At 44.9% G+C, this 60948-nt stretch overlaps 9 protein-coding genes across 11 annotated transcripts; 6 read left to right on the top strand and 3 right to left on the bottom strand.

Annotated features, from left to right (window-relative positions):
- The first annotated feature begins 20046 nt into the window (after nt 1-20046).
- On the top strand, nt 20047-21559 carry LOC112872365. The gene is made up of 2 exons (XM_025935450.1): nt 20047-20563; nt 21093-21559. Exons 1-2 carry the CDS (start codon nt 20509-20511, stop codon nt 21557-21559), a joined length of 522 nt encoding a protein of 173 aa, XP_025791235.1. The 5' UTR covers nt 20047-20508.
- Nucleotides 21560-21736: 177 nt separating this feature from the next.
- LOC112872366 lies at nt 21737-23905 on the top strand. The gene is made up of 3 exons (XM_025935451.1): nt 21737-22887; nt 22998-23115; nt 23474-23905. Exons 1-3 carry the CDS (start codon nt 21737-21739, stop codon nt 23903-23905), a joined length of 1701 nt encoding a protein of 566 aa, XP_025791236.1.
- Nucleotides 23906-29446: 5541 nt separating this feature from the next.
- On the top strand, nt 29447-31468 carry LOC112902177 (vegetative cell wall protein gp1-like). Its single transcript, XM_025971107.1, has 3 exons — nt 29447-29580; nt 30300-30381; nt 30548-31468. Exons 1-3 carry the CDS (start codon nt 29569-29571, stop codon nt 31306-31308), a joined length of 855 nt encoding a protein of 284 aa, XP_025826892.1. The 5' UTR covers nt 29447-29568; the 3' UTR covers nt 31309-31468.
- A 3228-nt stretch (nt 31469-34696) lies between these two features.
- Nucleotides 34697-37842, top strand: LOC112902175 (vacuolar protein sorting-associated protein 26A-like). The gene is made up of 11 exons (XM_025971104.1): nt 34697-34873; nt 35017-35091; nt 35192-35266; nt 35363-35435; nt 35725-35769; nt 36110-36221; nt 36357-36423; nt 36625-36669; nt 36872-36927; nt 37034-37209; nt 37405-37842. The coding sequence occupies exons 1-11, from the start codon at nt 34871-34873 to the stop codon at nt 37590-37592; spliced, it is 915 nt and encodes a 304-aa protein (XP_025826889.1). The 5' UTR covers nt 34697-34870; the 3' UTR covers nt 37593-37842.
- Nucleotides 37843-39118: 1276 nt separating this feature from the next.
- On the top strand, nt 39119-42469 carry LOC112902180 (E3 ubiquitin-protein ligase At3g02290-like). Of its 3 annotated transcripts, none has more exons than XM_025971114.1 (5): nt 39119-39514; nt 39912-40201; nt 40812-41211; nt 41484-41593; nt 42046-42469. In XM_025971114.1, exons 2-5 carry the CDS (start codon nt 40082-40084, stop codon nt 42070-42072), a joined length of 657 nt encoding a protein of 218 aa, XP_025826899.1. In that variant the 5' UTR covers nt 39119-39514; nt 39912-40081; the 3' UTR covers nt 42073-42469. The 3 variants fall into 3 exon arrangements, with proteins under 3 accessions (XP_025826899.1, XP_025826900.1, XP_025826898.1); XM_025971115.1 differs by having other exon boundaries at nt 39119-39462; XM_025971113.1 differs by having other exon boundaries at nt 39119-39339.
- Nucleotides 42470-42944: 475 nt separating this feature from the next.
- LOC112902183 (protein SPIRAL1-like 2) lies at nt 42945-43882 on the bottom strand. Its single transcript, XM_025971117.1, has 2 exons — nt 43489-43882; nt 42945-43390 (listed from the first exon to the last, which is right to left on the bottom strand). The coding sequence occupies exons 1-2, from the start codon at nt 43738-43740 to the stop codon at nt 43316-43318; spliced, it is 327 nt and encodes a 108-aa protein (XP_025826902.1). The 5' UTR covers nt 43741-43882; the 3' UTR covers nt 42945-43315.
- A 1493-nt stretch (nt 43883-45375) lies between these two features.
- LOC112902176 (phosphoserine phosphatase, chloroplastic-like) lies at nt 45376-48309 on the bottom strand. The gene is made up of 7 exons (XM_025971106.1): nt 47856-48309; nt 47576-47708; nt 47388-47495; nt 46827-46920; nt 46335-46484; nt 46204-46257; nt 45376-45793 (listed from the first exon to the last, which is right to left on the bottom strand). Exons 1-7 carry the CDS (start codon nt 48076-48078, stop codon nt 45668-45670), a joined length of 888 nt encoding a protein of 295 aa, XP_025826891.1. The 5' UTR covers nt 48079-48309; the 3' UTR covers nt 45376-45667.
- Nucleotides 48310-49989: 1680 nt separating this feature from the next.
- On the top strand, nt 49990-54137 carry LOC112902171 (putative disease resistance RPP13-like protein 3). Its single transcript, XM_025971101.1, has 3 exons — nt 49990-50457; nt 50552-51634; nt 51987-54137. Exons 2-3 carry the CDS (start codon nt 50817-50819, stop codon nt 53944-53946), a joined length of 2778 nt encoding a protein of 925 aa, XP_025826886.1. The 5' UTR covers nt 49990-50457; nt 50552-50816; the 3' UTR covers nt 53947-54137.
- A 2855-nt stretch (nt 54138-56992) lies between these two features.
- LOC112872368 (tryptamine 5-hydroxylase-like) lies at nt 56993-58690 on the bottom strand. Its single transcript, XM_025935452.1, has 2 exons — nt 57773-58690; nt 56993-57652 (listed from the first exon to the last, which is right to left on the bottom strand). The coding sequence occupies exons 1-2, from the start codon at nt 58688-58690 to the stop codon at nt 56993-56995; spliced, it is 1578 nt and encodes a 525-aa protein (XP_025791237.1).
- Between the last annotated feature and the right edge of the window lie 2258 nt (nt 58691-60948).

Below are 60948 nucleotides of genomic sequence, written 5' to 3' on the forward strand. Positions count from 1 at the left end.
TTGCATCAAATGGTTATCTTATAATAGATGGAGCTCTTTGACATCTTCCTCAGGACCCTTACAGTAAGAGATGTAAGCAAGCACGTGCTGCTGAATGCATGTCATCAGTTCCACCAAGTCCCAAGATGCACCCCAAAAGGGAAGCACTGAAAGACATTAGAATTTTAAATACAATCTGAACTTAAGATCTTTTAGTCCCAGAATTCAATTGTTCTTCAAACCTCAAGAACAGTTGGATGGTCTGTCGGGAACCAAAGACAGTGCCTGGACTGCCAAATTTCCCAGAAAGATGCTTTATGCTGTAATCTTTTTTTGCAAACACGCGGAAGAGCTGCATATAATTATATTAAAGAATAAAAGAGTAGGAAACCCTTACAAACACACACTGACCAACACCAATGTTACGCAGATTACAAGCATACACTGGCTACAAAATATAAGCGACCTCAACCTAGGAAGCTATTGTTATCTCATCACAGAAATAACAATGTGACTCGTCATCCCCATTAAATGTGGTTACCTATGATCCAATATAACCCGGTGTGTTTCCTGAATAAACATTGCAACCGCAAATAAGTAACATCATATATCCTACACTTCTGATAGCATACCAATAATCATTTGCCTATTGTATATTTATAGTATCAAATAATGACTGTTTTACATGCAAACAATCAGTACAGTCCAACTATATTATTGCCTGCATAATAAACATCCATAATGGTCCAAGTATATTATTGCCTTTCGAGAAGCTAATGCTGCTGCTGCTCTCTACGCACATGGAAAAATACCGAAAAAGAGGACCACATCTAAGAATAAGAGACAACCCAGACCACAATCGCCCATTTAGCATGATAAGGGCGAGCAGGAACCTACCTGGTATAAAAGCAAGGAGACAAAGACTCCAGAGTGTCCAGGCAGGCTATGTCACCTACGCCATGATTCAGTGGCACCAGAGCTACAAATTGCAACAACATATCAGCAAACCACGAGAAGAACCAGAACGAACACTGCAAAACAGAAGGGGTTGCAACGTTCCGAGGCATCGAACCTGGATACAGCAAGAAAATGGCAATGGCGAAAAGGAGTTTCCTCGAAACTACAGAAACAGGCCACGGGACGGTTAAGGAGGCAAGCAATGGAGGGAGGGAGAGGAGGAAAACAGCCCTCAGAACAGGTAGATAAAGGGAGGAGGGTTGGGAACAGCTCCAAAGGGGAACTGTGCAGGCGTCACCGAAGCCACTGCATAGCAAGGGCGCGCGTACGGGAGGTATGGGCGGCGGGCACAGCAAGGGCGCGCGTACGGGAGGAATGGGCGGCGGGCTACCAACTACGCCGATGGAACCCGCAACAGGAAGTAGCCGAAGTGATTAGGTACGCTACCCATCCTCCAGACCTAATCACCGGTGAAGCCGACCCCTCGCTCCGACCATCCACGCCTGCGTACGGCCGCTGCAGATGGGACCGCGTGCAGGCTGCACAGTGTTACCCGCCGCCGGAGATCGACACGGCTCGGAGGCCACCAACATCGGCGTGAGGGGCAGCGGAGGTGGGCATCGGCGGCGGGACGGGAACGCGCGGATGGGACGGCTGCGGCGGCGCGGGAGCAGCGCGTGCAGCGGCGGCGGCAGCCGCTGTGCCGGGACCAGGATCTGGGAGATACGACCGAAGGGGAGCCGCAAGCGGGGGTGGAGCAGAAACATCCGCGGGAGAGAGGGCGCGGAGGCGGCCACCGGCGACGTGGCGGGGGCGCGGACGGGAAGACGACGCCGGCGTGCGAGCGGCGCGCAGAGCGGCAGCGCCGCCGGCGGCCGTGTGGAATCGAGGGGCAATGGGGAGCGACAGGCGGGGTGGAGCAGAAAAACACCTGCGTGAGAGAGGGCGCGGAGGCGGACACCGGCGGCGTGGCGGGGACGCGGACGGGACGACGGCGCCGGCGTGCGAGCGGCGCGCGGAGCGGCAGCGGCGCCGGCGGCCATGCGGATGCGGAATCGAGCGGCAACGGGAGAGAGAGATGCGGATAGGGTCTGCGCCTCCGGGAGGAAAGCCCAATTCCCACCAAACGCGAGGGCTTTTTTGCGAAATCGCCGGCTCCGGGGCGGCCATCCATGGGAGCCAGCGCGCAGGCACGCGTCGGCACGGGCAGGCACGCGTCGGCACGGGACGCGGCCGCTGCCGACGTGGCCGCTCCTGGTGCGAGGAAACGGCAGGGAGTTTTAATAGAAGAGATGTTGACACATCCACTGAGATAGGTAATAAATTAATAATAGTCTCATCGAGATTTCAGATGTGGGGGGAGAGAATTTTCACCCAAGTGTCATATAGCAAAGCGCCGTCCTACATTATTATTCTTATTATGTAAAAAAGCACTCTCATTCCCATCCCAAGTGTCATAACTTTTAGGAAGAACTTTTATTTCTAAACTTTTATTCATCATCATGTGATTTTTTATTCTATACATTATTTAATTACAGAAGGATTGATAAGTATTGTAAATAACAGCGCATGGAGTAATACGAAAATAAAAAAATGGATGGAACAGATTTATAATTTCACATTTATTTTGCATACGCGAGAGTGCGATGCTATTTCATAAAGTTATCCAACACCTGTTTGATGGTGACCTGAGAACACCTGTTTGGCTAAACTAGAATATCAAAAAACTGCATTACTTTGAGGAGGCACGCTAGGTTTAGCACATACATATGACCATGAATTCCAAGATCTCTCCCAAGCCTACACTGCAACATGTCGAGATGAAGAACGGTAAAAGGTAGGGATGAAGTGTGAGAACCGCCCAATTTAATATCATTTTAAGCGAAACCGTCGGTCTTTATCGTGAAGATGAGAGCTAACACGCACTCGCACAAATGGCGCGTTACGGGTTAACCCACATCTAAACTACTAAGAACCAACTTAACTTTTCGCCGAAAATAACATTAAACCCGGTAGTCCCGGTATGTGCTCCAACATATGCCCAGGATCACGCATATGCACATACCGTCACAAGCTCATACATCACCATTGATCCACAAAGAGCAATTTTTAATACAAAGTTAAGCCATTAATCATTACAACATTGACATAAGGAAAAGTTCCAAATCTGAATTTTAAGGTGCAAAAGAGGGATACAAGCTCACAAATAACATAGAAGATATAAAAAACCATAAAGTTTAGTGTTTAACATAATATCCCAAGAACGATACACAGCGAAAAATATAACGATAAATAATATTAATGGCGTCTTGCTCAAGGACACCATTGACCATATCGGCCTATTCCTCGCCCGCGCCGGGTTCGGCGGGGTAGAAATGGCCAAACACCACTTCCGGCTCACCTGCAACTTAGTATAAGAAAGCAACATGAGTACAAAGGTACTCGCAAGACTTACACGAATAAATAGGTCAAGGAAAATGCATATGAAGGCTCACAAAAAGGCTTTAGGGTTAAGTAAATTAATTAAGCATGAGCTCCCTAATTCCACCATCTAGCCTCCTAGCATTTTAATTAACTTGCCCAACCCACCTCAAATTTTAGTTAATTAGATAACTCACATCCTAAGCATCGACAAGAGGGAACGTGCATCCAACCACTTGACCACAACTTCTACGAAGATTTCGTAAGATAAAGAGCTTGCTCATAACCGAGAGCGCGGCAATTCAAATTGATTCATTAACCTTGCAAGGGTGTACAACTTTACCCACACGACACAAGGACCATGCGACTCACCCAACCGATCACATGGGATGAGGGGGTACTCGCATCAACCTTTCCCGACGAGTTGTAACCGTTGAACATCACGCCTAACTTGCGCGGAGAGTTACCTAGGTCCACCGGGGACACCCCTAAGCCTCTCTACAAAGCCCTACGGCCACGCATCTAGGACCGTGCATCAACGATTAAAACTAGAGGGTATTCGGTTTATCCACCCCATGAATGGATATGTGGTAGTACGATAAGTGCTCAATTTCCAATGTCATCCACGGACGGTCCTTAATCGGTTTAAGCGGACTAAGCCTTCGAGACTCCTTTCTCTAGGCCCTGTCTTCCGCTCAAACCTCAAAACCACACTTCCAACTAGACCGATCCAACCAACAACCCGACACCGGATAACATGTTTAAGATAATCAAATGTGGATGAAACAAGTGATCCTATTCCAAGTTTTCCCTACAAGACATCTACCAACTCTAGGCACGACTAAGCATTTAATTAATTGGGTTGCAACTAGCTACGTGTGCCAAGGGCATGGATATACAAAAATCAAAAGAGGACATTGCATGAAAATAGGACCAACGATGCAATAGATAAATATTTAACATAAGCATAGATACCCAAGTGAAATAACTAAATTTAAGCAAGTTAAGTAGATCAAGGAATCATGCTTAGCTGCTTGCCTTGGTTCTCTTCTTGCTCAACCACACACTCGGCTCCCGGCTCGGTCTCAACGAACTCGGGGGGCTCAACGGGTGCATCCTCCGGCGTCTCGGTCACTAAAATGCATGAATGAGATGTGTGCATTAGAATGATGCCGATGATATGAAATGAGGTGGCATGATATGGAATGGAAATGAAATAACACTCAACACAAGGAGGCACGCAAGCAACGTACATGAAGCTCGATCACTCAATTAAATTCTAAGCCCGAAGGCAAACTTGCTCATGCAACAAAATAGCAAGAATAAATCATGATTTAATTTCTGCACCCAGGGAATCTCAAAATAAACTCATGAGAGTTGAGTTTGCATCAAAAACATATTTGTGGAATTACTTATGATATTTATAAATTTCAGCCACTAAACTAAAGTTAAATCTTAAAAGCCATGGAAAACATTTTCAAAAATCCTAATAAAATTACCAGGGGTACAAGACATGATAAAAAAGATAACAGAAGTGGTTTTATCATTTTATAAATTTTCTAACAAACGTTATTCATTTAACAAGCTTGCAGGCAGCAAAACAATAAGTGCATTAAAACCCTATCAAACAGTACAGGAACAAATACATAAGCTGGACCATGAGATAGAGCATTTCACAAGGAACACAACAATATTTAGTTTGACATTTTTGGGGCACCCCAAAATAAGATTAACAATTAACTTGGTTTAGCAAGGATAAACTATAACTCAAGGTACAGGATTCTAGCATGCATAACATTAATTTATCTAAGTAGATCTATTACAGAGGATTCAAACAAAATAAATTTCATAATTTTTGGAGATCTACAACAATTTCTATGCAATTAACAAGATCACACATGAAATGATAAAAACAAACAAGGCGGCCAGCGCTAGATCCACCCGGATCTAGCGCCCCTGGGCGCCGACAGGTGGGCCCAGGCGGCCAGCGCACGGCCCAGGCGAAGTCAAGGCCAGCCGTGGCCTTGACTCGCCACGGGCGCGGCCAGCGCGCGCCCACGGCGCGACCCACGCGCGAACGCGCACGCGCGACGCGGCGCGGCGGCGGCCGGCAAGCGGAGGAGCGGCAGGGGGGCGAACGGGGGCGGGGCGCACGCGCACCAGCCGCGCAGCACGGCAAGGGTGCCCGGCCGCGGCACAGGCGAGCGGGGCAAGGCGGGGAGCGGCAGCGCGACGGACCTCGGCGGCGGCGGGAGAGGGCAAGCGCCGGGAAGGAGCTACGGACGGAGGGAGAGGCGGCGGGTGGCCGGGATCGAGCGAGGAGGATGAAGGGGTGGTGCGGGCGCGCGGAATCGGGCGGAGGCGAAGCGGCGGCGGCGGATTGCGGTGGCGGGCGGAAGGGGAATCGGCGGCGGGAGGAAGAGAAGGAGGCAGGGGCGTGCGGTTCAATTGGGGAGCGGGGAGAGGAAGGCGAAGCGGCGGGGGAGAGAAGAGAGAGCGGCGCGCGGTACTCGAAGGGGCGGCGGCGGCCACGCTGGACGAGCGAGCGGCCGCCGGCGTGCGCCACCGCGCGGGCGCCCAACGGGCGGGCGCAGAGGCGCGGGAGGCGCGGAGGGGGAGGCGGACGCGGGGCCCGGGCGCGCGGAGGAGAGGGGGAGGAGGCAGACAGGTGGGGCCGGGAGGAAAGGGAGTTACCCGAAAATGAAAAGCCTAACTTCGAACACCTAAAAAAATACTTCCCGGGCTCCAAAAATCACCAAATTTTTATTGAAGCAAGATCATACTACCAAGAATATAATGCAACAACAAACACTCAAAAAGACATCAAAAATTGCCCGCAATAATTCATCCAAAACTGCATATTTCAAACTTTCCAAGAATTTTATGGCTCGGCAGAGACATCCAAAGATTTAGGAAAAATATCTAAAAATCATCATTTAAATCTAGTATTTGAATAAAATATTTGGGGGCACAGTCACATAGCAAAATTTGAGCTTACTTCACAACTTACTCATAAAACACACAAGAAAATGGTTGCTCATGATGTAATTAAGTGCATATGATGCTCCATAATGCTTGGATGATGCTCATGATGATGTTGCTTAATTTTTTTTAATCTCATGCTTTTAAATTTTGGGTCGTGACAATTCTCCCCCCCTTAAGAAAATCTCGTCCCGAGATTTAGTAGATAGAAATGATAAGGCTTTGGGTGTAGGAAGGCCATATTCACCTAGACAAGATAAACATCGAAGGAAGGATGTACAAGGCATGGGTGGTGTGGCGTGGTAGGACATTCCTAATTTCTCTTTGATGGTGATTGTGTACACATATAAGATATCTAGAAGGATGAACTTCTTAATGAAAGTTGGGTGCGGTGGGAGAGGCTTGAGGACTCACTCATGGAAGAAGAAGTCGGGGTAGTCTTGACGCAAACGATCCTCGCGTTCCCATGTGGCTTCATCTTCGGAGTGGTTGCTCCATTGAACTTTCACAAATTTCACCATACTTCGTTTCACCTTCCTTTCAACATGATCTAGGATGGCAATGGGATGTTCTTCATAGGTAAGACCCGCTTGAAGATTGAGTGATTCAAGGTCGATGGCGTCGGTAGGAACACGAAGGCATTTCTTCAATTGAGAGATATGAAACACATTGTGAACGGTGGAAAGTGATTGGGGAAGATCCAATTGATAAGCCACCATTCCAATCCTTTTAGTGACTTGGAAAGGTCCGACAAAGCGAGGTGCCAATTTACCCTTAACCCGGAAGCGACGAGTACCCTTGTAAGGAGAGACCTTAAGATAAACATAATCACCGACCTTGAAATAGAGTTCACGGCGGCGACGATCGGCATATAGCTTTTGACGGGATTGAGCAATGCGAAGGTTTTCGCGAATGATCTTAACTTGGTGTTCGGCATCTTTCACCAAATCCGGGCCAAAGAAAGGCCTTTCCCCGGATTCGGACCAATTGATAGGCGTTCTACAACGCCGTCCATAAAGAGCTTCAAAAGGAGACATTTTGATACTTGCTTGATAGCTATTATTATAGGAAAACTCCGCAAATGGCAAACAAGTGGCCCACTTCTTCTCATACACTAGAACACAAGCCCGTAACATATCTTCAAGGATTTGATTCACTCTTTCGGTTTGGCCATCGGTTTGAGGGTGGTAAGCGGTACTATAGGTGAGGTCGGTTCCCATGGCCTCATGAAGACTTCTCCAAAAGTGGGCCACAAATTGAGGACCACGATCGGAGACAATTGTTTTAGGAACACCATGAAGACATACAATGCAAGTAAGATACAACTCCGCATATTGCTTGGCTCGATAGGCAGTCTTGACCGGAAGAAAATGAGCCGATTTGGTTAAACGGTCAACAATTAACCAAATGGAATCATACCCATGAATAGTCTTTGGTAACCCGGTGATAAAGTCCATCCCAATATTTTCCTACTTCCATGATGGAATAGGCAAAGGTTGAAGAGTACCGGCCGGTTTGAGATGCACGGCCTTAACCCTTTGGCAAACATCGCACTCGGCGACATATCGAGCGATTTCCCGCTTCATGCGAGTCCACCAAAATCTTTGCTTGAGATCTTGAAACATTTTAGTGCTACCCGGATGAATAGAGAATTGAGAATTATGAGCTTCATCAAGAATTAAACGCCTCAAGTTATGATCCTTAGGCACGACAATACGTTTCCCAAAGAATAGGACTCCTTGATCATCACATGAAAAACATTGAGCTTTACCCTCCTTCATTAAGGTACGAATTCGGGCCATACCTTTGTTATTCTTTTGAGCTTCCTTAATTTGATCATAGAGATTGGACTTGATTATAAGAGCACCAAGATGACCCTCCATGACCATTCCCATTTCAAGTTTCCGGAATTCATCACAAAGAGTATGAAGAGGAGGCCCCATGGTCAAACAATTGTATTGGGCCTTGCGGCTTAGTGCATCGGCAACAACATTCGCCTTGCCGGGGTGGTAGTGAACTTCAATATCATAATCTTTGATTAATTCAAGCCATCGACGTTGCCTCATGTTGAGATCGGATTGGGTGAAGATATATTTAAGGCTCTTGTGATCGGTGTAGATATTGCAATGATTACCAAGAAGATAGTGACGCCAAATCTTTAGAGCATGGACCACGGCCGCAAGCTCCAAATCATGGGTTGGATAATTTTCTTCATGTCGCTTGAGTTGACGAGAGGCATAAGCCACCACTTGGCCTTCTTGCATAAGAACACAACCAAGACCGACGCGAGAGCCGTCACAATAGACATCGAAGTTCTTGTGAATATTTGGTTGAGCTAGAACGGGAGCGGTAGTAAGATGATCTTTGAGAGTTTGAAAGGCTTCTTCACAAGCTTGGGACCATTCGAACTTGACCCCATTTTTCAACAATTCGGTCATAGGCTTGGCAATTTTTGAGAAATTTTCTATGAACCGGCGATAATATCCCGCAAGCCCAAGAAAACTCCGGATATCGGTGATGTTTCGAGGTTGTTTCCAATCAAGAACATCTTGCACTTTGCTAGGATCGACGGCGACGCCATCCTTGGAGAGAATGTGACCAAGAAATGATACTTTCTCGAGCCAAAACTCGCACTTGCTAAACTTGGCATAAAGACGATGCTTCCGAAGTTTTTGTAACACAATATGGATGTGGTGAGCATGATCATCCCGAGTCTTCGAATAGATAAGAATGTCATCAATAAAGATAACCACAAAGATATCGAGTTCCTCCATGAAGATACTATTCATCAAGTACATGAAATACGCCGGTGCGTTAGTGAGGCCAAAGGACATGACGGTGTACTCATAGAGACCATATCTAGTAGAGAAAGCTATTTTTGGAATATCTTCTTGATGAATTTTAATTTGATGATAACCCAACCTTAGATCAATCTTGGAGAATTAACAAGCTCCCGATAATTGGTCAAACAAGATGTCAATTCGAGAAAGGGGGTACTTATTCTTGACGGTGACCTCATTCAACGGACGGTAGTCAACGCACATCCGTAGACTATCATCCTTCTTCTTCACAAAGAGAGCCGGGCATCCCCAAGGAGAGGAGCTCGGACGAATAAAACCCTTATCCAAAAGGATCTTGAGTTGCTCTTTCAATTCTTTTAGCTCATTAGGAGGCATACGGTAGGGACGCTTGGAAATGGGGGCCATCCCGGGCATTAATTCAATAACGAACTCCACCTCACGATCGGGAGGCATGCCCGGTAATTCTTCCGGAAAGACATCCGGATACTCGCAAACCACGGGAATATCTTCCAACGCCGTGGTTTTGGTACCCGTCAAGGCATAGAAACAAGCTTTCTTTGTGGCGAGAGAGAGAAGAACCCTATCCCCGGAGGGGTGCAAGAGATCGATGGTGCGTGGCCCACATTTGATAACCCCATCATGCTTTCCCAACCAATTCATCCCAAGAATTACATCTAAGCCTAGCTTAACAAGGATGAGGAGATTTGCTCGAAAGGTGGCTCCCTCAATAAGAATCGGGACTTTATCTACAAAATGTTTTGATATGATTTCCCCACCCGGTGATTCTATGTGGTATGGTTGTGGTAAGGTTTGCATTTGGAGTTTGCTATGCATCATGAACTTCTTGTTAATGAAAGAAAGGGTTGCTCCGGAATCGAAAAGAACAAGGGCGGAATGGGAGTTTATGAGAAGCGTACCCATGAGCACTTCGGCATCATCCGGAACCTCTTCCGTGGTGGTGTAGTTGAGACGGCCACGCTTGGGAGCTTGCGATGGCTTGGCTCCTTGGCGTGAGGCTTGCGGCGGAGGATTGCTAGGTCTTGGTGCATTGGAGGTGCCGCCTTGCCTTGGAGAAGGACAATACTTGGAGATGTGGCCCGTGCCACCACAATTGTAGCACGGACCCCTTGTGGCGCCGCTTGGGTTGTTCCAAAAGGCATTGGCCGGCCTTGGGGGTTGTCCTTGCGGTGGTTGAGGATGACGTACCACCCACATCGGGCGCGGTGGTTGCGCACCCGGCGCACGAGGTGGGGGAGGTTGAGGCCCCACACGTGGGCGAGATGAGCTACCACCCGCTGAGGTAGGAGCGGGACGCTTGTGCTTGGCCTCAAGTCTCTTCATCTTGTGCTCGGCGCGGATAGCAATGTTCACCAAGTCATTGAAGTCATCAAACTTGGTGGTAGAGAGCTTGTCTTGTAGTTCTTCCGAGAGGCCGTCATAGAACCTCTCCCGCTTCTTAGCATCGGAGGACACTTCGTCGGGTGCATATTGAGATAGAGTATAGAAGGCATTGACATAAGCCATTACACCTCGATGGCCTTGGGTGAGATTGAGGAATTCCTTCTTCTTGATGTCGATGATACCCTTGGGAATATGGAAAGAGCGGAAAGCCGTCCGGAATTCTTCCCATGTGAAACGGTGATTGGCAGGTTGAGAAGCCTTCCAATTCCGCCACCAAGCCCCCGGGGCATCATGGAGTTGGTGAGCGGCGAATAAGACCTTATCATGTTCATCACATTGGATGAGATTGAGCTTCTCTTCAATGACATGAAGCCAAAAATCCGCATCAAGTGGATCCTTGGAGCCACGGAAGATAGGTGGGTTGGTGCGGAAGAAATCCCCAAATTTGTTCACTTGCGGCTCCTCCCTAGGAGCTTGAATTCCAATGTTGCCCAAATTGCCAATATGATTAACCAATTGCCCAAGTAGTTGAGTTTGTTGGGCAAGAACATCCGCGAAAGTGGGGTGGACGGGAGGTCCGGGAAGATTGTTGTTGTTGTTGTTGTTGGTGTTGTTGTTGTTGGTGTTGTTGTTATTGCTATTCCCACCCGAACCGTTCCCGCTTTCGTGTCGGTTCCCGAACGCAAATTCATCCTAGCAAGAATTTAAGATGAGTTAGCGACCGAGGAAGAAATATAAATCTTAAGGAGAAAAGATGGAATGATAAGGCGTAGATAATGATTTGACTCAAGATCGGAACTCAAACGATAACTTATCAAAGAAGCTATATAAAATGTGACGGGTGCCAAAGATTTGAACATCACCATTCAAGATTACTAGGACAAATTTAGAGAGCAAGATGGACGGAAAACGGTCACCCACATGCTTTATAATCGTTATATGCGTATGCGTGCATGCATGCAACATATGAGTGCAATATGTCGTTACCTCACATCGTTTCCACATGATAATATAGGGCTCATAATTAACTCTTAAGGAAGCACACATGAAAAGTACACAATTAACTTGCATAAATAAACTATTAATAATGCATCGAGTCATAATCATAACCATGAGACCAACTTGTCTTTAGTTCACAAGCATTAAATAAAGTTCAACCATCACAAAATGAGCGCGTCTTAACGTCCTTAGCGCTTAATTCCACCTTACATCCACATTACCCCAAGTGCACGACCCTCCTACTAGCACTTGGACTAATGTGTGACTTTCCCTCTCACTAGACATAAGTAATTCATGGATCAAAAGGGCTCCGGAAACCCCAAAAGATCCGCGCGGATGGCGGGCACCATACGGAACGACGCACGGGTAGCCCCATCGAAATGGGATTATACGGTCCCCGCGCCTCGGCCCAAGTACCCACCACATGCGGAAAGCGGTGCGACGGAGGCGCCTCCTCATGCGGTGTGTTCCGCGTCCAATCACTCATGATCTTCTTAGGCAACTTCATTGATCGAAGGTAAGGCTCCACTTGGTATTGGAGGCGGACGAGACGACTCCTTGTCTCCTCCAACTCCCATACCAAGCTCCGGTGCGCCATCTCATAGGCGGAAACGGTGTCCGCCATGCACTTCTCCAAGGTATACGGCCCATCCGGAGGTGAGACAACATGAGCAATGGGAGCCTCGGGTCCCCGCACCGGAAGGTAGGTGAACGGAGCCTCCCAAAGCTCACGGTGCTCGAAGCGAAGACGGGCGATGGCTTCACGTGCCACCTCTTGAATGACCATCTGCACGGAGGTACCACAGGCGCGGAAGTCGTACTTCACGGCTCCCACCACCAACCTTGGCTCAAGGTGGAGGCTCGCCATGTAGTCCACCAAACCAACACCACAGCCGCGAGCATAGACCTCGTACTCGGGCTGATAAAAGTAGTGCGACTTCCTCAACATCTCATTGAGGATCGCCGGGAACCCAATCGTCTCCGGAGCGCGAGTCGCCATGATCAACGTGGCCATCTATCCAACAAGACATGAGAGATTAAGCACATTTAATTAACAGGTGAAGCATTAGAGAGGATAATAGCTCTAAAACAAGGGGAGGAAGTTAGCAATCAATCCTTAAGTTCAAATTTTACAAGAAATAAATATTAATGCAAGTACTCAATTTTATTTCGCTCTCCACCCCCTTTAAGCAAAGTTTTAAGTTCACTTTATGGAACCTTGGCTCTGATACCCGCTGTGAGAACCGCCCAATTTAATATCATTTTAAGCGGAACCGTCGGTCTTTATCGTGAAGATGAGAGCTAACACGCACTCGCACAAATGGCGCGTTACGGGTTAACCCACATCTAAACTACTAAGAACCAACTTAACTTTTCGCCGAAAATAACATTAAACCCGGTAGTCTCGGTATGTGCTCCAACATATGCCCAGGATCACGCATATGCACATACCGTCACAAGCTCATACATCACCATTGATCCACAAAGAGCAATTTTTAATACAAAGTTAAGCCATTAATCATTACAACATTGACATAAGGAAAAGTTCCAAATCTGAATTTTAAGGTGCAAAAGAGGGATACAAGCCTCACAAATAACATAGAAGATATAAAAAACCATAAAGTTTAGTGTTTAACATGATATCCCAAGAACGATACGCAGCGGAAAATATAACGACAAATAATATTAATGGCGTCTTGCTCAAGGACACCATTGACCATATCGGCCTATTCCTCGCCCGCGCCGGGTTCGGCGGGGTAGAAATGGCCAAACACCACTTCCGGCTCACCTGCAACTTAGTATAAGAAAGCAACATGAGTACAAAGGTACTCGCAAGACTTACGCGAATAAATAGGTCAAGGAAAATGCATATGAAGGCTCACAAAAAGGCTTTAGGGTTAAGTAAATTAATTAAGCATGAGCTCCCTAATTCCACCATCTAGCCTCCTAGCATTTTAATTAACTTGCCCAACCCACCTCAAATTTTAGTTAATTAGATAACTCACATCCTAAGCATCGACAAGAGGGAACGTGCATCCAACCACTTGACCACAACTTCTACGAAGATTTCGTAGGATAAAGAGCTTGCTCATAACCGAGAGCGCGGCAATTCGAATTGATTCATTAACCTTGCAAGGGTGTACAACTTTACCCACACGACACAAGGACCATGCGACTCACCCAACCGATCACGTGGGGTGAGGGGTACTCGCATCAACCTTTCCCGACGAGTTGTAACCGTTGAACATCATGCCTAACTTGCGCAGAGAGTTACCTAGGTCCACCGGTGACACCCCTAAGCCTCTCTACAAAGCCCTACGGCCACGCATCTAGGACCGTGCATCAACGATTAAAACTAGAGGGTATTCGGTTTATCCACCCCATGAATGGATATGTGGAAGTACGATAAGTGCTCAATTTCCAAGGTCATCCACGGACGGTACTTAATCGGTTTAAGCGGACTAAGCCTTCGAGACTCCTTTCTCTAGGCCCTACCTTCCGCTCAAACCTCAAAACCACACTTCCAACTAGTTCGATCCAACCAACAACCCGACACCGGATAACATGTTTAAGATAATCAAATGTGGGTGAAACAAGTGATCCTATTCCAAGTTTTCCCTACAAGACATCTACCAACTCTAGGCACGACTAAGCATTTAATTAATTGGGTTGCAACTAGCTACGTGTGCCAAGGGCATGGATATACAAAAATCAAGAGAGGACATTGCATGAAAATAGGACCAACGATGCAATAGATAAATATTTAACATAAGCATAGATACCCAAGTGAAATAACTAAATTTAAGCAAGTTAAGTAGGTCAAGGAATCATGCTTAGCTGCTTGCCTTGGTTCTCTTCTTGCTCAACCACACACTCGGCTCCCGGCTCGGTCTCAACGAACTCGGGGGGCTCAACGGGTGCGTCCTCCGGCGTCTCGGTCACTAAAATGCATGAATGAGATGTGTGCATTAGAATGATGCCGATGACATGAAATGAGGTGGCATGATATGGAATGGAAATGAAATAACACTCAACACAAGGAGGCACGCAAGCAACGTACATGAAGCTCGATCACTCAATTAAATTCTAAGCCCGAAGGCAAACTTGCTCATGCAACAAAATAGCAAGAATAAATCATGATTTAATTTCTGCACCCAGGGAATCTCAAAATAAACTCATGAGAGTTGAGTTTGCATCAAAAACATATTTGTGGAATTACTTATGATATTTATAAATTTCAGCCGCTAAACTAAAGTTAAATCTTAAAAGCCATGGAAAACATTTTCAAAAATCCTAATAAAATTACCAGGGGTACAAGACATGATAACAAAGATAACAGAAGTGGTTTTATCATTTTATAAATTTTCTAACAAAAGTTATTCATTTAACAAGCTTGCAGGAAGCAAAACAATAAGTGCATTAAAACCCTATCAAACAGTACAGGAACAAATACATAAGCTGGACCATTAGATAGAGCATTTCACAAGGAACACAACAATATTTAGTTTGACATTTTTGGGGCACCCCAAAATAAGATTAACAATTAACTTGGTTTAGCAAGGATAAACTATAACTCAAGGTACAGGATTCTAGCATGCATAACATTAATTTATCTAAGTAGATCTATTACAGAGGATTCAAACAAAACAAAGTTCATAATTTTTGGAGATCTACAACAATTTCTACGCAATTAACAAGATCACACATGAAATGATAAAAACAAACAAGGCGGCCAGCGCTAGATCCACCCGGATCTAGCGCCCCTGGGCGCCGACAGGCGGGCCCAGGCGGCCAGCGCGCGGCCCAGGCGAAGTCAAGGCCAGCCGTGGCCTTGACTCGCCACGGGCGCGGCCAGCGCGCGCCCACGGCGCGACCCGCGCGCGAACGCGCGCGCGCGGCGCGGCGCGGCGACGGCCGGCAAGCGGAGGAGCGGCAGGGGGGCGAACGGGGCGGGGGCGCACGCGCACTAGCCGTGCGGCACGGCAAGGGTGCCCGGCCGCGGCACAGGCGAGCGGGGCAAGGCGGGGAGTGGCGGCGCGACGGACCTCGGCGGGGGCGGGAGAGGGCGAGCGCCGGGAAGGAGCTACGGACGGAGAGAGAGGCGGCGGGTGGCCGGGATCGAGCGAGGAGGATGAGGGGGTGGTGCGGGCGCGCGGAATCGGGAGGAGGCGAAGCGGCGGCGGCGGATTGCGGTGGCGGGCGGAAGGGGAATCGGCGGCGGGAGGAAGAGAAGGAGGCAGGGGCGTGCGGTTCAATTGGGGAGCGGGGAGAGGAAGGCGAATCGGCGGGGGAGAGAAGAGAGAGCGGCGCGCGGGACTTGAAGGGGCGGCGGCGGCCACGCTGGAAGAGCCAGCGGCTGCCGGCGTGCGCCACCGCGCGGGCGCCCAACGGGCGGGCGCAGAGGCGCGGGAGGCGCGGAGGGGGAGGCTGACGCGCGGGCCCGGGCGCGCGGAGGAGAGGGGGAGGAGGCAGACAGGTGGGGCCGGGAGGAAAGGGAGTTACCCGAAAATGAAAAGCCTAACTTCGAACACCTAAAAAAATACTTCCCGGGCTCCAAAAATCACCAAATTTTTACTGAAGCAAGATCATACTACCAAGAATATAATGCAACAACAAACACTCAAAAAGACATCAAAAATTGCCCGCAATAATTCATCCAAAACTGCATATTTCAAACTTTCCAAGAATTTTATGGCTCGGCAGAGACATCCAAAAATTGAGGAAAAATATCTAAAAATCATCATTTAAATCTAGTATTTGAATAAAATATTTGGGGGCACAGTCACATAGCAAAATTTGAGCTTACTTCACAACTTACTCATAAAACACAGAAGAAAATGGTTGCTCATGATGTAATTAAGTGCATATGATGCTCCATAATGCTTGGATGATGCTCATGATGATGTTGCTTAATTTTTTTTAATCTCATGCTTTTAAATTTTGGGTCGTGACATGAAGAATGATGGATTGCCGTATTCAATGGAGTGCCTCTAAAATTGTAGACAGAAGATGTTTGAATTGAGAATGGCATGTCAAAGTTTGAACCTTTTAGTGTTTATCCAATTGTATGCATGGGCAGCTCTGGAAAAAAAGAACTTTAGTTGGGGAAAAACATAATGGCCCTCGCTTTTGTTCTATTACCCACTCTTGGATCACTGCAGCCAAGTAGCCATGTTATTATCTTCAGTTCTTGATGCAATTCATTTCAAATGTTCAAATAGAGATGTTTGCTTTCCGCATAGTTCTTGATATCGGTACCATGACAAAAGCTTAGAGTATTAAATGAGACCGATGTATACTTGAGAAGCTTCGAGAAAACTTGGAGATGGCAATAGTGAGTTTTCCTGCTCCATGTCAAAAGTTAGAAATGCTCCCACGCCAAAATTCTTAGTTGAATGAAGTAAACTAATCGAGGGCTTAGACATCAAATAGACAACAAAACTCCTGCTTAACACATCCTGTTATCCGGACTGAACGTCTAAATAGCACACCAATGTGGTGTTTGACACGCTTACATACACATGCTGCACAAGGTCGATGTGAGACCGAAACATACTCTTGGATGTCTGCTCATCCTGCTCTGAAAACAGCAGCAAGTACTACACTGAACGGGCTGCACGAATCAGCGCGAAAAACCGTAATTGCGTCCTAGACTGATTTAGACACATGCCTCGTTGCTGCATTCAAAGGATGTAGCACCTGGAATGAAAAAAACTTGCATTAGTTTTCTTCTTGTACTTGTGTCACATCATTAACAGTTTTTAGCTCAACAGCAGTAAGATTGGATCAGGCAAAGGTTACTTACTATACAGCATAGACACTGCAAACTTCATACCATAAGCTTTGATCCTGCAGACGGCTCTCATGCCTATGAAGCAGAGATGAAGAATGCTTGGTTGTGAGAGATCTCTGTTAAATGGATGTCTTGCGCCACGAGGTATTTGTAGCCAAATGTTCTCTTATCAGGCTCTTAAACAACGAAACTTTACTTGAAATAAAGATATGTTGCTCCTTCTTTTGTCCTCTCACCTACTTTCTGTTTATTACTGGGGTGAAGTAAAATTGATAGCTGACTCAATGGTCATGTGATACAGTTGAACTTAAGTGCATGAACATGTATATTCTGTAGTGCAATTAAGTATATACGTACCACATATTCCTTCAATACAACCAACCGGTTGGAGAAGCTACACCAGGCCATCGGAGGAAATGCAAATACATTCGCAATTCAAGTGAATTTGTCCCAAAACAAGTGCACATAGAGTCACTGTGTAAAAGACGTATTTTCTGCACTATAAACAAAAGGAAACAGTGATGGCCTTTGCTACAGTACTCTACAATAAAATATATATTTATATCAACTTTTATTAGAAATGGTACCTGCCTCAGTGATAGTTTGATGCAATTCATCTTAATAAATGCATGAATTGTAACTTAAATACCTATCGGAATCTTTATCCAGATTAACACGCTTGTATGTCAGAGTTGCTGGTGACAGCCTTTTGCAGTGTTTACTGCTTAGTTTCGGCCATCTCAGCCTGGTCCATTCACTGCAGATGATGGGAAAAAATGGGTTTTCATTTTCAACCAAATTGACAAGAGCTCTCTGCCCTTCATTAAGATAGGGAATAGAGTTTTAGAGCCACAATCACAATCCAAAGATCCTGGCCGTGATGAACCCCCCAACAGAAAAAACTACGAGTGCCAAACACCCACAATAAAAAAAAAATGGTGACCATTTGCAATTTGATTCTTCTTTCAGGGCATGATAGTATGTACTTGCACTTGTTTGAGAATACATAGCGATGCAGTGTATACTCACACATTCAAACGGGTTATGCGAACTAATGAATTATCCAAAAGCAAAGCTACTAAGTACTAACCCATAAGGCGGGCAGAAACAGGAACCTAGAACATCCATGTCGAGATTTCCCCGCATTGCCTGAAGGGAACCTCTAATCAAAACTAACTTTCTCCTTCAGTTTCTTTGGCTGCGGAACATGAGTTTCGAGGCACGCTACGTGTTCCTGATCCCTTCCGTGCCTACAGAATGTATATGGGAGTGGAGCCGGTAGTAGCTCGTCTAGAATCACCAGCAGTGGCGTCTCCTGGAGGAAACGGTGGTGGCAGCACATCATATACAAGGACCAGCAACGACATGCCCTGGAGATGGAGAACCAGCACAACTGCAGGAGTCGGCAGGCTGCAAGAAGTGTGGAGGACTGAAAGAAGTGGATACTACTGGTTCGTGAAAAGTTGGCCTACAAGCGCATTGAACTACTCAATATTGTTCTTAAAATTGGATCAGAATATGGGGAAGCAGGGTTGTAGTAATTCTTCTGTTGCATCCCTGCATCTCCCCAGTTAATGTTTTGCAGTAACTCTTGAATATTCTCCAAGAGAAGGGCTCAGGACCAATTACTGGTGTTGTACTGTCCAGACTGTCAAAGAAAAATTTAGAGCTTGGTTTACAATGGTAATCCATATGGCTAAGGCGAAACATGTACAAGCAATGAGAGATTGGCTAGAGGCATTTGTATAATAACTCAGTTGTAACTCCTTTTTTTCTTTATTATTAATATATCCAGTAGGGGAAACCCCCTCCTGTTTCATCAAAAAAAAATTACTGGTGTTGTACTGTAACTGATTGTGTAACTGTGAATGTAACCACAGAAAACATCCTCCTATATAACCAGTGGCGAAAACGTTTCTTTTGTGCAGGGATGATTCTTGCAACTGTCATACAAGGAGAGTGCACTACTTGACTGCCTCATGCAGCTCCTGTCTGTTTTGTCACATTTGACTCACTCCAATTTCTTCCTGCTAGGACTCCAGACCACGTCCATCCTATCATTCCCAACGCCTCACAAGCTCCACAAACCAATGCCTGCGAGCCTATGTGTTACGACGAAAAGGGACAAAACATTTTTTTTCTCTACGATAAAAAAACTGGCTGAAGACTCATGAATGGAACGAGCCGAGTAATTTTGGTGCGCCCTATACTTCTGTTCAGAGCAAAGTGCAAACACGAGAAATAAAATGCTACACTGACGAGTTACAACACTCACATTTTTATATACTGCTTATTATTAGCTTGCATTGTTCTGCCAAGATGCCAGAGGGTGGTGTGGGAGTAGGATCTCACACAGTAACTAACCATGCACCCAAAAGGCTGCAGCTGTAGTCATTCAGAGCGTACAATCTGCTCATTCAGTATACAAAGTTGGCCAAAAAACTCGTAGGAGACCAACTTAAATAGCAGTACGCCGGCACAGTCATTCACCGTTCATGTGTGAAGTTTGATTGAGGTGCACTGGCTACTTCAAAAACATGGCCTCAAGGAGTCTGCCAGCACCATTGAAGATCATGGCTGCCTTCATGGAGCATGGGCACACATGCCAAGGCAATCTGTTTGTAGCAGACCATTCCTGTTCTTTCTCTGTTGTTTTTTTTTGTGTTAAACCCAATGTTCTAAATCTCCGGCTATAGCTGCCCCTATAGCCGGATTTAGCTGTTTGGAAGCAGCACAGCTAGGAGAATAGACTTTTAACGCTAAGATTTGAAATGCGCTAATAGCTGAGCTTAGCTGGAGATTTCCGCTAAATGGGCCATGAAATAGCGGCCGCTAAAGAAGCCTGCGCACTGAAAATCTGAAATTTGGGTGCGGCCCAAATTTTCCCCAGCCCAAAAGTATTCGGTTAGCCTAACTGGCTAACCCTAGCGTGCTTTCCCCATCTGTTACCTCTCTCCTGTCTCTCGTGCGTCTCATGGCGGCGGCGGTGGATCTGGTTCCCTGAACCAGCCAGCAGCGCCCACGCCGAGCTCGCCGGCGCCTGCGCGCAGCACGCACACCTCCTCAGCTCCTCGCCCTCCTCTGCATCGAGGTCGCCACTGCGTTGGTGCCGGCCGCCTGCTACGTCGCCGTCAACGACTCCTCCTCGCAGCTCGCTGCTGCCGGCCGCCTGCTATGCCGCCGCCTGCAACGATGTCTCAGGCCGGCCAAGAGCAGGCAACACCAACAGGCATGTTTCTCCTCCTCTTCCTGGCATATTCAATTCCTGAAGTATAGAACTACAGATTCGTAGCTTTTGGTTTACACTTTACATATGTGTGGGTACTCAGTCCTTAGTTTCAGTCCTCGTAGAATCTGATAATGTAGTAGATGAGTGGTGGTATTTGGGTTCCAGAAATGAACAAGATGAAGCTTTTCCATCTCGTATTTGCCGAGTCATTTCCAACTGTCAAACGTGTATGGGTTTTGTGTGGTAATTCTAGAACAAACAGCAGCAGTTCTTTAAGATAAACGCTAACAGTTGCAGTTCTACACATCTGAAACATATATTGCACATTCTGAACAATCTACTATGTGGACATTGCCTATAAAGCTCTGAATCTGAACTGGGTACTTATGATATTGGATAAGAAATTAAGCATCTAGAAGACTTGTACAGAGAACATATCCTCATTTTTTCACTTTGCAATTAGTGAATTATATTGATATTGACATAAAAATAAACATGACTTCAAATGTTGTATTTTGTAGATGTACAGGGAACCCATCAAGTGCAGCCTCTGCCTCAGTGACAAATTCAGCAAAATCACAAGTTGTTATTAACTCCGATGACCCTGCATGGGCACATTGTTATTGCCCAGATGCATCCAAGAAGCATTGGTTGAAGTGCATGTACTGTGATAAGCTTTGCACTGCCGGGATTACAAGAATTAAGTATCATCTTGCTGGCATTAAAGGATTCAATGTTAAAAAGTGTTTACAAGTTCCAACTTCAGTGAAGGAAGAGATGTTTGGTTTGCTCACAAAGAAGGTAGAAGAAAAGGATCAGAAAGCCAACGAAAAGCAAAGGGACAAAGATGAAGTTGATATAGATATCTTGGAAGATGAAAGCAATGGTGAAGAAGATTTTGATCAGGGAAATGAAGTTCTCGTACTGAAGCCAAAGCCAAGCAAAGCTGCTAGTAGCTCCAGATCGGTGGCAGGTGGTGGCGCTATTGAGAAGTAGGGCAAGCCTCCTTCCATAGAGGAGTCTGTTCAAATGAACCTCAACAATAAGGTTCAAACAAAATTGACAACTCAGAAAAGAGAAGAGAGAAGGGATAGAGCTTGTGAGTACATATGCCAGTTTTTCTATGAAGCTAGCATTCCACACCACACGGTTACCCTACCTAGCTTTGCCCATATGCTTGAGGCCATTGGACAGTTTGGCAGAGGTTTGAGAGGGCCTAGCCCTTATGAGATGGGTGGACCTTTCTTTCAGAAAAGGAAGCAAAAGGTGCTAGATGGTTTTAAGAACCACAAGGAATCATGGGAGCTCACTGGATGTACAATTATGACAGACGCATGGACAGATAGAAAGGGAAGAGGTGTGATGAATTTAGTTGTGCATAGTGCTCATGGGGTTTGCTTCTTGGATTCAATGGACTGCTCAGGTGAGAAGAAAGATGGAAAATATATATTTGAGCTTGTGGATAGATACATAGAAGATATTGGAGAGGAAAATATTGTTCAAGTAGTGACTGATAATGCTAGTGTCAATACAACAGCAGCAAGCTTATTGACAGCAAAGAGGCCCTCAATATTTTGGAATGGATGTGCTGCTCATTGCCTAGATCTCATGCTAGAGGATATTGGAAAGCTTGGATCAGTTGAGGAAACTATTGCTAGTGCAAGACAAGTGACTGTGTTCTTGTATGCTCACACAAGGGTGTTGGATTTGATGAGACAATATCTTAAGAAAGATTTGGTTCGCTCTGGGGTTACTCGCTTTGCCACTGCTTATTTGAATCTAAAAAGCTTGCTAGACAACAAGAAGGAATTGACAAGGTTGTTTAGATCAGACCAACTCAATGAGATGGGTTACTTGAAGAAGGCCAAGGGAAAGGAAGCCAACAAAGTGATCAGATCTGAAAGCTTTTGGAAAAATGTTGATATTGCTGTTAATTTCATTGAACCAATAGCTAATGTGCTGAGAAGAATGGACAGTGATATCCCGGCAATGGGCTTCTTCCATGGATTAATGGTTGAGGCAAAGAAAGAAATTTCTGAGAGGTTTGATAATGATGAGAGTCGCTTCAAAGTTGTTTGGGATATCATCGATAAAAGGTGGGACAACAAGCTCAAGACTCCACTACATTTGGCTGGTTACTATTTGAATCCTTACTTCGGTTACCCCAAGAAGTCAGAGATTGAGCATGATGGATCCTTTAGAGCTGGTGTGATTGAATGCATTACAAAGCTGGTTGAGAATGAAGAAGCTCAGGACAATATAATTGAAGAGCTCAACACATACCAGGATCAGCAAGGGACATTTGGACATGAAATTGCCGTAAGGCAAAGGAGAAACAAGAATTTTAATCTAGGTGAATCTAATATGAGTATATGTCATGATGAATATGAGTTATTTGTTGCCAGCTATGTGTAACTCTTATTAACTTTTTCAGCAAAGTGGTGGCTAAACCATGGCACAAGCACACCAAATCTAAGGAAGTTGCATCAAGAATTCTGAATTTGACTTGCAGTTCATCAGCTCGTGAGAGGAATTGGTCTGTTTTTGAACATGTACTTATCAGCTTATTTATAGATACTTTATTCTGAACTTTCTTGATCATAGTTAGTATAAAAGCAATCAGCTTTAAGTGTGCCTTAAACCTTTGTTCTGTACAGCTAGATAAATACATCTATGACATGTTTCACTGAAACCTTTGCAAATACATGTACAGTTAGATAAATACATCTAGATGTTTTAGTCATAAATTGTTTTCAATCAATAAACACTTTTATTATTCTAATATCAGCAAGCTTAGCTCTCCAATTGCCATCCCTATGTATCAGTATCACATAAGTGTTAAAAAATCTGCAGCCTTTGCTCTCCAATGCTGTCATTACAATTTGCAAATTTTCAACTTTCAACCTATAGGTTCATACAAAGAAGCGCAATAGATTACATCATGATAGGATGAGAGATCTTGTTTTTGTGAAGTTCAACTCCAAACTAAGGAACAAGAGGGAGAGCAAAGGCAAAGATCCTTTGGAGAGGGAATTAGATGATGCTGTGGGTGATAATGAAAATGAATTCATTACTGGTATTGTGCAAGATGGACCATCGCAAGTAGATTCAACACATCTTGTGCCATCGCAAGTAGAATCAACACCACAAGCACAAGTACAGGAAAAAAGGAAGAGGAATGTGCGCCCTAAGAAGAAGAGGAAACTTAGGAGCCTCCAATCTTTGCTGCGTGATGCTCCGGCTGAGCAGTCCTCATCTGACTCCGAAGATGGTGATGGAGATATTCTAATGGAATCCTCTGAATCTGGAAAGTCTCCTTGTGCCACTGATAGTGATGACTGATGAGTAGATGTTGAGAATTGTATTAGTTGTATTGTACTATTTTTTAATCTGTGAAGTATTGAAGTTGTGATCTTGAAGCTTGATATTTAGTCTTGTATGAACTTAAACTTTATGTTACCTATATGGCAAGGCTGCATGGTTGATTAGCTGATTAGCTTATAATTTATATCAAAATTTTTACTCTATTCTATACAAAACCGCTAAAAGCCTTAGCTACCGCTATAGCCGGCTATAGCTGGTTGTAGCTGTTCAAAAACTGAACCGCTAAAGCCCTTAGCCGGAGATTTAGAACATTGGTTAAACCTGGTGATTCAAATATATTGTGAAGTAACTCATATCTCTATAATCAATCATATTTTCTTGGTACTGTGAATGCATGAAATTGCCATCTATGACTAGATTGGTCGCATAATTAGCGTGTGGCCGGTAAACTGTTGTGAAGCAGAGTATGCACCTGTTGGTCAGATGATAAGAATCTTGTTGGTCTAGTAGCAACTACCCTTCGCTGATAGTGATAGTGCTATGATGGCCTGCCCTCTATAGAACAGGGCAATTAAAGTGTAATTCATTTTCTAACTCTGAAGCATCAGTGATCATCATTTTGACTCTCTATATCACTGGAGAGATCACTTCCCCATAAAAATCCATACGTAAGTCAAAATTACAGCGTGATGTATGGCTTTAGAATTGTTGCTCATAGAGGCGGAGAGCTAGTACTTTTGCAACTGGGGTTCAAATAAGGCAAAAAGTACTTGTTTACATTTGAATTCAGTTCAAATTTGAATGTTCCAAACCCGACAGAAAGAAACCCCAAACAATTTTCTAGACCAAGTTCAGCTTCCGGGCCAAATTCCCTACCTCCTGTGTCAGTAACTGTTCCTCACGGGACCGCATTTTCGGAACTGGCCCACATCCACTTTCAGCCCGTCAGTGGGACTAGCCCAACACCGCTTTCAGCCCGAGCTGGAGTGATAAGCTGAAAGTGTTTCAGTTGATCTACAGAGATTATATATGCATTTAGACAAAGTTCTTTGACAAAGAGATGCCATTAGCAGGCTTTCCATGTCCTGGCCGCCGCAATCGCTGAAAGGTGAACGAGGTCACTTGGTTACACTGTTTCAGGATGATGGAATGGAAGTGAATGAAACCAAGAAAGCCATGGAGTACTCCTGATGACGCCCAAGCCTATGTATATGCGTGAGGACGGAATGTTTGATCAGAATGGAGAATGTGAGAGGCGTATAGTTTGTGCCACTTGAATGAATTACCAGTTGTAACATTGTGAACTACTGCAACTCCTATAGGAGAACCTTTTCTCAAGCTTCCTGACATAATGCCACAATTGTGGGAGTACATTCCACACAATAACCAACCAGACACAACAACAAGGCTACAACTGTATTAACTCAGCGAATACATTTCCACTTATAATGCAATAGATTCTGCTCATCCTACATTCACAGTTGTTTAGGTTATCTTGTGATGTGCACGTAAGTGAATTCGCTGCTCCCTCTGTCCCCAAGTACAGGCATTTCTAGGTTTTGTAGACTATATTGAATGACCGAGTTTAGATAGAAGATTATCAAGATCTAGCGCATCAAAGAAATATACTATAAAAATAAATTTCATTAAGGATCTAATAATACTAATTTGACACCATAAACATGTTATTCTTTTCTATAAGCATAGTCAAACTGATGATGGTTCGATATGCTTATATTTTGGAACCGGAGGGAGTATGTTGTATGGGCAATAGCAATGCTAGCTCTGTACCAACCATCCATCGAACTACTAGGCAGTGTAGCAATAAAAGATACTTTATATATTCTGAAATCTGTGTTGTTCTTAGTTTAGCCTTAGTTACTTCTTCATCCAGCATTTAGCTGCGCACTTATCTATTCCAAGATTAGGACATTTAGATTGGATCTTCAAGTTACAGTAAGAACAAATGTTATTGACTCCATCCGCTCGGTCTTAGCTTAAAACATGCAAATGTCTCAAAGGTCGAATTCCCAGGAAGGTTACCAGCATTGTCTCTCTTCTTTTATGCGCTACAACGTTTATGTTATAGCAATATATCCTATACCAGGTGTTTCTGATTCTACGACCGAAATTCCAAACATCACCTTTCTAGATGGCTATGTGCTGGGAACTCAGAGTTATCCACACTAAACAAGCTGCAGTACTTGGTGACATATGTGTGTTGCCCAAGCAGCCGGCCTCTGCAGCAATCAGGGACAACATCCTCGACAACAGTGCATATGTTTCAAAAGCAATGCTAGGTGTTCCTGATACTTTCCAAGCCTACATCATTCTCATGTCCAACACTTCATGAATGAATAGTTTTGATAGCTTGGTTTACGCGGATGCATACATATAGAGGACGAGTTAATTGTACAAGGTCAGCATGGCACATAGTGTTGATTGACTGCTGCTAGTAGTAGAGAACTGGTGAGTACAGTCGGTTTTTAAAGAAACTTATTGCGCAAATGCCATGTCAACTTTAGAATACTGGTGGTTGCAATTTTATATGCATCACTACAGTCTGAGAGCTCCTAAACCACAACTTTTGAAATGAATTTGTATAGTCGATACAAATTTATAAATGAAGGCATTTTCACCATCGATATAAATAACCATCTACCTGCCAACTGACTGTACTAACCGCTTATTTGTACAATCTATTCTAGACCATCACTAATAAATAGACTGGATCAAAATTTGCTGCTTTACTTTGGAAATTCAAAATAATTAGCCAAAAATGTGTGTACCAAGCATAGTGCAATTGCACAGTGAACCAAAACCGCTTCAATCATCTAAAGGCTAACTGAGTAAGAGCATACAAATGTAGTAATAGATTTTTTCATGGCAAATGTATTACGGTCCTGCTAGCGCCCGGAAGAAATTTCTCATCGAATGGTACGTTGTAACATGAAGGAATAGATGCTGCAACATTTAAAATTACCTTTTGCAACATCTAAAAAAATATAATAAAATTGTAACTCACTAACATCCTTGTAATTTTTTTTAAAAAAAACTCCCACCGCAACAAATGGAGATGTTTCACACAACATACAATCTGAATTCCCTCTTTCTTTAGGAATCAGAACTTTGCAAATTAGCTATATTGAAACATACAAGAACACTTCATGCAGCATCAAAAAAAAGCTAATGTAACAAAAAATATTGCTTGTTGGAACACTAAGAAAAAACTGCTGCCATATTTGTAAAATGACACTGTAACATCTTCAAATATCTATGTGATAACATGAAGCTAAAGTTCAGGCCAACAATGTTGGCTCTTCCACTCCCACGCCGTGTCCAGCCTCTACGCCAGGTGATATATGATTACCTCCTGCTCATCGTGCACTTCAAGGAGACCACCTTGTGGAGCACTAGAGCACCACCGTGCGACGCGCCTTCGGCTGTGATTTTGAGCGGGGCGATGCAGCGGAAGTAAGAGAGAGGAAGCAGATGCGAGTGCTAACTGCTGTCGCCGGCAGCGACGAGGCGGCACGGTGCGGGGAGGTGGACCTTCTTAGGAGTTTGTGCGCGAGGAGGCGATGCGAGCAGAGAAGCCGCGTGGGGTGAACAATTAAGCGGCATCGGACGCTCGACTTGTAGCATTACCAAATTTATTAAGAACCGACTATATTCAGCCTAAGTTCCCACTCACACATGTGCATAGCACATCTCTTAACTTTTATCCATCGTTTTGTGTAAAAGGAATTAACCTAGAGGTGCAATCACCTCTTATAGCTTCGTCCTCATGTCATGTCAAATGGTTAATACAGAGGTTCTATATTTGGATCACATAGGCTTATAGATAGAACCTACTTAGATTACCAATATGGTACTAATCACAGAGACACCAAAACACTTGGACCACAATTTGGTTATAATTAAAGATTACATTGTCTTGGAAAAAGATAAAACTACTTCGTTATGCCAACGAACTGAATTGGAGAGAAAAATATGCTGTACACTTCTGCTTGTTTCAAAATGATACATACCAACTGAAGTTTCGTGTGTGACTTCCCTCTGCTAATAATTATTAATTATGCTTCCACAAGCATTGGTTGGTAGTTCGTATGTTAGGATGTAAACTGAAAAAGGCTACCTTTCACTACTGTCTTTGGTGCATGGTCGGTGCAGCAAAGATTAGATTCCATGAGGGTAATTTCCTCGCAAACTACCACCAGAACAGCCCAAAACTTTTTGTCCCAAAAGGCTCTAGCTCTACTTCTACTTACAATACAATCTGTTTATGTTCTTCCAGAAGTGTTCATTTTTATGGTTTTATCAAGGCTCAAATTTATATGAATACGAATTAATTCCTCATGGTTTCTAAATAGGGCACTAGATTGGTCACCGATCTGATGAGAATGGTCATCCTGACAAAATTTGGAGAAATTGAATTCCGATAATTGGGCCAGACTGCCACAGTCCAAGTTGTTTATAAATAAGGCTCACGGAAGTTAACAGCTCGGGCTTCAAGTTTTTCTCAGCCCACAGCTGAAGCATATAAAACTGGATCATCCACACCAATCTGTGGGCCTAATTCAGCAAAAAGGATTACCTGACTTCCTTCAGCATTGAACCCAATTAAGTGGAAAAAAGACGTCCTGTAGGGCTGCATCTACTTGTTTCAACTTTCAACATGTTCATATATGTTGGTTTTTCAGTATAGGTTTAAACAACACAAATATGTTTTCAAACTGCTAGTAAAAAGAGGCTGGTGGCAGGCTGGAATCAGCTAAGCACACAAGATTGGTCACACTGTCAGGTTTCCTTCCCTCAATTAGTCAACAAATAACTGCAATAACAATTGGTCTTATAAGAACTTTATATGCTTTCTATAAAAGAAGGGAAACCTTTATAAAAAAAACTGCAACAATGAACATACCAACGCAAAGTCTGAACCAAATTAGTGCCACATTTAATAATTAATAAATTAATTACCACCCTAACCACGTTTTTACTCAGTCCTATTGTTACTTGATGCGCCAATTGACAACTTTCCTAAAACTTTGTCGCTATGTAACTTCACACATCAGTGGGTTGTTTTGGAAGGTATCCTTGCATCATTTCCATCGTTGGCTGCCTCAAATTACCCAGCTGGATGGGTTCTTAATTTGTTCCAAGAGTGTGCCTTGCATTGTGATTACTATGAGCAATTTTTTCAAAATCATACTTAAGATATCATTTTTTACCGAAAGTAAGAATATTGTGTTTGTCGATGTACTAACCCATACCATGTCAATGAAAACATTCCTTGGACGCGTCAGTGATGACGTGTAAATTCGTTTTCCTTTCACAAATAGAAAAACAGATTGTTGTTCAAAGGTAGTATAGCCAATGCCACATGCACGTAGCTGGTACGCGTACACGTGTCCCGAATACGGTGGGTTTCTTTACCCATCAAGCGTGTCAATTGGCAGGGAAACTGAGGTTAGATCTACCTGAAAGTGGGGCCATGTGACCTCATTGGGCACACGACGTGCGCCTGGCCTTCTCCTATTTATAAGGCGCCTCACTCTCTGCCCTCCTCCCCTTCTCTTCACACTGGACACCTCTCTCTCTCTCTCGATCTCTCATCTCTCTCTCTCTCTCTCTCTCTCTCTCTACATGTGAGAAACGAAGGATCAGTTCACACCCAAGCCATGGCAGAGAAGGTGATCTCTCTCTCTCTCTCTCTCTCTCTCTCTCTCTCTCTCTCTCTCTCTCTCTCTCTCTCTCTCTCTCTCGCATGAGCTATAGCTCCGTGGTGCACAATTGCGCGTTTTTTTCCATGGATCCTAAATTGTGGTTGTTGATCATCACTAACCTATATGCTGTTCTTCCGAAATTGAAAGGAGTAGTGGAGCAGGAATATGTTCTAAAGTTTCTACACACATGCTGGTCTCTAGGAATATGTCCATCCCATATTTCAGAATCAAACTGTTCAACAGCTAGCATGTCGCATCGCTTATCTAAGTGATTGATGCTTTTCGAAATTCCCTTTCTTTCCGATCAATAAAAATCCTTCTTTTGCTAAAGGTTAAGTATGTTTTGACAGAACTCGTCAAGAGATTGTAATGGTCCTATTAGTGGTATTTTCAAGTGCACAACAAAATTCAAGGCGGAGTTAATTTGGGGGGGGGGGGGGTGGGGGGGCGTTACCCCGTTTCAGGAGAAATTAAAATTTTACTGTTACTAACCACAAGAGAAAAAAATTGCATTTGCTAAATTTAAGAAAAAATTGCAATGCTTAAAGAAGGGTTTAAATACGTTTTCCCCTTGCTTGCGATTACTGCAGTGTCTTTAATTTGATGCCCTTTGTTAACTTATACTTCAGTGCTGTCAAAAAAATAATATTTTTACCTTAGTAATTAACACGCCGCTGTCAACACAGATCTCCATGATAATCGTCGTGGTTGACCTTGATTGCCACAAGTGCTACAACAAGATCCGCAAGATTCTATGCCAGCTCCAAGGTAAGAGATCACTACTGAAGAAGCCTCTCTTCATTAAGATGATTCATCACTGCATGCAGTTTGGAAGTGCACACAAATTCGATCAAAATTTCAGTGCTTCAAAGTTCAAACATCTCTAGGACGATCGCACGAGTTCACTCTAGACCTGGAATTGTTGCTCATGCAGACTGCGAGAGGATCCGGACGATCTCCTTCGACGACAAGAGCAAGACGATCACCATCGTGGGGCCGTTCGACCCGCACAGGCTCGCCTGCAAGCTCCGGTGCAAGGGCGGCAAGGTGATCAGGGACATCCACATCGTGGACAGCGGCGGCGGGAAGCCGCCGCCGCAGAAGATGGCGGAGGCGTCGCCACCGTCGCCGGCGCCGGCGAAGAACGGCAAGCCGCCGAAGCACAAGGAGAAGCCCCCCGCTGCTGAGCCGCCGCCGCCGCCGACGCCGCCGCCTGAGCCTGCGCCGGCGCCGCCGCCCGATATGCCACCCCCGTCCCCGGCGCACCAGGCTCCGCCTGACCGGGAGATGTCAGCGATGGTGCCGGCCTTCGTCGAGGAGAAGCAGCCGAGAGCGAAGCCGGCGGAGCTCGAGCCGCCGCCGATGTCGCCGCCGCGGAAGGAGAGGCCGATGGACTTCCCGTCGCCGATGCCGGCGTCTCTGCCGCCGCCGAGTCAGCCCTGTAGGCCGCTGGAGCAGGCTCCGGTGGAGTACGTGATACCGACGATGGAGATCCCGTCGTGGCCGGCCCCGCCGGCGGGGCCGTGCGGGTGCCCGTGCTGCGCGCCGTGCTACCAGGGCTACTACGAGGGGTGCAGGTGCTGCTGCTGCGGCAGGATGTACGCGCAGCCGCTGCCGGCGCCGGCCGGGTGCGGGTACAGGGGCTGCCGGACCTTCAGCGACGAGGACCCCACGGCGGCGTGCAGCATCATGTGATGGTTTTCAGTGGGGTCTTCTTAGTAGCAACAAGTTCTGCACAGTGGCCAAATGTCTATCTAACGGAGTTTTTCAGTGTTTTTGCGTGGATTCAAATTGGGTTTTCAGTGTTCTTTGCACAGATTGGTGGATTAATATGAAATGGGCATGTTTAACTGATCGTGCGAGATTGGTCAAAAAAAATGTAGTTGATTGTCAACATCCTGACTGAACACTGATGATTGTTGTATTACAGTGCTATGTTGAGTCTGCAAGACTGAAAGACAAGCAGGATCAGATTCTCCTGAAAAAGTCTGCAACCATGAAAGGAGAAAGATGCTTGTGGCTTGTATTCCCTGGACCATTAGCACAAATCTAGTCATTAGGACGATTCGTCAGAAAATCTTCCCATCTTGACAAACTGTCGTCAGTCCTTCACCAACTGCCATTTACCAACGTTGTTAACCATTTACGCGCAGCAAAAGCAGAGTCTCGTCATAGGAGAATCATAGAACACGTACTCTAGTCTCTGGAAAAGGAACCCAAGACTGTAATTTGTTCAGGTTAGAGTGTTAGACCTACAGTTGAAAAGTTTGAGCGTCCCTTGAAAATAAACTAGCACAAAAGCTATTCAGAGGAATTTGTTCCTGTGCTGTGTTGTGAGGCTGAGAGAAGAGCACAGCACAGACAAGTGCCTCAATCATGGCTGTTCGATTCTCGGAGGATCTGGCGGTGCCAAAATGGAGAAAGAAGCCACACACATCATCATCGATATGCTAGCTTTTCATCGATGTAGGTAGAAAGTCTTTGACAGCGAGGATTTGGTACCTTGATCTAGCATCATCGATGTCGCGCTGTAAATTTTGTGGAAAATCAGTTACTTAGTTTGACTAATCAAGCATGTAACGATTGCATCAACAGTTCAGTACCAAAGGACAAAGTGCATTTTTGTGATGCTGAGGATTTGTTAAGTGAAAGGTATGATTCTCTCAAGCTTCTTCTGCGAATACACTAATCATACTGTACTAGGCTTTTAAAAACGAATTATGCTGTATAACACTGGAAACGGCATCGTTCTTTTGGTCTCTTTTTGAGGTGATTTCAGAGCCTCCATTCACCGATTCTCTCTTTTGAGTTTAAAAGCACACATAGTAGTAAGTTGCTTACAGCTTAGAGCAATAAAAAGCGATAGCATAAAGTGGAGGTTGGGGCTCAGCCAGGAACTTCCAAAGAGCAGAAGCTGCCTTTATTTGTTGCCAGGTAAGGACACCTACAAGAACTGCCCCTCCAATACATGTATGCACATGCATCCATACTTCCCTATTCTTCCCAAGCTTATGAATTATGATGACCGACCTAATCATAGGAGGAAATAACATGTGTGGCACAAAACAAAAAATTTGCATATATTTAGCTTTCTTGCATGGTGTTGTGCTTATAAATCACCAAACAAACTAGAGCAATGCGGCCTACCTACCTCTCTGGTGCCAAGACCATCTGCATCTGCAGAAGGCAATACTCTGTATGCAAGGCACCTATTAAAAGAAAAGAAGAAGAAAAATGCTTCCAAATTCAAACAGAAAGAAAAAAGAAAAAAAAAGAAGGCTTATCTTATGTTGCTTCAATAGTTGTGGTTGATGTTTTATTGGGTCGAGCGTGCGCAAGAGCAATGGCGTGTCCACCCCTCCCTCAAACTATTTAATATCATATTGTATCACATTGAAGCAATAATAACAAATTCATTTGCGACGTGCTCGTTCCAAAGAAAAAAAACATTTGTGTGAGGTGCATAGCCTTGAGTCTAGCTAGGTCATACTATGTATCTTTTGGTATCCTTGTCCAAAACTTTTAAGAATGCACTAATGATTTATTATTTGGTACTTAATTTATTAATTTCATAGTTTTAAAATGTGAAATAGGTCAGAAAGTACAAGACACCTAATACTCATGTGGCCATTGTTGTCTTTCACTCTTTTGCAATCCAAAATGCCAACACTCCACAATTACAGTAATTTGATTTGCTCAGTAGGTCAACGGCTTATTATTTCCCTTCAACTTCTCAAAAAACAAATTATATAATCTATAAATTATTAAGGTGGCCGGGGAGCCAAGAGGATATTAGAATCAGGGGTAGGCCCAGGATTTGGGGTCTAGGTATTCAACATCTAGAGGAGGGGAAGTGGGCTATTTCCATATGAGCCAAGAGGCAATATGAGATTGTGAAGCCTTTTGTGATGCTAGATCATCTCCAAGAGACACTCTAAGACTATTCTAATTACGAATTTAGTAATTTTAGTGGAAAATCTCCCTCCAACAGTTCTCTAAAACCAATCACTCAAGATGCAACATCCCAAATCATCTATCTCCTTTCTCAGATCTGAGAACAAAAATCCACACCCTATTCCAAATACTTACCATTTTAGAACCGGATCTTAGGCCTTCATCCTTCAAATTCGTGGGTCATATTTCCTAATATGTCAAGATTTAAACAATAAGATATCCGGTATAAGAAAACCGTCGTAGGGATATGAGAATGCTGGGAGAAGTAATATTACATAAGGATATAGAGAGTTAGAGATTAGGATTTAAAAATTCTATTAGAGATGCTCTATTTATATATATATATATATATATATATATATATACATGTTGTATACAACGTATATAATTTTTTTGCTAAAAATTTAGGTATTCAATTGAATACCCATGAATACATACCAGGCCCGCCCATTTAGAACAACTACCAAGCTCGAAGCTTAGCCATGAAAATAAAGACTCAAAAGGCACTAATGCGGCCATACGTTCACTCACGAAATAGACTCTTCACTCTCCACTCCGCCTAAAGCTAAGAGAAGATATGCTGCTCTTGAAACTCTGTGGTGCACACACAAACAGCCTGAATTCCCAAGGCTTCCCATTCCAAGCTTGTGGCTTGTATTTGACCTTGCTTGCACATACATATATGCATATGCGTAAAATGCGGAGCGCTAAACTGACAGGAGGAACAGGTTTAACTTGTGCTGTTTTCTGGTTGCAGTGGGGGGGGTTTTATAGTGAGGAGCACACGGCTCTGCTGGCGAGGGCACTCAACATGATAATGTTGTTCAGCTACCACAAGTAGCTTTTTTTTTTTGAGGGGTACCACTGGACAAGTTGCTGGCCTGAATTATTTTTTTAATTCTTTTGCAGACCCTGATTAAAGATGCCGTGGGCCACATCCTCGACATTATGGGCCTAAGTCCGGGACTCACTCATCCAGCTAAAATGAAATTGGGCTTTTGAGACAGTTATGAGCTTCAGTTTTCACTCGGCCTGCAGTTAGAAGCCCATCATCCTCCGCTATAGTTGGGCCAGCCAGGAGATTCGATGCGCCAAGGCCCATGGACTCCAACTTGTCAAGTCCGACGCCAGCAGGCAGCAGGAGAGAGCAGCCACACCAGCGGCAGCCCACCGATCCCCTGAGGGAGACCGGCGAGCATCAAGACGCCGGCGATCTTCTCCTCCTTCCCCGACGCCGACGACCCTGCTCCGCCGCCTCATTCGGGATCACCGCTCGACTCTACATCCTAACTCAGAAGCAGCCATGGTAACCACCGCACTCGCATCTGATCTTGAGTTGTTAACTTCTCGCTAGTACTTGATGCGTTCCCCCCTCCAAGATTGCATCTTTAGCACCGTTGGAGGCAGGATGCTTAGATCTCGCTCTGATTCCCGCTGTATCTGGTCCAGAACTACATCATCGGCGCCTTCAAGCCGCCCTGCGACATCTTCGTCACCTTCTCCGATGAGAGGACCCGGAAGCAGGTGCGGGCAGGCCCTCTGCGTTTTCTTGATTCTTCAAGTTTGTGTTAGTATCGGACTGGCTGCTGGATTGATCGATTCGACGGTCTTGTGATTCTTGCAGGTGGCAATTAAGAAGGACAACGGGAAGACGGCCACGGTGCCAGCCTTCCAGAGCCTGGAGACCATCGCCGGAGAGGTAGTGCCAGTGTGTTTTTGATGCGTGCTTATTCTGGTATGTGAACCTGTGGTGTTGAGTGGTGGGTAAAATTTGTGATGAATTGGTGGTGATCAGGTGTCCATTGCTCCAGTCCCTGGCAAAAGGCTCGAGCACACTGGTGTTAAGATCGAGCTGCTGGGTCAGATAGGTAAAAATTTTGCTAGACCCCAACAATTTCTCCCTTGCCCCTCTGATTGATTCTGAATATGAGTGGTTGGATGGCTAAGCTAATTGCATCTATAGGATGCTGTATTGGCAGGCATACTGTGTTAGGTTGCTGAATGTGTGATTGTAGGAAAAACCAATTTTTTGTCATACACTCATGGTTGTGCTTTCTATTATTTATCTTTGTCTGATAATATTGTATACCGCAGCTCTTTGATAATTTAGGCTCCGCAATATCATAACACTATTGTCTGTGGTCATTTCTATTGCAGAACTATATTTTGACAGAGGCAATTTCTATGACTTCACCTCATTAAGTAAGTTCTCTTTTGAGGTGTTTTTTCAATAGTGTGCTGTACAATAGCCCTATGACCTCGTTTTCTATTGAGATATCCATGTTGCAACATTTATTTTTGTTTATCTAGTATGAACTGAATCTTGCTAAACCATTGGGCTTTATATTGTTGAGCAATTATAAGAGACTAAAACTGCAACTTACGGAAACTTAAAAGCTGCAGTGGTGAAAAAGCTCAATTTTTACTCACATCACTCCTTTACTAAAGATTATTACATATATAACATAGCACCTCTTGGAGCTAGCTTACTGTCTCTCTGTAAGTCAATCTGATCCTTGAAATGCCTGTTTTGTCCATGCAGTGCGCGAGTTAGAGGTTCCTGGTGAGATCTACGAAAGAAAGACTTATCCTTTTGAGTTTGCTACTGTTGAAATGCCATATGAGACGTATAATGGGACAAACGTCAGATTAAGGTTGGAATGCATCTTAAACTGCTTACATTATGTTGTGCACAGTTTATTACAATAATAGCTTGCATAATGTGCAGCATCAGCAACATTGACTACATTATCTCTGAAGTATGAACTGCCTATTTCTTGTGCTTGCAGATACATCCTGAAAGTGACAATTGGCAGAAATTATGTTGGCAATATTGTAGAAACTCGGGATTTCTGTGTAAGTTTAAACTTCATCTCATACATCCAACTTGGAATATTTGGTCAGTATAGAGATGATTTTAGTCTGATCAAATGTCACAATTTTTTATTGGTATTATACCCCTTTCTGAAATGTTCTTGAATGATCCCAGGAGATTTAATTTTATGTTCTTATTTTTCTACTTCATTATTTACTTATGTTTCTATTTTTCTTTTGCAGGTAAGGAACTACTCTCCCGTTCCCACAATTAACAATAGCATCAAGGTGTGTCCTCATAACAGTATGGCTTTAACTTGTTGATAACTATGAAACTTCACGATCTGGTAGCATACTAGTAGATGGCCTGGTGAAACAATGATTGCACCAGCTTGCCTAACTTTTTGCTATTGAACATTGCAGCTAGCTGCTTACATATACCCTTTTTATGTGACAAATGTACAACTGAGAATTTGATCTTCCTTTTCAGATGGAAGTTGGAATTGAAGATTGCTTGCACATTGAATTTGAGTACAGCAAAAGCAAGTAAGCTCCATAATTGAAGATTACTTTGATGATGTGTTTTAATGGTCACCAGGATGGTCAAGTCCAGAATTCTGATTATCTTTCCTATGGATGAAACCTTATTCAGGTATCATCTCAAGGATGTCATTGTAGGAAAGATTTATTTTCTTCTAGTCAGAATAAAGATAAAGAACATGGAGCTTGAGATTCGTCGCCGTGAATCTACAGGATCTGGTCCTAACACATATGTTGAGACTGAGACACTAGCAAAATTTGAGCTGATGGATGGTGCCCCAGTTAGAGGTATTACTATTTTTTTTTCTTCTTATTTTTTTTTCAAAAGACATCATTTTCAGGAAAACCTGCTGTCACTTATTCGGCTCATAGCTGTTTAAATGGTAACCTGTAAGCATTGTTTGGTGTCCATTGAGACACGAGCAATGTATTTTCTAAGTAATACTCCACTTTGTGCTGAGGTTATCAAAAATCACTGTGCAGGAGAATCTATTCCAGTAAGACTATTCTTGACTCCTTATGAGCTGACCCCGACTTACCGCAATATAAATAACAAGTTCAGCGTCAAGTACTACCTGAATCTGGTCCTTGTTGATGAGGAAGACCGAAGGTATTTTAAGCAGCAAGAGATCACCATGTATCGCCTTGTAGAAACTCCAGAGTCTTCATAGACTTGTGTCACTGAGACTTGAAACCAGCCAGAGGCATATTGTGTGTTCATTGCAAAAGAGCACCGGAGTTAGCAACAAACTTTGATCCCTTCTTGTATATAATTTTCCCCAATGGTAATGCAGTTCCTATGCACCATGTGACGTTGCTTTGTTAATTGTTACTCTTTTTTATTTATTCATTCAAATCTGCTTGACTGCTGCTGTGAAATTGTTTGGACCAAAGGGTTCTCAACTTGTTTCTTTCTTGTCATTGTTGGACATGTTTAGGAGATTCATCATGCATGTTATCTAAATTTACTTCTTTTTTTCTCTTTTGAAAACGATGTCTGTGCATCATTATCTCCAGGTTGTTTGACCTTGTGTCTGATTGTCATTACCACTCATGTAGAATTCTGACCAATACAACATTTTCTCATTCTTTATTGGCCCTGACTGGTAGGGATGCAGCTCCATAGTTTCAGATTTTCTCCGCACCGCGTTGTCAGTGCGGGTGTTTGGCTAGCAGGTTGGCTCCAGATCCTGAAATGAGGGTGGAAAGGGTGAATTGGCGTTTGCTAATCCAGGGCCTGTTTAGATGCACCCCAAATGTTATAATTTTTACACTCTCTCTCCATCACATCAATTTTGGGACACATGCATGGAGCAGTAAATGTATGTAAAAAAAATAACTAATTGCACAGTTTAATTGTACATTACGAGACGAATCTTTTGAGCCTAATTAGTCCATAATTAGATAAAATTTGTCAAATACAAACGAAAATGCTACAGTGTCACTATTGCAAATTTTTTGCAATCTAAACAAGGCCCCATACTGTCTTTTGCTTGGTTCATGTGCTGTACACGTTGAATGAACGAGAGACATCAAGTATTTTCCAGAACTTGTTGCTATTTTCCAATAAAGCTAAAATATTTTTCCAACAAAAAAACAGAATGAGCTATGGACATTAATAAGGTTCGAGTAATTGGTTCATAGTTGTGATTTGTGATTTTTTTTTTCTTGCTCATTGGATAGCTTGGCATCTTAAATAGATTTTGCCACTTTATGAAGCTCGCAAGCATATTTTGAGTTCACAATTCCAGACCGATCATCACTAGCAGGCTTTCACACTCTCATCTCATGGGTCCCTCCACCGAACCGCACGTCATCTCGTGACGCCACGTCACCACGGCGCACGGCCACCCCACGGCACTCGCAGCACGCCGCATGATGGAGCTTGCGCAGCCTCACATGGTGATCGCTCCACACGCGTCGGTGGTCGTCACCCCACCAAATCCTCCTCCCCTGTTCCTAGAAAGAGGAGAGCCAAGCGAAGCAAGAGAGAATCTCACCCGACCTCACCGTCTCCCGCGGACGCAGTCAACGCGGGAGGCGCAGCAGCTTCGCCTCCTGCTCCTCCCTCCCGTCGCCGTCGGCGCCACCACGGCCACGGCGCCGGCGCGTACCGGGTCCGCGGGCCTCTCGCGAAGGGACCCGATAAGCCTGCCCCCCTCCTCCGTCCACCTATAAACGAACAAACAAGGCAAGCGACAGCAGGAATCGCAAGGAACAGCGCCCGCCCAATCCACGCCGACCCCCAATCTGGCCGCCGGCCGGCCCGACACGCTGGGATCTTTCTTTCCTTAGCCGATCGGTCAACGCCGCGGATTTTATTCTTCCCCTTCCTTCCGTCCTTCCTCCCCCCGGGGCTCAGGAGGTTTCCGTAAACCCGTCCTTCGCCGCGGCGCCCCCTCCCCTTCTTTCTTGCAGGCGAGAATCCGCCGTTCCCCCTTGTCCTCGTTCTTCCTTCTCTTTCCCGGATCTAGCCTACGCTCGTCGGTTCTTGATTTCGTGGCAGGTTGGCCGATTGGGGAGGCAGGGTAATCGGGAAAGGTGGGATTTTGATTTGTTTGGGGGAATCCCCGGTGAGCTCCGTTGCGTGAAGGTTGGATTTTCCAGGGGTTTGGTGCCGTTCGTGGGTAGGAGGCGAGATTCTAGAGATACGTCTATCGATCCTCTGTTTCTTATCTTAGTGATATACAATTGAATGATTTGGTTGAGAGACCGGAATCGATTGGGGTGCAGCCGGGCTCATGATTTTCTTTTCTCGCATCAAATGGGATGGATTGTGGTGCTGTGTTACCAGTCTGAACGGTCTGTTCTATCAGTTTGTGCGATGGTGATTATGGGGACGGGATTTGGTGCTTGTGTAGCCGAAGCTTTGCGTTCAAGTCTCAACTTGCAAAAAGATGAAACTTTGTTGTCAATTTCAGATATTTTTGTGTTGATGTTCCTCTATCGCTTCCTCTGAAATAACCTGATTTTCTGCCTGCCACTGATAGGTATTGACAAGCAGCCGTTCCATTGCGACGCCCCTCGGCACTGATTGGCTTCGGATTTTTGAGGGCATTTGGATTGCACATCAGTTTGCTGCTTTTGAGCATTTGGTATCTGGTTCGTTGGACTCGAGGAGTTCTGCTTAAGGAACTCCTCTGTGAGGTTTCCTTGGACTATGGGAGCTTTCTGTTCATGCCTGCAACCTGATTATTCTGATCACCATGGGAACCACACGTCCTCGGCGTTTAGGAACTGCATGTGCCTCAGATGTTTCACCCAGCAGCTCATCAACGCGGTATGCTGTTCTCACCCTGGTTGCTTCATTTCTTACATATTGAATTTTGTTCTGGTCAATAGTGAGCAAATGTAGTTGGGATGAGAAACATTAGCTGATATTTCTGAATTTGATTTTTAACTGGAACAAGGTTAGCCATAATTGTGCGTTGCAAGTAGATAGCTTTATTAACTGTTTCAGTTATTAAACCCATTTATGCAATGGTATGCCATGTAACTGTTTGAAAAGAAAACGATGCCATTTGATTTTTTTTTCAGGTACAGGAAATAGTTGAAAACTATTCTTTTCCTGACGAATGACTACTTGACAACTTATGTAGTATATTGTTCTCATTAATAACATTGTGTTTGTTGTTTCAGTAGTTGTCCAAAATTGATGAACATACTGCGAGGAAAGTGATGTACTAATGTATACTGTTCCTCAGTTAAAACAATCACGTTGCTTTCTAGATTGGCTGATGGCAAGCATGGGGAACTCAATACAACAAATAAGATGTTCCACTTAATTATACTGATTTAATCTCTGATAAAATAATTAAATAAATAGCTTATATAAGCTGAGCTGATACAGGAAGGAGTGGTTGCAATTTGATCTTCTCTTTTATTTTCAGTACACTGTTTTGTTCCGTGCTGGAGCAGTGCACTCTGTTTCTCAAGCTATAGAAGCCACCCCTGTGGATTCAACTGAAAGTTCCTTTGATACATATCGCTCACCCCCAAGACCGCTGCCCTATGATGATCCACGATTTTCCCCTCCTGCTCGTGACTGGTTAAGGCATGAGACCCCAAGCCATTCCCCAGAGGAATCACAACCACTTAGAGCAAATGATGATGAGGAAATGGAGACACCAAGTAGAATTGACAAGGCAAGTAAAACAAACTATGACACAAAAATGAAGATTTGCAGCTCTGCTTATGGAGATAAGGTGCCACCAAAGGAACTTGGAAATTACTTCAGCTACTTTTCCCCATCTGCTGAAGATGAAGATGTCTGCCCAACATGTCTTGAAGGTATTATTACATTATTCGTACATTGTTATCTTCGCTATATTGGAAAGGTGTTTACTATTTTGCAAAAAGCTATATTTAAATTTCCTGAAACATGGTATGTGGTAAACATATTTTTTATAAAATCCTTGCGACTAGATGTATAGATTCTTGGCAAGTTCATGGAATATCATTCTCAAATCTCAAGAATGAAGTAACTCTGTATGAGCATTGTATTTTCTCTCTCTCTCAGCATTCTATACTCATATTCTTGCTATGGTTATACTAAAATGCAGATTATACGTCCGAGAACCCCAGGATACTTATGCAGTGCTCACACCATTTCCACCTTGGCTGTATTTACGAGTGGATGGAAAGGAGTGAGGCATGCCCTGTCTGTGGAAAGGTAATAAATTGGAGCTCTTGTTGCACATTATAGTTCCAGCTTATTTACATGCTATAAAACAGCAACAAAGACTTTAATCTGCATGTTACTGTATTGGAATTGTATAAAAGTAAACTAAAATACATCAGCAGGAACCTGTATAGAAGTAACATTGGGATGATAGTACTGTGTGCATTAGGGATTTGATGCAGATAATTTTTTTATATTAGAATTATGCCCACTCCATTTTGACTATTTGATATGTAAAACTACTATGGCAATAGGTGAAAAGTGGAAAATGGATGCTCTCTTATTGTTGTGTCTGGTTTTCGTTGATTAGTAAGCTGGCCTGTGTTGCCTGAAGTTTTAAGCAGTAGTAATCTCCAATAAATAAATGTATATAGCTGATTCTTTTTTCACACTATGATTTTCTTGTATGGACTCTTAATTGACCTCCCACTTTGTAACTGCAGAAAATGGAATTTGACGAGACAACTTAATCATCTGTCTGGACTATACATCTTGGATTAACAATCTCATATGGCACTATGAAAAGACAGGCGGTCTATCCCCAGGACATTCTCTGTAAATACACCCTGTAAATATTGAATCGGTAGTGCGCTCTTTGCCATACCGGTGTTCTTGAAATGCTGGATCAGTGCACATAAACATTCTTTTTTGATTTCTTCCTAATAGTCAGCAGGTGAAGGTTCCCCTTTTCCTGTCTGCGCCCCTGCCTGGACAAGGCTTAGAGGCGCCGTGATTGTCGGTGATCGGAAAGCTGTAAATTAGCGACATGTTTTCATATAATCATATGAAGCCCCACGCATGGTTCTGTGGTTCTTGCAATAACTATTTGGCTTCAGATAATGACATGCTGGCATCGTAGTGGTGTCATTGGATCGAATTTGTGAGGTGTTTACGTCCATGGTGATGGTGTGGCATTGTAGTGGTCACTGGATCAAATTTCTGAAGCGTTTGCTTCCCTGGTGTTGCTGATTGTAATCCATGGCGACATATCAAGAGTGATGGTTCTTTGATACTCTTCGGATGGGTCCTGTTTTTGGGCGAGTCTTCTCTGCAATACTGCAGAGAGACTCGCTTCCGCTGACATGTGGGCCTAAGCGCAGCCGGGTTCACACTAACAAGTTCATGCTGAATTTTCTACTCTGTAGTAGCTAGATAGTGTGGGGCCATATAGAATTCTGCTTATTGGTGACTTCAGGCATCTTATTTCAGAAGACATGTCAGGTTAAGAAGTTGGATCCTGAGATAAATAATCCGTTTATGCATAGTCTGCATCTGAAGTACTACTATTTATCCATTGGCTAGGTCATGGACATATGTCCCCAATTTCATGCTTTTTTACAGAAGCTGGATCATTAGTAATTTAAGTCTTAAGAACACTTGAGTACAATTTCTGATGAACAGCCCAAGAACAGGGAAGGCTTGTTACTGACGACTGGACAAGTCAGTTTTTGACATTCACACAAGCAGCTGAGCTCACACAAGAGGACTGATGAGACAAACACCAATCACTAAGAGTACTGATGAGTGATGTCGTGATGATTGATGAGACAGACACCAATGAAGATCACAGAGTTAAACATGGACAATTCTTGGAAAGTAACCGTACAAGAAGCAGGTTATGATGATGTGCTACTGAACTCCAAGCATACGAAGTAGGTGGCGTTCTCGAGCGAGCTCAGTTTCGCTCTCAAGCCTGCACCGGGAAGGCGGCCATCACTTGCCGCCGAAGAGGTAGTCGAGCGACGAGCCGCCGCCCGGCGCCGCGTGCACCTTGGTCGACGGGCGGTCCTGCAACGCACGAGCAACGATGTCAGCAGGAAAGATGGTGGATTCCATGTCCAGAAGCTTCAGAGAAAGATGGGAGTGCGCCGGCGCCGGCGACTGACCGTGAGGAAGTTGCCGCAGTTCTGGCCCTGTGCCCGGAAGTAGTTGTTGGTCTGGCTGCTCCGGGCGCCGGCCGGGATCCCCTTCAGCTTCTCATTGTCGGAGGCCGCCGCGGCCGGCTGTGCCGCCCTCTGCTCTGCCGCGACCGGCGGCGGCTTGGCACGCGGCGCGGGTGCATCGTCGCCGCCGCCGCCGAAGAGGTAGTTCAGCGAGCTCTGCCCGCCGCCGTAGCTCACGCCCCGGCCACGCCCCATCCTCCGGCTACCTCTGCCTGCGGTCGAGCTGCCTGTTTCTCAGCTAGGAGAGGACGACGAAGTTGCGTCGCAATGCCACCGTTGCTCGCCGGAGGGCCTTGCTATTAATAGAAGGGAGCGCCGCGGCGGCCGCCGACGCGCCACCGCATCGCGGCCGTCGGGTCGTGCCTCTCCGCGGATCGGACGGCGAGGACGCCCCGTCGGTGGGGGTGGGGGCCGCGCTGGCGGCGACGTGGAGGTTTCCACTTCGGTTGGCGGCGCGTCGCCATGATTGGGAGATGATGGACGGGTGTTCCGGTGGCTCCCTCCACTGACCGACCCCCCGGTTTGGTTGGTGCACCCGTGGCGCGCGAATCCTTGGCAAATTAGTCCCAAATCGTACGAAATCCTGATGATTTCGGTTTCAAAAACTCCATTCGAAACAAGTCTTGGAAAAAGAAACGTTGGTCATGCTGTCTTGGATCATGGTTAAAAACACTTCAAACATATAGGAAATAAATGCACAATATTTTTAAAGTACTATGGAGATGAATCTAGCCCTACCATTTTCAAAGCTTGATTTGAAATGTTCAGAGACATATTGATGGCCAAAACTAAAATTTGTTGACTACACGTAGACCAGAGGGAGTACATTCTTGGCTGCCATTTTGTCATCCTAGGAAACACCACAACAAAGATAAGATAACCAAAAGCATGTATGTACATTGCCTCAAAAATTGTGTTTTTCGACACGCTTAATTTCATCTCTACGTGACACCGAAATGGAAAAGTGAAACTCAAGTAGGGTGTATTGATATATGCATGGATGATAGTGCTACCTACATGTTGCAAGCTAGACAAAGAAGTGGCATCTCTTTGATGGTCATGAGCCACAGTATTGTAGTGGGGTGCAGAATAGTTTGATACGGCAGGTACAAAGCTGATGAGTCTCAAGCTAAAGCACACAATCAGTGGCTGATAGCTTGTGGGTTGAGAAAGCATCTGAGACCAAAGAGGCTGCCCGGGGCACAAGTTGGAGAAAGGGATGTGGCATCTGCTGCTAACTGGCTACCATACATCCCTATCCATCTGTTGCAATCACAAGGTTGGTTCCCAGAGTTAGGTATACTGTGGCACAAAAAGAATAAAAAAAAAGCAGAGAAAGGAAAGAAGAAAGGAAAAGGAAAAGGAAAAGGAAAAGGAAAAAGAAATAAAGGCAAGTTGCATTAGGTCAGATGGAGGAATCCATGGCTTAATGATCCTGACTAACGCAAAGGTCACTGTAACGCGCTGCTAGCGCTGAACTGTGCAAAGAGATCAACAATGGTGACATATCAAGTGCATGACTCCGGTCCCCTACCCGGTGGTGCTTTTTATTAGGTGTGGTGGCGTCATGGTATTTTGTGTTGATTGGTGTTTGTATTTTCTCTAATGTTTTGTGTATCCTCCCAGTGTGTATCTTTGGATCGACTGGTTTTCGACAGTAGTTTCGATAATTTGTTTCCCAATGGAAATGTTGTAGAGAGTACAGATCTCTGTTTCATAAGAGATGACTGGAGTCTGAACTCCGAAAAGCAGCACATTGAAAGTGGCACAACACAGCATTATTGGTTCGCTTTGAGATATATACACTGTTTGAAAGAGGTCCACAAATACTTGCAAAACCAAAAGGTGTGATTCAGCACTTAAATGTGATGTAATTCATTACTTCATACTCAACAGTTACTTAAAACATACTTCACTCACAATATTGGAACATAACCGTCAAACTTGTGGTTCAAGATCATCCATAAAAAGTGGGGGCAAAAAAAATATCAAATACTTACAACCAGATAGTTCAGCTAAATCCAAGAATCACCAGTGACATCTACAGCTTGAGATGTGGCTGCAATTATTTCACTGCTCAGCGTCAAGAATGCGAGGTTCACAATTGCGGTAAGTAGTCAACTTATGGCAACTTGGTTATCAGCTCTTGAAAGTCAAAAACAACCCAGTCGGCTTTTGCTGCGACGGGTTCTCTCATCTGAACACCGGCGTAACAGATGAACAAGTCTGCTCCTCCAGGTTGCCGAGCCTGCCGAAACACAGGGAAATCAATGTAGCTGTATACATTTTATTATGGTACAGTACTATAATTAAATTGCTATGCACTGATATGTCTCATAACATTCTCTTTGACCCACTCATTGTTACATCATGATAAACTATATTTTGGCAGAAGTTCACTGGCCTGTTGTTTCTATCTCAAACTACATGAACAAGAGAAACAACATGAGGATATCTGATTGGAAAACGCAAACAACAAGAAAGGTTTCAGCGACCTGCATGCCTCATCAGTCAAATCAACCAGGGAGCATCTTTTTGAACATACCATTAAAAAATAAAGTCAGTATCAACAACTTCCCTTTACCCAATAAAACATATTATCATTATACATATCTGTTGTCAGGATACAATTTTCAAAGAAACTATTCAGTCATATACCTCAAGATCAGTTGCACCATCTCCAACCATAACGACCGTCTTGTAGCCATGGTTCTGAAAACAAAGAAAGAAAGTCAGCAAGGTGGTAAGAAGTAAAAAGTGCAACCAAAAGTTATACAGTTTAACTAGACCTGTTTTATTTGTTGCACGGCTTTTGCTTTACCCCCACTGTGTGAAGTGGGCTCTGTGGGATCAAATCCAGCATACTCCCCAGAAGTTCCAAATAGCAGTTGGTTTGCAATGATGTTTTCAGCAGGAATACCAAGCTCAAATGCCACAGGCTGTAATCAAGACAAACCGAAAGCAGATGAGTGCTTTATGGATCATCTAATGATGATATATGAAAAATCACATCCACAAAATGGTTAACAAATTCAGCCATTACATATGTAGTGTAGTTGTGTAAAAAAATTGTACTATTTAGATTTCCTAACAGAAGATACATTCTTTATTATTGCAATGAACAAACAATATATGTTTATGACAAATGATAGAAACAACAACGGTTAAGTTTTCTCCAACTTAAATTTCAGGATCTTATAAAAAAGGCAGCAAAAACAATTCATGGTATGTTATTCAAGGACTACCAGCAGTGCAGCTGTATAGTGGAATGATGTACCTACCTTGATCATTTGTCGGAAGCCTCCTGACACAAGGAACACATCAGTACTATTAGCTTTTAGCTTCTTAATCAAATCAGCCATTCCTGGAGAAATCCTGAAAATCAGAAGGCATTGGTTTTGATAATTCTCTTATGTAAGTTGCGGTTAGTTCTATGCAGTGTGGGAAAAAAATGTTGAAGGAGTTCTATCTTAGTCTACACTATAGTCAGAAAAATTTTAGGGCACCACTACATAAGGCATAAGGTGAATTGAGGCCAAAAGTGTTAAACTTTGGTCGGCTCAATATAGCTACACGGCTTTTCTTCTGGGCACAAAAGGAGAAAACGGGTAAAAACAATCAGCATCCCAAAGAACTTTCTGTTCTTGTTTTCTGCTCAGAGTTCTATAAGGGGGAAAACAGACAAGAGACAGGCACCTATATCACATACCCACTATTTCCCAATGATAAATAGCAGAAGTGCAGAGTCTAACAAGACCCAGAAGGCCAAAATAGGAAGAAGAATACTGCACTAAAATACTAACTATCTAGATCAACAGAAGTTAAGACTCAGGTGAGCATACCTGGGCGGTCTCTTCTCCAAGCACTCTTCAACTTGTGAGAGAGATGGCTTGATTAAAGACAGCCTGGCTGCCAGTGCCTCCTCAAATGGAACATCCCCTGTCATTGCCCTGACAACAATAACGCAAGGTTAGATCAGCTGACAAAATTAACAAACCAGATAAATAAATCCACGTAATGGAGAATTTACTTCGCTGTCCATTCGGCAACAGCTTTCCCTGCCCCACAGAAATCAGCGAGCTCGTCAATACCCTCATCCATGATGACAGTGCTATCGACATCGAAACATACTGCATCGGCATTGCGCAACGTCTCAATAGCATCTGAAAACATGCAGGTAAGCGATAAAGCAAGTTACTCACAACTCACGGTGTATATACTGACTCTCAAATGGACACCTGATAAGCTGCACAGTATTTTATCCCAAACAACCTTAGGAAGGCTTCAGAATAAGAAAAAAAAGGAACAACCTTTGGAAGGCTGGAGATTGGCAAGAACCGCTGAGGAGCAGTCCTTGGAGACCTCCAGCGCTGCTGCCTCTAAACCACGGCTCTTGCAAACCTTAGCAGAGCGAAACGGAGGGCTCGTGAACCGAGCCGGCACTTGCGAAGCCGGTAGCGGCCGAGCTGCAGACGACCGACGAACAGGCAGCGAGCTCCTCAGGCCGGCGTGTGCGCTGATCAGGCCGTCCATACCATACGCACCTGCAAATCAGGCAAGGCGCCAACGTGATGGGTAACAACAGCAGGCGACGAGCAATCTCCGGATGCCCCAAGTGCGCGCCTCGCGCTCTCACTGGCACAAAGCGTCGAACACCTCACGCGCGCGCGCGGCAAGCCCAACCTGCGGGGCCGGAATCGCCTCGCTCGGCGGGTGGAACACTCTAATCGTGGTATGGCGAAGAAGACAGGGGCAGCGCCGGCGCGGGGGGGGGGGGGGGGGGGAGCAGGGGCGGCGGGGCGCGGGGGGGAGCAGGCCAGCAGGGGGCGGCGGCGGCGCGCGGGGGGAGCGGGGGGCGGCGGCGCGCGGGGGGGAGCAGGGGGCGGCCGCGCGGGGGGGGGGGGAGAGGGGGCGGCTGCGCGCGGGGGGAGCAGGGGCGGCGGCGCGCGGGGGGAGCGGGGGGCGGCCGCGCGGGGGGGGGGGGGGGGAGGGGGCGGCTGCGCGCGGGGGGGAGCAGGGGCGGCGGCGCGCGGGGGGGAGCGGGGGGCGGCGGCGCGCGGGGGGAGCAGGTGCGGCGGCGCGGGGGGGGAGAGGGGCAGGGGGCCGCGGCGCGGGGGGGGGGGGGCGGGAGCAGGGCCCGTCTAAATTTTTTTCCGAGTGAATTACATCAGCCATCCCTGAACTTGTTCCGAGGTCTCATCTACGTCTACAAACTTTAAAAGTGCTAATTCTAGGTCCCTAAATTTGAGTTAGAATAGAGGTGGACGTCCAAAACTCCCATCCCTACCCGTCGTTGCTTGCGTGGCATGCCAACCTGGATGTGAGGAAGTTTTAGTTACGTTTTCAAAGTTATTTTTTCATGGTACCCCCTCACCTTTTTTGAACAGAGGATAAGGAATGGAGAAGTTTGTTTACCCGATGAATCATGGAGATATTTCGAGACTAATAATTTGAACTAAGCCGGCATTAAAAAAGAGCACAAACTATGACCCATTTAACCTCAACAGAAATAATAATATATATAATTCAACTAGGAATAAGTAAAGTTTCTTATATAATTATCAGAAAGTATATGGCGTCCACGAAAGTTCAACTAGATCTCCATCAGGTAATTAGCAAAAGCTTACAGTAAAGGAACTGTAGCAATCATGTAAGCTTCGTGAAAAAGATAGCTATGTGCTATTCAAAAAACTTGTCTTTAAAAGCATATACAATATCCCCCTGTGCTGTACAAGCAAAAAAATTATTCGTCCACATAGGCATGCCACGCAAGCAAGCGGGGGTCCTTCTTATGCCAGGTAGACAGGGATGGGAGTTTTGGACGTCCACCTCTGTTCTAACTCAAGTTTAGGGATCTAGAATTAGCACTTTTGAAGTTTGGAGACGTAGATGAGACCTCGGAATAAGTTCAGGGATGCCTGATGTAATTCACTCTTTTTTTCCCCGATTCCCGAGCGTAGGTACAGCGGTTGCCATACCTTGTCACATGAGATCCTCCGCCACTAGCTGAAAGAGATGGTTCGGAGGGGAGGAAGCAGGACGAGAAACGGATCGCGCGCATGCTCACCTTGTTCGAGGAGATTCCACGGGGGAGGGATGAACGCGCGGCGCCGCCGCTCCCGCCCGTGGGAATCCCAGCAGCTAGTGGAGGTGCTGGTGGCAACTGGCTCCCGTTGCTGTCCACCCACCTACCCACCTCCTCGACGCCGTCGCTTTCCCTGACACGTGCACCTCGCCGAAACATTTGCATGGTGCCCCTTTATTTGGACCACAGTTTACAAATAACCCCCTCATATGGATCGCAATTAGTAGTCGCGATCCGAATATTTTATATAGCCCCCTAACATTTTACAAAATACCCCCTAAATCGGATCGCGATTAATAGTCGCGATCCAATTATTTTCATTTAACCCCCTACTATTTTCAGATAACACCCGTTCATGGTCTCGCTTCGCCGCCGCCGCCCGCCGCCACCCTCCACGCCGGAGTCGCGAAGCCCCGCCTCGGCCACTTGTCCCCGGCTCAATCCCTAGCACCATGCCCCACCAGTCGCCTCGTCTTGGCTCCAGAGCGCTGCCGCGCGTCGGGGCTCGGCTCGGCGGCGGCGGCGCAGCGACGGCGTGGACCTGGTCCCCAACCTGACGTGGGTTTGATTTTTCTTCACCAACCTGGCGTCCCCAATCAATCCGCGCCGCCACGTTGACCGAACGGTGGCGAGGATTTGGTCGGGTAATTCCGTCACCCCCCTTCTCCTCCCCTCCGATTGGCGCCGCTGGCTCCTTTCTCCTATCCTCCTCGCAGCGGAAGGAGTTCTCCGCTGCCAGGCCACCGCAGGAGAAGGCGGCGGCGACGGGAGGTTCCTGCCTAGCTTCGGGGGGCCGCGAGCGCGAGGCGCTCGAGCGACGCCAGGAGGTGCCATGCGTACTTCTCTTGCTTTCTCGTGGATTCGTAGAGGTTGGTTTGGGAATTAGGGGGTTTGATTTCTGTACAATTCTGAAATTTGCAGGAAGCATCTGGCAGATTGGGTGGTGTGGGGGCGCGGCAGAACAGTCAGCTGTAGCTCTGTTTCTGATGGGCGTATACTTTGGAATCTTGCAATTCTCGATTTTTCGTGGATATCTGAAATTACTTTCAGGATCAAGCAAGTATGGGTAACAGCAACTGAGCAGGCAGTTAACCATAGCAGCTCGTTGGTTCTTGACTGATTTAGCAACTTGCAGTTACTTGGTATGTTGTCAGTTTATTTATTCTTCTGAAGCAAGGAGGAAGTCATGGATGGGTTCATGGCGAGCGCCGCGACGGGGGCGATGAGCTCCCTCCTCGCCAAGCTCGCCGAGCTGCTGAGGGAGGACTACCAGCTGCAGAAGGGCATGAGGCGCGAGGTCGCCTTCCTCAAGGACGAGTTGAGCAGCATGAACGCGCTCCTTGAGAGGCTGGCTGACGTGGAGGTGCTCGATCCGCAGACGAGGGAGTGGCGCAACCAGGTGAGGGAGATGTCATATGACATTGAGGATTGTGTCGACGATTACATGCGCCGGCTGCGGAACGGACCACAGAGGCCTAGTGGAGTCATGGGGTTCTTCTTGGGGTATGTTCAGAAAGTGAAGGAGCTTGTTACACGCCATGAGACTGCCGAGCAGATTCAGGAGCTCAGGGATCGCATTGTCGAGGCAGGACACAGAAGGAAGAGGTACAAGATTGATGATGCAGTTAGTTTCGGTGGCATCAAAGTGGTGCCTGTGGATCGGCGTTTGCCAGCACTATATGCAGAATTTGGTGGCCTTGTTGGTATCAATGTTCCCAGGGATGAGATCATCAAGCTAGTCGATGGTGGGATGCCGGGGGTGAAGGTGGTGTCTATTGTTGGTTGTGGAGGATTGGGAAAGACTACTGTTGCAAATCAGGTTTACCGATACATTGCTGAGCAATTTGATTGCCATGCTTTTGTGTCACTGTCCCAAAATCCTGACATGGTGATGATATTTCAGTCTGTACTGTCACAAGTCAAGAAAAATGAGTATGACACCACCAAATCATGTGATCAGGAAAATCTCATCAGGGAATTGAGGGATTTCCTAAAGGACAAGAGGTATCTTTTAAAAAAAATTTTCCAAAGGAATGCTCTTAATTCTTTCTATGAATCAATATTTAAATTTTTTAGATCTACACTAAAGCATTATTTCAAGATATAACCTATTAGAATTACTTTTCATTTTATTTCAAAAGCTGGATATAAAGCCATCCAATTGTGAAGATTTTCTTAAAACCATTACCCCTATCCTGATAGGAAATTGATTACAAACAAACACTAGGAATTAGCATCTCCTCGGCAGTCGATACAATAGGTTAGGATTCTAAATGCTAAGATATGAGGCTTTCTCAAACTTACATTATTCTGTGCTAGGTTTCAACTGAATCATAGAGCTATTTCATTTTTGTAGGTATTTAGTTGTAATTGATGACCTGTGGAGCACCCAATCATGGAAGACAATCAAATTTGCTTTGTTTGAGAATACTTGTGGTAGTAGAATAATAGTGACAACAAGAATTGGTACTATTGCCAAGTCATGTTCATCCCCACAGCATGATCTTGTATACGAATTAAGGATGCTAAGTGAAGATGACTCTAAAAGACTTTTCTTTAGAAGAATTTTCGGCTCTGAGGATAAATGCCCTTACCAACTAAAGGAGGTTTCAACTGAAATAGTTAAAAAGTGTGGTGGTTTACCATTGGCAATCATTACTATGGCTAGTTTGTTGACTACTAAGTCATACACCAGAGCTGACTGGTCAAAGGTTTGCGATTCAATTGGTTCAGGACTTGAGAAAAATGGGGACGTGGAGGAAATGAGCTTGATATTATCTCTTAGTTATAATCATCTTCCTCATCATTTAAGGACATGTTTACTGTATCTAAGTATGTTTCCAGAAGATTACGTGATCAAGAGAGATTATTTGGTAAGAAGGTGGATAGCGGAAGGATTTGTCAGTGGAAATGGTGGACGAAATTTAGAGGATGAAGGCGAATGCTATTTTAATGAACTTATTAACAGAAGCTTGGTTCAACCAGTAGATTACCAGTATGATGGTAGAGTATATTCATGCCGGGTGCATGATATGATTCTTGATCTCATTACATGCAAGGCGGTTGAAGAAAATTTCGTCACTGTTGTTACTGATAAAAAACAAATGCTGGCCTCACAGGGCAAGGTTCACCGACTCTCACTTGACTACCATGGTCTTGATAGTGGAACAGAAAATCCCATTGTTACTACTTATGTTCGATCCCTGAACATATTTAGATACTCTGAACAAATGATTGCTCTTTCAGACTTTGGAGCTCTAAGAGTGCTTGATCTAGATGGTAATGAGAATTTAGAAAGCTGTTATCTTCAAGATGTGGGCAAGTTATTTCATTTGAGGTACCTACGGATTAAAGCAAACAATATTAAACTTCCGGAGCAGGTAGGAGACCTCCAGTCCTTAGTAATTCTGGATCTTCTGAACTGTCCTAAGCTAGGTGAATTGCCTGCCAGTATTGTTAAACTTCGGCAGTTGAAATGGTTACTTGCTCCTCCCGTGACCTTACCAGATGGAGTTGGGAACATGCAAGCTCTAGAGTCTGTATCATTTGTAACTGTGGACTACACTACCTCGATAACGTTGTTGCAAGAGTTGGGCAGCTTGACCAGATTGAGAACCCTCGGATTGGATTGGCACATCAATCCCCTGCATAGAGATAAAAAAACATATGAGGATAATTTTGTTTCCTTGCTTGGTAAACTAGGCAGTTCCAATCTTCAATGTTTAACACTCATCAGTCCTTGGTCACTAGACTTCTTGTTGGATTCTTGGTCCCCAACTCCACATCTCCTTCAGGAATTAGGGATCAAAGGATGGTATCTCAGTAAGATTCCATTGTGGATGGCATCGCTAACCAACCTCACGTACCTGGATGTTGAAGTTAAAGTGAGACAGGAAACTCTTCAGATCCTTGGGGATTTCCCCGCGTTACAATTCCTGAAGTTGTACTCAAATTCAGCGGGCCCTGAGGAAAGGTGCCTTGTTATCAGCAACAATGGATTCCCGTGTCTGAAGAAGTTCAGCTTTGTTGGTTGGGTAAATATGATATTCAAAGAAGGAGCCATGCCAGTGCTTGAAACTCTTGAATTTCAAATCATTGTGCATGAGATGCAGATTGCATGTGTGTTTGGTCCTCCCGATTTTGGCATCAGCCACCTTTCCACCCTCAGGAACCTTGTTGTCACTGTTCATTGTGAAGGTTCAAGAATTGAAGAGGTGGAAGCATTAGAGGCTGCTATCCAGAGTGCAACCAGTATGCTTCCTAACAACCTTACACTAGCTTTGCATAGATTTCTCGAGTCAGAGATGGTAAAATGATGATGTATGGATATAGAAGTATTGAGTTGCATGCACCAACCAATCGAACCCATCCTTTATTGAACAATATTTGATGTACATACTACCCTTAGATCAAAGGATATACACTGTACTTATCTTTTCTCTGAGCTACAAGATGTGTTTATAATTTTGCAGTAACTGCAGTTCTCAAGCTCTACATTTTACTGTTACTTTCAATGATTGCTTGTAGCAAGACACTGTGAACTTATAGTATTTTGAAATTACCTTCGCTAACCATGTTTTTTTGTGGATAAAAAAGAAACTCGACCCCTTTTCTCTTCCGCAGGGTCGAGAAAACGCCACGAATCCCGGCTATCAGGACATAAATAGCACAGCGAGTGGCCTTCTTTTTTACTCCGTGCGAACCAGCGTCGAGCAGCTTTTGAACCCGGGCGGCAGGCGCTCCACCGAGCTGTCTTACCAACGCGCTACGCGCGCGTCCGCATGTTTTTCGGTGGATACATAGGATAGCTGCGTATTTTTATATTAAGAAGAATAGTGGCCACATGAAATGAGAAGGACGGCCAAACAAATAAAAAACACCAAAGCTAAGATCCTGTTGAAGATGTTTGACGCCTGTTACATTGTTGAAGACTGACCACGCTAATTCAAAAAATCAGTTGTTGAAGCCTGTTACATTACTCTGTTTCTGTGCTACAATAGCAGCTGCACTGGGCTGCGCGTGAAGGACAGGCCCATGAGGCCATTTCCTCTCGTAGGCCCAGGATTCGGACAAGATCATGAGCGTGCTCGGAAAAAAAAACTATTCACAGAAGGATGTAAACTGGCTCAGAAAAACACTCAAAAAACACGAAGTGTCATTAAAGATCAACAAGGACTCCAACATACTCAGGGAAAAAAAACTAGGACTCCAACATACTCAGAAAAAAAAACTTGCTATTTGTAGTGTGGATGTCTGACTGTACAGGATACTTGCCCCTCGTGCTGCCGAGCTACAGTTCCCTCTTATGACCTTCCTCTGTTGTTCTGATGGCCAGTGCTCCATGCCCATAGCAGCAGCAACGTAGCAGAAATGAACAGGAATAGCATGGGGATTAAGGGCATTGGACTACTGTCGTGGAAACAACAAGGTACGGCAGTTGCCAAACCTTTCCATGATGGTCTCTAAGCTACTGTTTGGGACGAGATGATGGCCACTGTTACGTGTCAAAGACTCTGAAGGTGGTGATGGGAGAGATGTGCCCACTGCCGGCCCATCCTCTACAATGAATATTGCCACCATGCCGGTCGACAAATGGAACTCATAGTGGCAATGCATGTACCGTACCCCTGTACACATAGAAGACAAAGCATTAGACCGATCTTCGGATGCTAGTTGAACATCCCAGCTACAAAAATATTAGGTTCATATCTAATGAAAATATCTGTGCATCAATAAAAAATAAACTTGCCACATATATTTTTCGTCATAAAATTTCGTGGATGAAGTTTGATTTGATTATTATTCAACCGTTAATATTTAGTAGGCTTCAAGGTGGTATGAATAACAATTTTCTCCTTTTTCCTTCTCAATTTATTCCGATTTAAATCTTTCTTAATTTTTTTTACTGTCCAAATAAAATTGAATGTAAACCTCTGAACTGTATGGGAAGTATCCACATGCAGAGTTTTCGTTTTGCACTAGAAATTTTCATGTCAACCTAGACCAAGATTCATTGATGGCGTGTGGCACAACAATGATATGTTGAGTGAGATCCTATTACACAGGCACACTTATGATGCTGTGAGTGAGGTCCTAATCTTCACTTGACAGACGACAGATATACCACCAGACATAGAAATCTTATACGCACCTGGATGATCTGCCACAAACCGGACGGCAGCTAGCCCAGCCGATCCTCGGAACGAGCACGGAATTCCTCACCGGTGGACCAAACATTGTGCTGATCCTCGGAACTTACCGCCGGCGGTGCATGGGAGGAGAAGGGGCTGAAGGTCACAGTCGACGTCTTGGTGCGCGCGGACCGTGAGAGCCTCATGGCCACCGTCAAGACCACCATCGGTGGCAAGCTCGACATGCTCGTAAGCATCATCACCCTCTACCTGAATCTCAAAATATTATGATCAGTTGAATCAATAAACTAACTGAGAGCCACTAAATTTGTTTTAGAGGAAGCTCTACCAAATAGTTTGTATGGAGTGACTCCCGGTTAATTTGGCGGGAGTGATTACTTGAAATGAAATAAGATGGTTTATGGAAACGTTTTATTACTTTACATACACAGATTTACATACCAACCATCCATTTTATGTCACAAAAGTAGATGAAGCCTCAATCAATGGTTCTTTTCATGTGCTTGTATCCGATGGTGGAAAATGTTACCGTTATTATCTATTATAACTAAAAGGCTTACATTTTTTTTACCACTGTTTATTTGGAACACGCTGTTGATAGTGGCCCTTTTAAGGCATAGTGACATAAACTTATGGGAAAAAGTGAACTAAAAAGGTTGATGGAATGTCAAGAGATGAACAGGGTGTGCCATTTTCAAGCCTTGTCTTCCTTAACTGCAAGGCGCAGTTGCCTTGATGCTTTATTTAGGCAAACTGCTCGAGATTTATTTACAGTTCTAAAATTAATGAAACGTGCTGCAACGAAATAAAATTTCAAGCGCTTTTTGCAGTAGTTGGTCTAACAAATTGTGAAGTCTGCATGTCGTAGTATCATCAACGAATAGTTTTCCTTCAATACAAACGTACATATTCATTACTTTTATATATTCCTTCAACAAATACATGACATATACCAAGATGATTGAAGAACGAAGTACATCAAGTTTACTATATATAGGTGGTGTTGCAAGGCGCGCGCGCTCTCCCTCTCTCTCTCTATATATACTATATATATACACATACACATACCAACACTTATATATTTGAGTTCCTTTTGCAAGGCACACACACACACACACACACACACACACATATATATATATATATATATATATATATATATATGCATTGCTAAACGGGTGTTCCGTCCTCTTGTATTGAGATGTTCGTTCTAGACCCCATAATTCTCTTCCCCCTTGAACTCGTACTCCTTGCTTTTCCTAACGACCACGTACAGTGGTTCCTTCTTCCTGGTGGAGAGACCGAAAATCTCGTCCAGGTTGACGTCCTCGGCGCGCATGCCGGACGGCAACGCCCAGTCGAAGTGGTACAAGAGGCTAGCCAGCGACAACTGCAAAGTAGCCAGCGCGAACACGTACCCGGGGCATCCCCTCCGGCCACCACCGAAGGGCAGCACCTTGAAGGCTGGGTCTATGATGAGATCTGCTATCTCTCTGGCATCGTACTCAAACCGCTCTGGCCAAAACTCCAGCGGCTTGTTCCAGATGCCAGGGTCCCGTCCCATGGCGTAGGTGTTGATGAACACGCGTGTCTTGGCCGGGATGTCGTAGCCGCCGAGAGTGCAGGGAGCCACGGATTCCCGTGGAACCAGCAACGGGATGACCGGATGTAGCCGGAAGGTCTCCTTGATGATGGCGCGCAGGTAGTGGAGGTCGCGGAGGTCCGACTCCTCCACGCAGCCCCTGCCGGTGCCGACGACGCGCCGGACCTCCTCTTGCGCCTTGTTGAGGATGCCTGGGTGCCTGACCAGCTCAGTCATCACCCACTCCAGCGCTGCTAACGATGTGTCGGCGCCGGCTACGAACACGTCCTGCTCAAGTCATTTTATTTGATAGATGAACATACGTTCTGCTTCAAGTCATATAATGATTATTTATTTAGCATGCATGAACTTTAATTCATAGAGTTTAGAAATAAAGACTGATCTGACCAGGACAAGCGCCTTAATGTTGTCGTCGGTGAGCGGAACCTCGATGCCCGGCGACTTCTGGAGACGGAGCAGGGCATCAAGGAAGTCCTCGCTAGTGTCGCCAGAGATGCGTTCACGCTTGCCACTGATGAGCTCGTCAATAATGTCGTCACAGAACTCGCAGAGGTCGGCGAGGCAGCTCTTGAGCCGGCGGCGGAGGCCTGTCACGGTGCTGAGGACGGGCTCGAGCTCCGGGAAGAAGTCGCCAACAGTGAACCCGGCAAAGAGCTCGTTCGCCTCGGCGAACACCGCCCCGAGCTTGGCCGCCTTTGCGTGCGGGAACCCGCGGCCGAACGCGACGCGGAAGAGCACGTCGTTGGCCAGGTTGACGAAGCACTCGCTGAGGTCGACGGGCGCCGCCGCCGCCGGGGATGACGAGGCGGCGGCGTTCCTGGCGAGGTGCCCGAGGAGCCGGCGGACCTCGTTCAACCGGATCCTCTGGTACGCCGCGACGCGGCGCGCCGAGAGCAGCTCCGACACGACCAGGCGCCGCGTCATGCGGTGGTACGGCCCCGCCTTCCCGAAGGTCACGTCGGAGCAGCCGAACGCCAGGAACTGCCCGCCGAGAAGGTGCGGCCGCGACGCCAGCGCGGCGTCGTTGGTCGTGAGCGCCGCGCGCGCCAGGTCCGGGTCGGAGATCACCACGGCCCGGACGGTTCCCAGCTGCAGACGGAGCATCGGCGCTCTCATGGTCATCGCCAGCTCGGCCAGAGCTTGGTGGGGCATGTCGGACAGGAGGTGTAGGTGTCCGATCACGGGCCACCCTGGTGGCGCCGGCGGCAGCCGCTGCAGCGCCCGGCTGCTCCAGGTTTTCCAGTAGACATACACTACGGAGACCAAGAAGAGGACGGAAATTGGCAACAGGAGGCCGAACTCCATGGCGTCAATGGCTCGGAAGCTGGAAGCTGAGCTACTTGTCGCTCGATCGTGTGATATTGCTTGGCTTGGGGGTTGTGTCTTCTTTTATAGCTAATCGATGGTCGACAGGGTGGTGGAACATCCTCAGAGAGTATAAGATTTTCATTTCCCAGTGAACGTATGGAGTCCATGCCATCATGCGCTAGCGGGCATGAGTGGCAATGATAGATTGTTCTACGGACGAGCCCAAAGCCGTTGATGGTTTAATTTGCACACAACCGCGGATCGTGTTCACTAAACTAGCAAGGTGTGCCACGCAAATAGTGTGGGCAGCTAGTTTTTTATTCTTCCATCTTCAATCCTTCCTTAAATTTCATGCATACCTTAAATTTCATGCATACGTATGCATACGTATACCTATATTGTTAAGGAAAAACTTAATCAGCGGGAAAGGATATCCCCACTGACTTTGCTTTAAGAAGGGCCCACCGAAGCCCGACCGGGGCAAGAACCTCACCAACTCGTCTGCTTCTTTGGCAGCATGGGATCCATCTGCAACCGTTGCGCAGGGAGATAGGTACAAATGGAGCATCCAAGGTTTGAGCCCTGGTGGGTGGCACCTCTACTGGATGCTCTGGATGCTCTACCACTGAGCTACACGTTTATCTGCTTATACACCTATATTGTTATATATCTGTTGCATCTTTTCCCCATCACGTATTACGGGATCTACAAATTTACTATTCCAGCTGATAATGTATAGTCCTCTCCTTTATGCTCACCATCCTCTATAGCCGCCATCACTATCTCAAAATCTGACTCGTGTTAACTTTTCTCTAATTTCTTTTACTCATAGTTGTTCCTTGTAAGTTAATTCTATTAAATTGTGCTTCTCCATTATTATTCCAATGATTTTTTTTGGTTGTTAACATGCTCCCTAAATTGCACACTAATAACCTGTTTGGTTGGGCCTCATCTTCTTCAAAAATTGCTTTAGTTTTGACTTCAATGGTGAAATTATATTTTTGATGGAGCCGAAACTATTTTTTGAAAGATATTTGTCAAAGCAGCTTCTTAGTGGTAATGTGGTAATTTTGAGAATACTTTAGAACATAAGGAGGAAGAAGTTGCTGACACCATTTTTTTTGTCGTCCTCTCTATTATTGTAAGCCGTTTTGGGATTTTATTGGGACTTCTTGGGTGAGGATTCTTTAGATTAGTTTAGGCCGTCAGATCTTTATAAAATCCAACGGTATAAATTATTTTCTTTTTAAAATTAACATGAAAATTTCTAGGCTCTCTCAGCGAACGTGGTAACTTATATATTTATATTTTTCCCTCTTTTAAAGCTGATATGTCACCGGGTAGAGTTGTATTCATTTAAGCTAAGTGAGAACCTTTGTCTAGTCGTAAATCCATGCATTCTCACGGGTTACATATATGTTGTGTTGATTATTTATTATTTTAAAATTTATTTATTTATTATTAATTGTTTGGCACAAATATTGCTAACTAGTTATATATTATTTTGTTAAATTTGATCTATTCCATAACACTCTAGGAGCATTTTAACAATAAATGAAAAATCATGTTTTGGTATTCTATTTCACCACAAAATGTTTAAGCAATGTTATTTTGGTCTGTAGAGCTCATAAACTACATACTTTTAGTGCACAGCATGCATATCCCCAATGCAATAATCTATATCATTGGGCCATATCAGATTAAATTGGTATAACATACATATACAAATATCTTTATTTGACTTTCTTTATTTTTACTTAATCCCATAAAGAACATAGCCTACACATACGCAAACTCATACAAATTTGCTGTTTGCCCATACAGGCACATGCTTCATAGGTCTTTTTCTAAAGGCGCTATATCTTCACACATATAGAACAATGATTTTGCCCGTGTGATAACCAAAACATATTTCAATAGCTGAAGAAAAAAATGTTAACAACGTACCAATATACCATGTAATTGTTACTATTATTATTTTTCTAAACATTGATTCTTCCTGCTTTTGGTATGACACATACTTCGGATTTTAGTTTAAATATTCAAATATTTTCAAATCTATGTTTAAAGATCGTTCTTTTTGTTGGATATTTTGTCTGAAATTTCCCTTTTAGATGGAATTTCAATTAGGGTGATGCTCAAGCGCCGGAGCTATTATATTTTCAGCCTTATACTGTGCATCGACGTAGTAGTTCTGTTTTCCATTTTCCTTTTTCTGATGCCTTCTTGACATGCCAAATATATATACGAAGTAA

Source organism: Panicum hallii, chromosome 8, assembly GCF_002211085.1.
Source record: "Panicum hallii strain FIL2 chromosome 8, PHallii_v3.1, whole genome shotgun sequence".
Lineage (NCBI taxonomy): Eukaryota > Viridiplantae > Streptophyta > Magnoliopsida > Poales > Poaceae > Panicum > Panicum hallii.

Bases quoted from the DNA above. Each gene is read 5' to 3' on its own strand.
- LOC112902183 (XM_025971117.1), bottom strand. From the start codon at position 43,740: ATGGGGCGTGGCCGGGGCGTGAGCTACGGCGGCGGGCAGAGCTCGCTG. The intron at 43,391-43,488 runs GTCAGTCGCCGG...CGTGCGTTGCAG, and splicing joins ACTGCGGCAACTTCCTCACG to GACCGCCCGTCGACCAAGGT.
- LOC112902171 (XM_025971101.1), top strand. From the start codon at position 50,817: ATGGATGGGTTCATGGCGAGCGCCGCGACGGGGGCGATGAGCTCCCTC. The intron at 51,635-51,986 runs GTATCTTTTAAA...TCATTTTTGTAG, and splicing joins GATTTCCTAAAGGACAAGAG to GTATTTAGTTGTAATTGATG.
- LOC112902176 (XM_025971106.1), bottom strand. From the start codon at position 48,078: ATGGACGGCCTGATCAGCGCACACGCCGGCCTGAGGAGCTCGCTGCCT. The intron at 46,921-47,387 runs GTATGCTCACCT...TCTGATTTTCAG, and splicing joins TTGGAGAAGAGACCGCCCAG to GATTTCTCCAGGAATGGCTG. The intron at 45,794-46,203 runs GTATATGACTGA...GTGTTTCGGCAG, and splicing joins ATGGTGCAACTGATCTTGAG to GCTCGGCAACCTGGAGGAGC.
- LOC112902177 (XM_025971107.1), top strand. The intron at 30,382-30,547 runs GTAAGAGATCAC...TTGCTCATGCAG, and splicing joins GATTCTATGCCAGCTCCAAG to ACTGCGAGAGGATCCGGACG.
- LOC112872365 (XM_025935450.1), top strand. From the start codon at position 20,509: ATGCCGCCGCCTGCAACGATGTCTCAGGCCGGCCAAGAGCAGGCAACA. The intron at 20,564-21,092 runs GCATGTTTCTCC...GTAGATGTACAG, and splicing joins AGAGCAGGCAACACCAACAG to GGAACCCATCAAGTGCAGCC.
- LOC112872366 (XM_025935451.1), top strand. From the start codon at position 21,737: ATGCTTGAGGCCATTGGACAGTTTGGCAGAGGTTTGAGAGGGCCTAGC. The intron at 22,888-22,997 runs GCAAAGGAGAAA...TAACTTTTTCAG, and splicing joins GGACATGAAATTGCCGTAAG to CAAAGTGGTGGCTAAACCAT. The intron at 23,116-23,473 runs GTACTTATCAGC...TTCAACCTATAG, and splicing joins ATTGGTCTGTTTTTGAACAT to GTTCATACAAAGAAGCGCAA.
- LOC112902180 (XM_025971114.1), top strand. From the start codon at position 40,082: ATGGGAGCTTTCTGTTCATGCCTGCAACCTGATTATTCTGATCACCAT. The intron at 40,202-40,811 runs GTATGCTGTTCT...TTTTATTTTCAG, and splicing joins CCCAGCAGCTCATCAACGCG to TACACTGTTTTGTTCCGTGC. The intron at 41,594-42,045 runs GTAATAAATTGG...TTGTAACTGCAG, and splicing joins CATGCCCTGTCTGTGGAAAG to AAAATGGAATTTGACGAGAC.
- LOC112872368 (XM_025935452.1), bottom strand. From the start codon at position 58,690: ATGGAGTTCGGCCTCCTGTTGCCAATTTCCGTCCTCTTCTTGGTCTCC. The intron at 57,653-57,772 runs GTCAGATCAGTC...TGACTTGAGCAG, and splicing joins ACATTAAGGCGCTTGTCCTG to GACGTGTTCGTAGCCGGCGC.
- LOC112902175 (XM_025971104.1), top strand. The intron at 35,436-35,724 runs GTAAAAATTTTG...TTTCTATTGCAG, and splicing joins CGAGCTGCTGGGTCAGATAG to AACTATATTTTGACAGAGGC. The intron at 35,770-36,109 runs GTAAGTTCTCTT...TTGTCCATGCAG, and splicing joins CTATGACTTCACCTCATTAA to TGCGCGAGTTAGAGGTTCCT.